General features: G+C 37.8%; 1 protein-coding gene across 1 annotated transcript; it reads left to right on the top strand.

Moving 5' to 3' along the window:
* Window positions 1-2,829: 2,829 nt before the first annotated feature.
* MME (membrane metalloendopeptidase) lies at window positions 2,830-56,833 on the top strand. The gene is made up of 22 exons (XM_026057772.1): window positions 2,830-2,990; window positions 4,434-4,469; window positions 13,747-13,908; window positions 15,522-15,602; window positions 16,365-16,460; window positions 16,566-16,684; window positions 17,722-17,787; window positions 21,458-21,592; window positions 24,008-24,109; window positions 27,197-27,333; window positions 27,433-27,526; window positions 30,648-30,776; window positions 32,249-32,347; window positions 33,691-33,771; window positions 34,761-34,864; window positions 39,222-39,280; window positions 44,544-44,663; window positions 45,372-45,505; window positions 47,685-47,750; window positions 51,249-51,344; window positions 51,771-51,847; window positions 55,461-56,833. Exons 1-22 carry the CDS (start codon window positions 2,831-2,833, stop codon window positions 55,558-55,560), a joined length of 2,253 nt encoding a protein of 750 aa, XP_025913557.1. The 5' UTR covers window position 2,830; the 3' UTR covers window positions 55,561-56,833.
* The last annotated feature ends 4,978 nt before the right edge of the window (window positions 56,834-61,811 follow it).

Raw genomic sequence — 61,811 nt, 5'->3', positions numbered from 1 at the left:
GGCCCCCCGCCGGCCCGGCTCGAGGCCGTGTTGGGGACGCCGGCGCCTGTCCGCTTCCAGGGAAGAGACCTGTGCGCCGAGCGCCGCTTCAGGCTCGTCGCCAGCCTGCGCGGGGACTCGTTGAGGTGGGGGGAGCGGCGGGAGGAGACCGCAGCCCACACTTCGGCTTACCAGAGTGATGCCGGGTGGCACTTGTTAGTCATCCCGAACAGCTGTGTCTTGCTCTTGCAGAAATAGTCCTGGTGTAGCTCATCCACATGCATACACTCTGTGAAAGTAAAAAATGTGTGTATATATATATGTATATATAGTGATTTTGTGACATGCTACATTTTTCTGTAGAGACTAGGCTCAGAACTAGGTAATTCACAAGTCAATTTTTAACATACACATTCCAGAAGGAAAAGCTATGCATTAATTAACTCCCTGTGCCACCTAGGCCAGGATAAGTCAAAAAATTACAGCTGTCTGTTGTATCTAAGCTTTAGTAGGCAGCTGGTAGAAGGGATCACAGGAGCACTAAGAGAAAGGGAAGAAAGCCATAATGTGTCAGTTTTTATCTGCTTAAATTATTCTTACATTTTTGCTGTGCTTGCAATTAGCACATAAAGAAGCTTTTACTAGGTGTTCGTTAATGTAGACACAGTAGGCTCTCCAAATAACTCTCCAAACTCTCCAAAAAACTAGTCAGTGGAATGCCTTTAAATATGAGGAATGCTCCTGCAGAAACAGAAAGATTAGCTCACTTGGAAAAACTCAGTTGACTGTAAGGAGCATATTTACACATGAAAAGTACAATATTTCTTGTCGCTCTAATAAACTATTTTCAGTGCTTTAAAGACACTTGCAGAGTCAGAAGACAAGCATCACTTTTTAAATTAGGCTTCAAGTTTCAGAAGATTCTGGGGACTGGTCAGCATTTAGTCAATACGAAGACATTTTTTGCTCCTTATTATGACTGGAAGTGAGAAGGGTGTAATGGTTAATTTGCTTTTATATTATCTGTGATTTTCTAGTTCACAGTTAATGCAGGGCCAGTTTCTCTGAATAGCTCTCACCTTTATCTGTTTGTGTGATATTTCAACTCTGCGTCTCAGAAACCACTTCCTGACTGGACCAAAAACTTACTCTTTAGAGCAAAATAGTGGCTTATCAGGAAAGGTCTAATGTTCCCTATAAGCTTGCAAAGATAGAGGCTGGCCAGGCCTTGCAGGACTCCAGCCTCCTGACCTACAGAAGACCTATGATTCTGGGACCACCTATTGCTTAATGCATCTCGATGTCCTGAGAGTAGTGACAAAAATGGAGAGGAGACACTGAAATAACAATGTTCTCTCATTCATTTAAGTAAATACTGTTGCTTTGAAAGGGTCAGGGATCCACTGAGCCAGGTACTGCACAAACTCGTGGAATACAAAATCTCTCTTTACTTAGGTCCATGAAACTGAATTATCTGACATCTAATAGAGGTGTTCATTAATAAACATACACACTTTAATTATATGTTTTTTTCAGTGGAGCAGCTAGCTCGTAAGGTGGACATTAAAGATTGAAAGAGCTTATTGAAACTAAGGAATGGGAATCAGGTAGAAGGTGCAGAGGAAAAGCAAGGACTAGATATCTGAAAGAGCATAGGAACTTGAAAAGACAAAGGTGAACACAAGGCCAGCAACACACAACTTAAAACAGTTTAAAATAGCTGTAGTTCGAGTCTTGGACCTGAATGTATGATATGTACCAGCTTGAGAAGGGTTCCTTTCTTACTGCTGCTATTGCTGCTTACAGAAAATGGGAAATAAAGGGTGTGATGAATACAAGAGGACTTAAATGCCCTGCACCACTGGTTGAGCTTCCTGTGAGTGAGCCTGGTCAATATAGGTGTTTCCATTATTCATCCCAGTGGAACACTCATATTCTTCCCTGTGGAATGGAAAAGACAGGGGAAACTCCATCTCTGTGAATGCTGTGAACTGGAACTGTCAAGAATTTCCATTTGTTGCTATATGTATAGGAACTGGAATCTGTATCAGCAGAGGAAATGGTCTGGTCCTAAGCAAGTGAGAGTGTACAAGGACAGGACAAAGAATTTTAGAACAGCAGTACTGAAAAAATAGCCAAAATAATCTTTACAGAATGGCAGAAATGCTATCTCAAAATCTACTACTGCATATATGTTCTGTGAGTGAGCATGAATGAGCCTGTTCTCACTCCCACCAGTTCTGGATGTATGTATTGTGGTTACTTCTAATTTACATTGGTCTAACCTCAAATAAAGAGGACGTGGTCATACTTCTTTTAAAATCAGCGTAAAGACTCATTATCTTCAGTGTGAATCTGACAGGATCTCAGCAGAGCCTGTTCCCCCCCCCCCGCCCCATTTTTAGTGACAGCTTTAAAGCTACAGTCAAGAATTGCTTACATGATTTTTAAAATGACAGCAAAGCACAATGGCATATTTTGACCTTTGGCATTAGATCAGCAATTGTGAGATTAAGTTAATTTTTATTCAAGCAGTAAAACTTGCCTTTTGCTTGCCTGTGAACTCCTGTACCATTGTAAAAGAGATTAAATTACATGGGCAAGTATTAAAAACAGGTGTTGGTTTGCTGGCCTTCCTTTTGCATTTGGTGGCCTCTTCATGTGAAGGAAGCATCCCTAAGTAGTACGTATCTGTATATTTTTAATTTCATGACTGACATTCTTCTGAGTGTTATAAAGTAGTAAACTTTGTTTTTGTAAGCCTCAGAACTCACTCAGGAAACATCTTTGTTACTGTGTAGTTGAGGAAGTCCTCAGTGAATTTTCCCCTTTCTTTTTCAGATTCTGGGTTATGGGCAAGTCAGAAAGCCAGATGGATATAACTGAAATGAATACTCCAAAACCAAAGAAAAAACTGCGATGGAGTGCCGTGGAAATAGGGCTAGCTGTTGTAGTGATTCTGCTAACTATTGTAGCTATCACAATGATAGTTCTGTATGCAACATATGACGGTGAGTACATTTAAACTGTCCTCGAATTAATAAATGCATTTGAATATGAAAGTATTTTAAGAAATTACACAAAAATGTTTTAACAAATAAAATCCAATTGTTTGAGTAAAAGATAGTACTGAAGTTGCAGTATATTAAAAGGTGTTGGAAAAGACAGTATGTTGCATGGTATATATAGCTGCATTACAGAAAACATTCAGATAATAGAAAGTATCTGAGTTCAGCTGAGAATTACTCACCTGATAATACAATACTGTACCTTACCTAGTATATAAAATTAGATGGTAATAGCTGCTCCATCATAATCATATTTCATATATATATATATATATCTCACTAGACAGTATGACACAGTTACCTGAAATGTAAAACTGCATCCACACTTATTGCTGGAGATTGACACAAAACTGCTTTTTTCCAACAGGGATTCTATAAATTCATTTGTTCATGAAAAGTTGTGGTAAACAAAATATCTGTTTGTTCTGACTTAGCTATACTTCTGTTTGCAATTAGAGCTTCAGTAAGCAAAAAACTCTACAATATACCACACTCTTCTGAAGAAAACCAAACTACAATGCGTCCTTCATATTCCTGTCCATATAAGAAAATCCTATTTTTTCCTATCCTTTTTCAGGATATTGAGGCAAAGACTCTTAGTGAGTATAGTCATACTAATGGGTTTTCTGATTCCGTAGTCATATCAAAACATTTGAAAATAATTCATTTCAGGCAGAAATACTTTGGTAATTTTTGCAAAATACAATACAGAGAAGCTGATAATTCACATTTTGGATCAAACTAGGCAGTTTCATTACATTAGAAATGAAATGCTTTGTTTCATTTTAAAGTACTTAATGATTTTGTTTAAACTTTATTATGGTCTAGTTCAATTATAGAATGGGAAAATGCCATTCTGAAATGAAAAATAAAAATTGTTGTATTTTTAATTTCTCAAAAGGAAACATTTTCATATTCCTGAACCTTGTGTTTTGTTTAGAAGACTTCAGAGTGAATGTCTCAGAATTATCATATAATTCCCCCAAAATCTTCTCATTGTAGTGAATTCCTAAATTCAAACTGAATTTGCAACTGTCTTCAGTCCACATGAACTGTTTTTCTTCATATTTCTTATTTTTCATAAAAATAATATTTTGCCCAGCTCTAAACTGAATGACAAACATTTTCCTGTGATGACTACAAAAATTCCACATGATGGTAGTCACCTAGCACTGAATGACCCTAAAACGATGAAAATGATGTTATTTGTAAAGCCTGGTCCTATAAATATTCACTTACTGAATGTAAGGTGTGCTTTTTTCTTTATCTTACTGTATACTACAGTTAAATGCAATTCTGACTGTGTGAGTGAAAATAAAACTTAGAGTAGCATTTATTACATTGAGTTTCAGTAGAAATTAAGGGCATGATTGTCTCCTTTTTTAGATGGGGTCTGCAAGACATCAGACTGTATAAAATCAGGTAAGAATGAAAATATATACCTTCTAAATGGATATACTTTTTAAAAAATTATCTATTATCACCATGTAATGCTAACTGCAAACAAATATGGCAAATTGAGGCATGAGATCTGCTAACCCAAACAATTTTCTTAACATATTTCTACAAATGTAAAATCTTGCAATGTGATATTATCAGATCTGGCTGAATGGCAGAGCTCAGAGGGTTGTGATCAGCGATGCAGAGTCTAGTTGGAGGCCTGCAGATAGCAGTGTCCCCCAGAGGTCAGTACTGGGTCCAGTCTTGTTCAACTTATCAATGACCTGGATGAAGGGACAGAGGGCACCCTCAGCGAGATTGCTAATGAGACAAAACTGGGAGGCTGGAGAGGTGGGCAGAGAGGAACCTCATGAAGTTCAACAAAGGCAAGTGCAGGGTCCTGCACCTGGGGAGGAATAACCCCATGCACCAGTACAGGTTGGGGGCTGACCTGCTGGAAAGCAGCTCTGCTGAGAAGGACCTGGGAGTGCTGGTGGACAACAAGTTGATCATGAGGCAGCAATGTGTCCTTGTGGCCAAGAAGGCCAATGGTATGCTGGGGTGCATCAGGAAGAGTGTTGCCAGCAGGTCGAGGGATGTGATCCTCCCCCTCTACTCAGCCCCGGTGAGGCCACATCTGGAGTACCACAGCTGGAATACTGTGTCCAATTCTGAGCTCTCCAGTACAAGAGAGACATGGCACTACTGGAGAGAGTCCAGCAGAGGGCTGCAAAGATGATGAAGGGACTGGAGCATCTCTCTTATGAGGAAAGGCTGAGAGAGCTGGGCCTGTTTAGCCTGGAGGAGAGAACACTGAGAGGGGATCTTATCAATGTGTATAACTATCTGAAGGGAGGGTGTCAAGAGGATGGGGCCAGACTCTTTTCAGTGGTGCCCAGTGACAGGATGCGAGGCAACGGGCACAAACTGAAACACAGGAAGTTCCATCTGAACATGAGGGAAAAACTTCACTGTGAGGGTGACAGCACACTGGCACAGGTTGCCCAGAGAGGTTGTGGAGTCTCCTTCTCTGGAGATATTCAAAACCCACCTGGACGCGATCCTGTGCAACGTGCTCTAGGTGACCCTGCTTGAGCAGTGGGGTTGGACTAGATGATCTCCTGAGGTCCCTTCCAACCTCAACCATTCTGTGATTCTGTGATCTTACAAAGTCATCAGGGTCAGGCTAGTTTAATACTACAGACTTGCCAAGGAATGTCACCAGCTGCAGAAAATGATTTAATTGAATTAGAAGGTGGCTCTTCCCCCTCTCAGTCAGAATTCAAGTGGTGCCATGGCATGGTGCTGAGAGGCTCTGTCATGGAAGAAGGTAAGACATAAAGAGAAAGTCTTGATCACTGATAGCCATTAAAGGTGCCTTGCTACTGTTTGAGGAGATGCAGTATTAATCTTAATGTCCAGGAAAAAAAACAGATTTCATAGTCTGCCAAGGTAACTTCATACTTCAGTAATAACTGCATAAAAAATTCTTGCTTATATCCTCGTCTAAACTCTACTAGAAAGCTACTAAAAAGCCTCAAAGAAATGCTGAGCTCCATATTACATATCCTGTCCCTTCCCCTTCCCCTGTAGTTCTCTTATCCTTTCTGTTTTCTTCTCCCCATCAATTAATGCTGGTCTCCCTTTTTTGCCCAATCTACTTTTAAATTTCCCCATTCTATTTACAACACTTCCCAGTGGAATCATTCACTAGTGGTGCCCCGGTGTAGTCCATTGTCTCAGTACCTGCATGTTGCTGTCTGCATAGTCTAGATATCTCTTGGGAGTTATTTCAGGTGGTAATCACCATGTCTTAGTTACGCCTCCAAGGTTTTTCTCTGCCACCTGAAAGCTCATACTGTGGTTTGAAAAGTGATCAAATTAGATACCTAATTTGATTACAGCTTTTTCAACCTACAAGATGCCCATTTTCAACATAATACTTCTCAACTTCTTACAACTTTTCGACTCAGTACTTTTGAAAATCTGTTTAAAATAAGTTTAGCTAAACTCTTTACCTAATGATTAATGAACTCAAAAAGGAAAAGTGGTAAATGGTTTGGAGTAATAATGCATAATGTAAACTAAAGAACTAGTAAGACGTGATTAAATTAATTAAGTGGAACAGTTTTATTCTTTCATGCTTCCATTCAAAGTTTTAACAGCGTGCAAAGATTTAAGAGGATGAGTAAAAATACTGAATGCTAGATTGCAAATACAGAAGTAAACTCATGAAAGGACTGCAGTAAGGACACTGATGGGGGAAAATGGCAAGTTTACAAAGGTATGTAACAGGATGAAGAAAGAACTTTTTAAAAAAAGGAATATAAATTGCCTCAATTCAGCAGAGATAGTGACAAAATACAAAATGAGAAGAAAGGGTAGCTAGACTAAAACTTCCCCAAATTAGAAATGTACTGTGTTGTTCTAATACCATAGTCTCTTTTCATTTTTCATGAAATACATCTGTATTTTATCCACACATTTATCTTCATTTATTATTATCTGCCCTGTATTCTACAGATTATCTTATCTGAACATTGAAAGAATACATCTTAGAGAAAGGGTGATAGTTCTGTCTCAAAACATGTAAAATGGCAGTTTTGCTATGTGGTGCTATAAATGTATTCTATGGAAGTGTTTTCTAATGACAGGAAAATGAGCCAATTGACATAACGGAGCTTTCTGTAATCCATGTTCTGCTGTCCCTGTATAGGATATATAACCTGATCCACTGCAGGCAGTGGAACTATTCTTGTGAGTAAATACTACTACATATGCAAGAACTGCACATTCTGGTTTGGAACAAATAAAACTTCCAACAGGGGAAAAGACAGCTCTTGCATTTTACCAGGTATTAATATTTGATATTTATACACCATACTGTAAACATTTTGGGAGGCAGCCAGTGTGCCTGAGTAAGTTTTAGCTGTGGGACTATACCTCAAATAAGATACAAACACATGCAAAAGCAGTGATGCCAAATTGGAACACCTACTTCTGACCATATTATAATCTGTAGAGTTAGTATGAGTTTCTGCCTAGCAAGGGTCAATTATCAGAAGCAGCTAAAAATCTGTATGGTCTATCAGACTGCTGTAGCAATAATGTTTTTGTTTCCTTTACAACAAAGGAGGCAGTTACGATCAGGGAGCCACCACATGAAGCTCAGATGTGCTAGCCATTACAGAACTCTAATTCAGTTCCACATGCTGCATCCAACTGTAAATGTTTTAGAATGGATAGCTCAAAGCAAAGCTGGGAATGACCAGTTTGAATTTCAGATTGCTGAAATATTTGTTAACTGAGCCAGGAGTTCTTTGTCATACCATGATATAATGCATTTAAGGTAGAAATTGCTATGAAAGTGCTGGGCTTCCTTCATGCTTACATGGCCCCTAAACAAAATATAATTATCAGATTCTGTTAAATGGGAGGCAACTGTCGGTAAGGATTTACGCACCTAAAGGACTTGTTTGATTAATGGCCACTGGTGTGAGTGGGTTCTCAGCTCCAGAATCAGAACCCTGCGAATCAGGGGTCCAGAACGGTTAGCCAGCATCTGCTCCGGCCATTCAGTGCCCAAAGAATTTTGCAATATAGTTCAATGAGTTTGTCAGAGTTACATCATTTAAATCAACTTTAGTATAAAAAATATAAAGTGCTTAAACCCAAGAAATAACCTATATTATTAGTGTTTAATAGTATTCTTAACTAGGATGAGTCCACAAGTTTAATACTGCTTCAAGTCAAGATTTCATAACAGTTTCATGTTTAATTGGAACTTTTCTTCCAGACAATGTAGGATAAAATGTAGGCAAAATTATATAGCTAGAAAGCTAGAAATATTAAGTCTGGAAAATATACTGAAGTCTTTCAAGAAATATAATTAGGAGTAGACATTAAGGGAAATGGTAATGCCTTAAACCAGACCTGAACAATATTAGAACAGTTTTTGCAATGAATTTCAGAAATTTGCAATAGCTACAAGCCACTGAAAAGAATAAAGATACTAAGAGATTGTTTTATATTACATTTAATAGAGGAGTTTCAAATTAATGACCAGTCAAAAATGTAATCAGAATTTGACTGGTTATACCTAAGGTAAAATATCAGTAATTGCATGAAAATGTTATCAATGTTGGTGAAATCCACTGTACTGCAATATACGAAGATACTAGGTAATTTGTACATTTGAGCATTTTTTAAATACACTAACACATTCTCTCTTAATTTTCTTGAGCTTAGATAGGACAAACTGATGAGAATAGGGAATTTCAATATCTCTCATACCAATTTCACCTAGGTAAGCACTTTTTTTTTTTTCCCTCCCATATCCTCCCCAGGTCACTGGTTGTTATATCAGCTTGTATTACTTTATTTGTAAGCTATTAAAAGCAACAACTGGGAGTTATGATTACTGCAATAAAATTAATTATTAAAAGTAATTGTGACAAGGCTCTACATTCTTCAGTAATAGCTAGGAAACTGAATAAACAATTGAGAAAAGGAACAAACCCCAAAACTTGTTCATCAAAGCAATACGGAAGACTAATGAAAACTATACCATGCATTATCTGCATTTGTATAGGTATGAATAATCTGATATTATAATTAAAATAACAAAATATTCATCAGTCTCACACTGATTATTTCCAGAGCAAAAATGTCTCAGTATATACAGCCATGAACATATCATAAAGCTGCTCTGGGCACAGGTATCATCTCATAAATAACTTAGAGTATGTTCAGGATTCTGCACAGCTTGTCTGGTCCTGCTGACTTCAAAGGGGTGAGGAGAATACCTAATACATATGTTCTGAAGACCTAAGTGAAGGACTACAGTTTCCATGACTGAGCTCTCATATGTTCACAGTACTTAAAGTTTTGATTAATATTTGATTAGCATATATTCTAATTAATATTAGCTAATATGGACTTTAAAACAGAAATGTTATGATAATTATTTTTGTATCACAGTAGTAAGCAAGAAAAGTTGCACAGATGCTGACTACAAACAAAACAATCTGATTCCAAGGTTAAAGCAAGGTTTGATATTACATAGATTGTTAATAATTTGCCAGATGTACACAAGACAGGGATTTTTTCCTGTTTTTTTGCAAAAGTGACAGTGGATAAAAACCATCTTTTCTTGGCATCAGAAGATTCTTCCATGCTATCATTACCTTATGACAGAGCTGGCACACCACACTGAACAAGTCAGCTGTGATGTCCAGTCCTGGCTATTAGAGTCACTGTTGTTGGACTAACACATGCCAAAATAATCCAAGGGACAATGTTGCCCTTTCGATCCAGCCTAGCAGAGAGACTCATAAGTATACCCTTAAAACAGAAGAGTTTGATAATAATTACCAAACTACCTGTATTACAGCAAAAAGCTGGAGTTAGGACAGGAATAAAATGAACCATTGAAAACATTTATCTTCCCTTAAATGAAATAGGACAAACTAGACAAAGATCAAGATACCAGGGTTTACAGAATCACAGAGGTTGGAAGGCACCTCTGGAGATCACCTTGGCCAATCCCCCTGCTCAGGCAGGGTCCCCTAGGGCAGGTTGCTCAGGGCCGTGTCCAGTCAGGTTTTAATTATCTACAAAGATGGAGACTCCACAACCCCTCTGGACAACCTGTGTCAGTGTTCAACCACTCTTACAGTAAAAAAGTTGTTCTTATGTTTAAATGGATTTTCTTGTATTTCAGTTTGTGCCCATTGCCTCTTGTCCAAGTTTATAGGCAGAAAGGAAACCCCTTGCTCTAACGGACATGATGGTTATTGGATTTCTCAAGAACTGGTAAAAAAACAAGTGTCATACTTGGTGAAAACATGATTGAATTCCACAGTTTCTGGCTGTTGGCATGATTCTGTATCCTTCCAAATTGAAGTCAGCCTGCCATTGACTTCAGAAAGAAAAGAATCAGGTGCTAGACTTTGCACCTATTTCCATGGTATTTTTTAATGCTCCTTAGGCAGTCCAAAATTGAAAATGTGTTGTGTTCATGTTTTTTTCCATCTTCCAAACACTGCAACATTGTAAAACCATCAGATGTTGGCCTCAAATATAACTTTCCTAAGCAAACTGAGGATTCCAAGAAAAACAGAAAATAAAAAGCAAGTAAACGTAAATACTATAGCCTGCCTACACCTCTCATTTCCACCAGCGCAACAGACGTGGAAAATATTGAAAGTACTGGGGAAATAACTATAAATATTTGACTCACCCATGTGGGAGGAATGAACACTTGTAATCACAAGTCTCACCATTTACTAAAAATAATGTTTGAAAAAAGGGAAGGATGCTCAGTATTCTGGCAAATTCAGACATATCAGTAGCTGTTGCTTAGCTCTTGGCATCTCTCCCTTCCTTGACAGACTTAGTGCTAGAACAGTAGTGGAGAAAAGCTAGAAAAAACTAGTGGTTTAAGAATACAAAACGGAAAAAGGGCAGAAGGTTTAATAACAGCAGCTGGGAAACTGTCATCAAGAAAAGATTTAGCTTGAGAATCCCATGTCAGGATTAGTCAATGACTATGAGGTCTCTGACTAGCCACTTTAATAGGGTCAACAGAGATACCAAGAGGCAGTACTAGTTCTAAGAGAAAATGTGGAGTAGGTCCAGAAAATCAAATGTAGAAGAGATAGTAACTGCTGTAAATATTAGTGAGAGGATGCAAATGGTGTGCAATTATAATGAGTCAGGAAAACATAGGAAAACTTTCCTGACAAGAACTTAAATGGTAAAACATAATCATTAATTGTTGAAATATATTTGATTCAGCTGAGCCAACATATTTAATTATTACTGAAAATACATTATATTACTTAATTGTAGTGTCTAGATTGCAAGCAATTCCCAGATTTGTCTGCTGCAAGTACTTTGACTTGGGTCCACCTCTGCACAATAGGCATATTGTCCATGGGGAATAATAGGGCAGGGATGGTGTTGTGGGTGGATGTTTTTGTTCGGTTTTGCTATATGCAATTTCCAGAGCACAGAATACCAGCTCCAGCATGCATCAATTTGCATGGTATGTTTTTGTTCTCAGTGTTTCACTTGTATCACCAATTGAAAGTAGTGTCTAAATGTCTGTTCTAAACAATTTACTGTGGGCTATGTATTAAATGGTTTCTTGGATAAAATGTAAATGAATTGTATAAGTTTCTTTTTGTATATCTTCTAGAATACTTCTCATCATAGTTAGACTTAAGATGATGGTCATAAGGAATGCCAATCAGCTGAACCCCAGCAATCATGAAAATATCCTTCCAGAACAAAATTCTAACCAGCTTGAAAGGCACAACATACTTGATACTATTTCTAAAAGCCTTAGGGCCATAATGGCCTGGTATTCAAAAGCTACAAATGACTTTTGTGCCAAAACTGAGCAACCTCAAATGAGAAAATATTTGAATTTTGAGGCATTAGCTAAAAATTTCAGGTGTGTCAAGATGCATCTCAACAGGCTTGGGCCGAGGGTCTGGCTACAAATTAAGAGCTGTAACACCTTCAGCTGATGTAGATCAACCTACTTGCATATAATTTAGCAAAGACATACTGCTCTGTACCAGCTGTTCAGCAACTTTAAAGGTAAAAGGATTCATTATGGCAAACTAAGTCTGAATTTATGCCTTCAGAGGCCATAAGGACTTTTAAACTAATTTTCTACATTAAATACAATAACATTATATTTTAGCTGATCTCATCCTAAACATGTGCCCTTAACTTTACATACATAACAAATCATATAGATTCCAATTATGTACGTACTTTTAGGACAGGGATTTTAATTGTAATCCCCTAACACCTCACAACAGCATGCCCAAAAGCGGTATCCATACTTCACTTCTCAATTTTGAAAATTCTGAGTGTATGTCTTTGAACTGTTGTGAATGTCTGAGGGTTTTTCAGGGCATGTTGCTCATTCAGAGAAATGCAATGAATATTTTATCATAATTTCTCAGTTATGAGTCTTCTGTTTATGCTTTTATGAAGAAATATTTGAATAGCAGGGACTTTTTAGATAACTGGCAACATGATACATAGTCTCATCTGAAAACTTAAACTTTATATGTTACTACAGTGGGGTTTTTAAAAAGCTTTTACTTGCCAAGCATAAATGTAGAAAAACATGTTATTTGCACAATTCTGCTTTAAAAGCTCCTTCAGGGTTGAATGTATTTTAGTTTTTCATTTTTAGTGACCATTTCTCTGTTTCTAATATCCTTTTCCCCCCTTTTCAGATATTGTCTCTACAGTTTCAGATTGTAGTTGTTCCTTGCTCCATAATCCCAAATCCTTAGGGAATCAAAACACTGTGGAGTTGGAACAGACTACAGAAAACATCTACTTCATCCCCCTGTTCAAGCAGAGTTAACTATACCAATGGCAGTACTTATCTCACCTGTTCTTAGAGGCTGCCAGTACTGAAGTCTCTACAGTTTGGAGATTATCTGTTTCTAGAGCTCTACCATCCTTACACTTAAAAAGATTTTTAATTATTAACCTAAATCATCAGGTTATTGTGTGCTGAAGTGAAAGACCACTGCTACTTGCTGAATACATGCCTTGACCAGATTGGATTGTTCTTTGCAGGAGACTTGTGTTGGAAACCATTCTCCTGTCTTCCTTTTTTGCTTTCTTTCTTCAAGGGGAGGGGGGAAGCAGATGGCCTTTCATTCCTTCTGATACGGGTCTTAGGAGTATTTCACAATGCCCCTAAGTGAAATATGTTGGATGATAGGTATATCCCTGGAAAAGGAAAACATATGCAAAGAATAATGCAGTCTTTTCATTGTTTGTTGCTGGTTTTTTCTCCTTTAGATAAAATGACTGCAGTTTGTGACATCATGTTGTGGTCTTATATTGAGCCGTGTATAACAAGGTGTGGTGAGAACTTTACATGTGCAGGCACTCAAATATCCTGCTCTCCAGGAATTTCTAATAGTTATATTTTACATTTAAAAAAACTAGTTACCACTCAGAATGATAAGTAGGAACATTAGAGTCAGTTTACCCATCAGTAAATACAGGCAACAGAAAAATATAAAATTTACTGAAAGTAAAATAATTTTTTTGTTTACTGAGTAGTACTTTGCTCAGTCTAGAATATTAAAGTAGGCTTGAGCCTATTATTCTAAACTAAAGGAAGTGTATTTATTACTTCCCTGCTCAGAGCAAAAAATGTATTCATTTATTGCCTTTAAAGATTCCTCATGTATTGATTTGTCTCATATTACAGCAGCCCGAATTATTGAGAACATGGACACCACTGCAGAGCCTTGTAAAGATTTTTACCAATATGCCTGTGGAGGATGGCTAAAGAGGAATGTCATTCCAGAAACCAGCTCCCGTTATAGTAACTTTGACATTTTAAGAGACGAACTAGAAGTTGTTTTAAAAGGTCAGTGGAGTTTACGTTTGTGGACTATATAAAGTTTCTTCTTTGGCTTACATGTAATCCTAACAAGATATGCTATCTAGCAAAGCTTAAAATATTACTGATTTCAGTTTGTATTCAGTTCAGGATAAATCCAGCACAAACTTTTTGCTTGGAGAATGCTTTGGAAGATACGCTCTTGTTAGGACCTTTCTGATATCTGAACTCCGTGTGCTCACCTGCATATTGTAACAGCTGAAATCCACACTACCCTCATGAACTAACAATAGCAGCCAAACCAGGTGAAGAAGAAAGAGATCCGCCTCTGTCCAAGTCAGCTGAAATGCTGGAAGTTGCTCTCTGGCAGCCCTGTATTCTGTATATCTGTATTCCATCAGCTACATGTCAGAGGGCAGACAAGCACTTTTCTAACTAGGCACATTGTAGACTTACCAATATTACTTTTTCTACAAAATGTAATAAGGTCAAATTCTCCATACTCCCCTTTTTCAGATGAAAATAACACAAAGAAGTTCCTGAGTTTATATTCATGAAGCAGTCTCCAAATCATTCTCTCCAGAGTGAACACCTTTTCTCTACTCTGTATAGCTTCTGATTTTGCCAGGTTTGCAATTCATGGATGTCAAGGTGTTCCTTAGGCTTCCGTTTCTGTGGAGCAAATCAATTTTAAAGGAGCGGCAAGAGTGGGCTGCCCCACAAGGGGAGGTGAGCCAGAAGCCGAAGGTGACAGCAAGGCAGGCAGGGGCAGAGGCCTCACAGACCAGGGGCTCAGTCCCACAGGACCCAAACCAGAAGAGCAGAGCAGGTCTGGGGATGGTGACCAGGTTCAGCCGACAGTCCCATGTTGACCAGATAAGTCCACAGTGATGCTGCAGGGCTGCAAGCAAGTCAGCAAGGCAAGGTCAGGCCCAGCATGGTACAAGGCCAAGTCCAGCTTAACTACAGCGGAGCTCAGGCAAGGACCGTGGGCAAGGGGTGAGCTTAACTGCTGCGCCTGGGCCAACAAGCAGAGAGTGCTCGAGTGGAGGCTCCAGATGAGGCTTTTCACAGCAATTCCTTACAATTTAGCTATTTTCACAGAAGTCTGATCCCAGGTTACATAGCTGTGCCATATCAGAGCAGACCCCGGACACAGACAGCTAAATTCCTTGCTGCAGGGAAGAGACTGAGGATTAGGATTACAGAAAAAAAAAAAAGTTACAGGCTGGTCAGTGCAATTAGAGCCTGTTGGTGCACTTAGGGCCCTGAAAGCAATTCTCTTCACCCTTGGTGAAACCTTTCTTAGCTTGGTCACTAAAAACTGTCGCTGTAAAGTCAGGGCATTTCTATTTTGCAGAGGATGATCTACAGAGTATCTACCTGACTGCTTTAGGCCCAACATGCTACCACAGACGAATATAACTGCAAGGTGTGTCACGCATATGATATTCAGGCATGTCATCTCCAGAGCTCTTTCCCCTCAGCTTTTGAATGCAGAAGCTTCCCTGGAATTTGTGATGGACAGGGAGCACTGATCCTCTTCCCTCTGGTCCTTAGGATGGTATCCTCTATGGTTTCTTCAGTATCTTTCCAATATAGATCAGATATTAAGATATATTGTTCTCTGTGTATTTCAGATGTCCTGGACAAACCAAACAGTAATGATATAACAGCAGTGCAGAAGGCAAAAACTCTATACAGATCATGTATAAATGAAAGTAAGTTCCTCCTGAATTTATTGCATATAGGGTATGTAAATATCATCCAAAGATTCACATCTTCCACAGTCAGCAGTACCTATATTCTCTTAGTTTCTGTGGCAATTCCAGTAAGACAGAGAAGAAATTCTTACCCTTCTTCCTGAAAATTAAAATATACCAGTTTTATAGAGTTAAATGTCAATGTACTGTATCTCTTATTTTACTTATTTTGGTATTTTAGGTGAGATTACATTACTTAAATTATCCAATTGCTGCTGATATTTTAACTCAAATCTTTTCAGTTAAATTTCTTTTGAGTTGACATCTTTTGTAGAAATTATCGGGAAAGAGTTAGAAAACAACTGGAATACCAAGCTTCTGGAAAGACATAGGAGATAATTTATTCCAACAATCTGAGCTAGATGCTGCCTTTAGAAAGAGGAACAGTAAAATAGTTAGCAGTGCTGCCTAAATCACTTATTTTTATAGTTTCCATAAAGTAGTTAGTACTTCTCAAAGCTATTATTTCAAGCTTTCTGCTGAGTCAAAATACAATAGTTCTTCAATGTCATTGTCCCAAGGATTTGCATAAACTGTTTGCAGTAATGACTGAAACATATTTTAAAAATTAAATGTTAAAGTATAATCATACATAGAGCGTGATCCTATTGTGGTGATGGTAAAAATAGATTTCTCAGCTTCAGTATTTTGAACTCATTATAATAGTATTATTTGTATGCTTTAAAATGTCCTGGTAACTCATTTTATTTTCTCCAAAAGCTACCATTGATAGCAGAGGTGGAATGCCTTTAATCAGTTTACTACCAAATGTATCTGACTGGCCTGTAGCAACAGATAACTGGGAGTCTTCCTATGGTAAGTTAATCTGTGTTTATTCACTTTTCAGTTAAAATTTCTAAATTACTGTACTTTTCATTGTTTACCAAAACCAGAGACTGAGTACATCTTTCATTTGCCTAGGTGCCATGTGGACAGCTGAGACAGCTATTGCACAGCTGACCTCTAGATACGGGAAAAAGGTCCTTATTAATTTTTTTGTTGGCACAGATGATAAAAATTCCACAACACACATCATTCATGTAAGTCTCCCTGGGTGCCATAGCCTTGTTGATCATAAAAGTGCAGCAAAATAACTACAATCACAACTATAAATGGTAACCAGGAGGAAAATTAGTGAGTTGAATTTTACTAGTTAGCCACTAGTAGATGAATTTGAGAATCTCTGTAGTTCTCAAACTTAATTATCAGTTTTACAGTGTACTATCCATTCTCAGGATAAACATCTTTATTCCTGGCACTCATACATTGTTATTCTCAGTAAGGTTAGAATAACTGAGACATACAGAGACCTACAGACACAATATATATGTACACTGGACAGAAGACAGACATGATCTACTTATATGTGCATGGAAGGAAACAAATACAAAGCTGATTTCCGTGCACTGGGAAGAAAGCTCCATTACTGAAAACATGGGCTATAGTCCGAATGGCCAAAAGCCCTCAAAGAAAGGGGTTTTTCAAGGTGTTCAAATGCCAGATTACTAATGGGACCTGCAGTCAGCTGGCACAGATATGAAAGTGGCTGAGGACATTGTGTAAGGAGCATGTCTAGAGTGCCCTGCCTGTAAACCTAAGATGATCTCTGATGATGGAAAATCCCAAGGAAGACAGCATTGCAGGTGGTGAATCTTCACCAGCTACTCTTGAGATGCAACTGCTGCAAGAGCTGTGATGAGCTAATCTTTCATGGAGATGGGTGGATAGATCCTTCACTACTTTGCATGTAGGAATTTCAAAGATGCAGTAACTGCCTTGCTTGTCTGTGGACTGTTTTGTCTTCTGTACATCCAGTATTTTAGCACTGTTATACACAGCATGCATTGTTCAGCAACAGAAGGAAAGACTGAAAAGAAAGACAAAAAGTATAAGGAGAGTGAAAAGAATTAAAGGAGGGCAACAGGATGGAAGAGAAAATCCCTTTTGGCCAGCCAGCCGTGAGCAGAAGATAATCTTGCAAGAGTGAAGCATCAGCGACCCATAATTGATGAAAGAATAGCACAGTGCCATGCCATTTTGTCTCTAAGCACATTTTAATTCTTATTTGAATTTATAGATCGATCAACCTGGACTTGGCCTGCCTTCTCGTGACTACTATGAATGCACTGGTGTATACAAAGAGGTAAGATGGAGCTAACAGATCACTAACTACATTTTAAAAGCTTTTATCTGTATTTTCAAGGCAGGCATATCCTCAGGAGTCAGAATATGCAAAGATGACACTCAGAGGAACAGTCCTTCCCCAAAGAGATTCTAATGCTACCACTGGGAAAAATCACTGGGGGAAATGGGAGTAGAGAGGTTGGTAATAATGACAAACATTTAAAAAAGATTGATCTATAGGTGAGAAGAGAATGTGTCACAGATTGGAAACAGAAGCTCTAACATGGATAAGTGTGCAAGAAGGCAAGAGATTAGGAACTAAAGAAAAGGAGGGATAAGATTAAGGGCAAGTAGAAATAAATGAGCAAAGAATGAAAGCAAAGTGGACCAAGTGTCCTGAAGGTGAGGTGTTCTAATATCATGCCATAGATATCAGAGACCTGGTTTGATCCTCCTGGCTGCACTGGGAGCCAAGTGTTTTTTTTCTGGGCTCCAGTTGTTAGTATGTACCAATTGTCTCTGCGCTGGATAAGAAGGATGCATGTTCCTCTGGCCTCACACACACCAGAAATCCCAACCTGTTTCCCTTCCCTTTCCCTTCCCTCCGCTTCCCTTCCCTTTCCCCTATCACTCCCCTTCATGGTCTCTTGTAATCACTGAACATAATGATGTGGAAGAAAAGTAGTGGCTTTTCCACACAATTCCTGTATGATTCTGCAGGTTAGACAAAGAGCAGCTATTTGACTTTTTAGGATCTCTTGGAAGGAAATAAGTATGACACAATTTAGCTTTGTAACACAGCTTCTGCCAGGCTTCACAGCTGAATCAAGAGGTACCTTGTAACTGTCAAAGGCAAAAATGTATATTAAGGTAGATAAATTATGAGTGCTAATGGATCACTACTGTTCTGTCGCTACAAGAAGGATGCCATTTCTCAACTATGATCTGTGATGCATCGATTGGAAGATGCTGAGGATGTCAGTGGAGTCCAGGCACTGCTGCTCTCATACCATGTTTCCCCTAGAATGGGGGTGCATCACCAAAGTGAACTGATCCACTAAATTTTATTTACTTATTTGAGTTAACTTATTAAACAGGAAAACACAATCTAATCATCCTAGGAAATGATTTTTATCACTAATAGGCTCAGAAAGGAAAAAAGACAACAAGAACTATTCAGAACCAAAGATAACACTTTTCTGCATGATAGATCTGAAAAGATCACAGTCCCCTAAAGTCAATTTCTAAATCAAAATGCAGCAGCTAAAGTATATGATGTCATATAAAACACTTCAGATACCTATAATCTCATATGTATTTCTTTAATTTATGTTTACTTATTATTCATAGGTATTTTCATTAATCTTTTAGCACTGACATGGTGTAGCCCTCATTGTTAGTCACAGATACGCTTTAAGTCCTTGAGGGCTTAAGTATATGTTCTTGCTGAAGTCAAGTAGTAGCTGAAACCATGCTTTCAATTAGCTAGTTTTCTACCTACCTTTCTACCTACCTTAGATGCAGAAGTGATAATAAAGCATACAGAACCTTTTGGTTTTGTAGCTATTTTGCTGACATGCTAACTGTTAATGCTATAATTAAAACTGGTTACATTTAATTACAGATCATACGCTAGCAACAGCAATCATTCACAAATTAACTGTTCAGTTAATTTATTATTACATATCATAACAGCCTCTAGGAGCCTGCTCATATATCATGATTCCCTCCCCTCCTACTACATCCTCTACAGCACAAAAAGACAATTCTTGCTCTAATCTTCTGACCTACCAGAAATTATTATACTACTTTCTACTACTGGAAAGTAGAGAAGGAAATATTTTAAAAAACAAAGATTGATCACTGGAAGGCAGATTCATACTATTCTTACAAGCATGAATACTTAAAGAGAGAGGCATTCCTCCCTTCAGTCCTTGCACTCTGATAGCAGCCTTTTCTTGGCTCTGTTTCCTGCTGTGTCATTCTACTCTTTGAGCTGTATGTAGCAAACAAGACAGCTGCCTCCTGTACTTTAATCTCTGGCTTCGTCAGGACTTCTCACCACAAAGCTACAAATGGAATCTGAAAATAGAGGTTTTTAAAAATCATTTTCTCTTGGAAGAGCTATCACACCTGAGCTCATGCAGGAGTTATTCTGACATCTAAGTTCCTATTAAAATATCCAAAAGTATTTATAGAATCCATCTGAAATTAGCTGACTTAATTCTTTGTCTGCTGATTGACCATGTAATGATCTTCACATTAGGCCAAAAATAAAGTTCATTTATGGTACCTGAGGATCTCTGTTGACTTACTGGTTTTCGGTCATGTCTGTATTGAATTTTTTAAAAACTGTTTACTGATTTGGATACTTCAGATGGTATTTGCAGTCCTGGTAGGCACTCTCTTTTGTGACTCCTCATTCTAGCGGTCAGGGGTTTCATAGCCTTTTCTCTCTAGTAAAATACCCTATCTGGATTAAAAACAGCACTGAGAGTTTAGTCCTTCGAGGTGCTGTGAGCCACCTTTCTTCCTGAAGTCAGCTGTCAGTACTCTTCATGAGCTGCTCAGAGGCTTCCAGTGCGCACAGCCTGTTACAGCACAGCATCGCTGGGAGGTAGGAGAGGCTGACGAGAGATGCATGGCAACGGAGGTGTACAAATATATCATTCATTTCAGGGGATGGGTCTTACTGCCTTAAGACCTGAACATACCAAAATATCTCTTTTAATAAAGTTGATTACATGCATCCTTTAATAATCCAATTATTTTTCTGTAATTTTTTTAGTAGATTAAGCTATTTTGCATAAAATCTAATATATATATTTATTTGCATTTAAAAAGCATACTGAAAACAGCATTTCTGTTGAAGATAGACTGTGGATTATCACAGGCATTACAACAATATTAAATTCTTTAAAATATAAGCTATTTTGCATAAAATCTAATATATATATTTATTTGCATTTAAAAAGCATACTGAAAACAGCATTTCTGTTGAAGATAGACTGTGGATTATCACAGGCATTACAACAATATTAAATTCTTTAAAATATAATGAGAGATCTGTAGATATTTTACAGTGTAACATTTAATAGAACATACTTCTATATTTCTATTCCTATCCTTGGTAAATTCAGATATATTAAATTTAATATATACAATACTACCTACAGTATATTTAGATATACTAAATCTAGATACAGGAAAATGATTTCTAAATGTGCCAAGGAGCAACAGAGGAGCTGCGCTGCTTCTGGGAGTTAATTTTCCCACAATGCCGATGCAACACAATTCCATCAGCATTTCTCTTGGTTTTATGTTTCTGGGAACACTGCTCTTTGGAAGCAGTATTTTTGGAAGTTACAATTAAAGTGAGCTAGCAAAACATGGGTGATGGTTTAAATATGGATGTCCAAATGTCTCATTTTAAATAATGAAAACAGTGCAGTGGTTGACAGTGTTTAGCTTAGAACAGTACTAAAAATCATACAGCAATTTTCCATGAGAGAATTTTCAAAGTTAATTTCCATTTGTGATAAAACAGTATTTCAGAATAAATTACTACAAATCTAAGAAAGGGCAGAAGAAAAATAGTGCATAAAAATGATGATGAGATCTTCAAGTATTCAAGGTACACTATACTTTGAAGAGTTTTGTCTTTAAATTATGTATATTCTTTCTTGCAGGCATGTTCTGCCTATGTTGATTTCATGATTTCTGTAGCTAAACTAATCCTCCAAGAAAGAAACATTTCTTTCAATGAGAGCAAAATTTCTGAAGAAATGAAAAGAGTTATGGACCTGGAGAAAGAGATTGCCAATGTAAGAAAAACATTTTAAAAGTATCCTTTAAATAACTGACTGACTTTTTCATACCTAAGAAAGCTAGTTGTAAACTGATTTAAGTTACTTGCTAATGTTATTTTGTGGGGCCAAATGCTGATCAAGCATGTGTGGAGCCTGGCACACCTAAAAAGAACACATAACAAGAGATGCCTTCTAATGAGCAAGGGAAAATACTTGAGTTAGCTGTCTTCCAAGCAGCAAAATGCATTATCCTAACCTGTGCACTAAAGTCCTTCAAGAGAAAAAAGAGTGAGCAAGAGAGAGACAGACTTGGTTATGTGCAGTCCGTTTTAGAAAGTGGTCTGGAAGACGTTTTGGGGGCCTCTTTTCTCTTTGTCCTTTTCTCTACTTCTGCAGTTTGGTTGTCAGAGCAGTAGATTCCCAACCCTTGGCCTGCCATACAACACAAAGTAATCTTTGTCCCACACAAGCTGTTCCACACTGCTGATTGTTCCAAGTGCATTTTTAATCAAATGCTGTTCTCCAAGAAAGTATGCCTTGGAGAAATAGTTAGCCTTTAAAAATGCATGGAGAAAAACAAATGGAAATTCAAACATTCATGAGCAAAAACACAGCCTATGATTATTAAACATTTCAGAAGTACCTGCCTGAAGTTGAGTATGACTGTAAAACAAGTCAAATACAAATCTTCTAGCTTCAGTTATTTTTCAAGTTATACTTGCAGTAATGGCATGTGTTTGGTAGAGGGAGAATTTTCCCCATTTATATAAATTATAACCATCTGATTATCTTCACATTTTCCTGAGAAATATACCTGTGGACCTAGATCAGAGATGGAAAATAATTAAAAGGGATTTAATGGAGAACAATTTGAAAGGGAATAAGAAAGGAAACTGCAACTGAAGCTTTTCTACAGCAGTTGCTGCTGGTCAAGGCTACAGCAGGTGATGGGTAAGCTGCTGTTGCCTAATAGGTTTTTAACCTCTTTCACCAAAGCTTGAAAATTCAGCACCAGCCTGAATGTTAGTGGAAGAGAGATGGCATTGTGCTCACAGGAATTTTTAAGGAAAATACAGAGAAAAATATTTAATGCACAATAGATTAGAAAGAAGAGTAGGAAAGAGGGAGTGGAAGAGAAATCTGTTTTTAAAAAGGATGGAGAAAGAGACAGAACAAGAGCAGAGATTTCTCATTTTTCAGCACAGATGGAATGAGTGAAATCTGCTATTCTTGCTCTTAACAAGTCAGTTGGAGTATCCCAGGCAGGGGGCAGGCAGTATTGGTGTGGATTCTCCCATGAATTACTCTCCTGGATTACAAAAGCAGTCTTCTCCCACAGTCATTTGTGTGCCTGCATTTTCTCTTCTTGCTCTCAAAAAAAGTCAAGGTAAAAGGGAGCGGCAGTTGTGAGGAGAGAGTGCTGATGCTGTCACAGGCACTTCTGCATGAGAACAATGGTATGAAATGGGACACAAGAATGTAGGTCAGACACCTGCAGTAGCATCTTAGCAGAGGACGCACTGATGTTTGAAGAAAAGAACAGAAACCTATTCAAGACAGTATTTAAAGACCAAGGGAGTAATTTGGATGCAGTAGTTACCATTAGACCTTGTTTTTGTCTGTTCTTAGTACATCTGTATTGTCTGCACCGTAATCCCAGAGATCTCTGTGCTGTCCAGAGACTCCAGTGCTAAACCTGTCTCATAAAGTACCACCACAGTACCAGTTAGCTGGCAGTTAGCCAGTTTGACTGTCTGTAAGAAATGGCCCTAATACAGGCATTTCATCAAGGCATTAATGTATGCACATTCTTCACAACATGCTGGTACAAAACTGTATTCCCTAGACTAATACAAAGCTTATGTGAGTTATGACTCCCTTTCTATATAGTGGTTCAAGTAGGTACATATTAGATAGCGCACGCATCCTGATCAGAATGTTCACATTACATCCCTATCACAGCATGCTGGTCACCCTGTACTCAATACATACATCTATCTCCTTTATTCCCTTCTCTCAGGATTTTGCACCTTGCATCATCCCATAGACATTACACGCACATTCTTGTGTTAATTGAATCTATCGGTAACAGCTTCTGCAAGGCCTACTTTAACTAGTGCTTTGAGTGCTATGTGTCTATGTTCCAATTAATGTTCCTGCACCGCCTGCGCTATTGATGCTTTAACACAAAACAATCCAAAAGTAAAGCTCCATATTATTATCAGAAATTTAGTTCATTTAATCTATCCTTTTATTTGCTTGTCTATAAAATGCTGTCCAGATATATGTGCAAGAAGCTTCACAGTTATGTGAACTTCACATAATAATGTATCAAGCTAAAAACATTTTTTTCTTTTTACTTCCACTTACCAAAATTCTTGTGAACTGACTCAATGTACAGAGTAATTTTCTAATGTACAATTCTGATAGGCAACAACAAAAGCTGAAGACAGAAATGATCCAATTCTGCTGTACAATAAAATGACACTGGCACAACTCCAAAACAACTTCTCAGTGGAAATTAATCATAAGGTGAGTGATCAATAATCTAATATTTTAAACTGATGTATGGCTGATGAGATTAAACTGTGAAGTCAGACAAATAGATGTATTTTAAAGACATTTTTTTTCTTGGGCTTAGACACATTTGAAATTAAACAGGATACCTGAAGTGAACAGTGTATTACCTGAATACTGTGCTTCTGTACCATTTGTCCTTACTCCATGGCAGATCTTGCCCCTCTGCTTCAATATAAAGAGATGGAAAAGAAGGAAGGAAAAAAATAAATACTGTGAGCTTGACCTACCCTAATGGATTCAGGATGGTGAATCTTGCAACACTTGCGCACACTTAACCCTTGCTAGAAATCAGGACAGTATTATTTGCAGAATTCAAAGAAATCCCCTTCCTATAATGTATTACCACAGCAGTGTGCTTTACAGAAGATCCAGCAGGCCCAGGACAAAAGTTGAGACTGCAGCTACCGATTTATTCAAATATTTTGTAGTGTAACAATTTAGGGCCTGTCTGTTTACCCAGAGCTGCAGATTCAGAACAAAGTCCTGTTTTTCCACCATTCCATCTGTAGGACGGGCTCCCAAAGCAAGCAGAAAGCAGCCCATGAAACAAGAAAATTTCCCCCCTCCCTCCCACTTGATGTTTCAGCTCTGCATTTTCTCTTACCCTAAGCCACGTGCTGTTTGCAGACTATAACCTTTAATTCATGGTACCGTAAAGTCCAGCTAAAGAATATCCAGGGATTTGATAACATGGGTGTGCCTCCTCAGTAACAGATCATATCTTGCTAGACATGGGTATTTTTATCATAAACAACTTCTACTTCAGTATCTTGCATACAAGCAGGCTAACTTATGTGTCAAATAACAGACACTGCAGTCTGACTGGCAGGAGTGTATTACTGAGCCTTTTGAGGCCAGTAAGGTACTATGAAATATTATTATTCTTACCACAGTTTCTTATCACTGCCATTTTATTGACTTTAAATTCTTCAACCTTGAATTATATGAAAGTTCCATTCTGCCTAGTTTACCCAATTCCTCATTTTATAATTTACCTTCTCCCATAGATCTTACTCGAATAATTATCATTACAGTCGTAATGTTATAATGCACTCATAATGTCAGAAACAAACTTCTCTTGTTCAAAAAACAGTATTGCCCTGGTTATTTTTAGTTCCTGGAGAGTGCTGCAGATCAGCAATAATCATCTGCTCTAAATTTATCCAAAAAATGCTTAAAAGACACATAATGGGAGTTGGTAGTGTTGTTGTAATGGTTCTAAGGATAGAACAGCAATTATTCCTAAACTTAGCTAGAAGATTGCTGCTTCTCTTTCAAACCTGAAAAGATCGTATGCCTGAAAGCTTATCTGCTTTCCCCAGCTCCATAGGTTTGTCTGATAAAAGGTGTTACCTCTCCCAGAAAAGCTTTCTTCTCAAAAGATACAGACTGGGAAAATCACCAATACTTCGCAAACTAACAGGCATAACACAAAGTTTTTAAATTAACAAAATTTTCTTTCTTCAAATAAAGTACAAAGATGATCTGTCTTTCTTAAACATAACACCTTCCTTTACTTAAAAAGAGTACCTACCTGATCTGGAAGAAGTACTGAGTAGCTGGAGAGTTTTGACATCATCCCTGATGATTTTCAGCTTCTGCTCTGGATCATTTTCTCGGTCACACCGTGGCCCACAGAGGCTTGCCTCTTGTGGCCATGGATTAGGAAACTGTGGGCCAATATGGAGAATTAAAAGCAATGTACGTAGAACCAGCCATAATATCATTCACTTTAAAAGTGAATGAAGAAATTGCTGGAGGAGTATCTAACACTGTACAGTGTCAGTACTCCAAGCTGAAGGATCTATTTGTCTCAGCCGGTACCATATAGAGCAAGACAAATAACACATTTAAAACTTGTGTAAATACTTAGATTGCCACCAGCTGCAGGTGCAAACTTCTTGGGTAGGGGGTTCCCATTAATATTACTTTAGCGCTTTGGTTTATGTGATGGAGGAACAGCCATGTGGCTGCACTCAGTCTAGCCTCCTTACCCATTTACAGCATAGCTGCATGGGTCAAATTCCAGTGCTGCATGGCTTAATAGTGACCACACTCTACATTCTCTTAGTCCAGAAGCAAGAGAATGATTCTGTGTTCTCCTATCAGTCCTTTTACCCATCTATTTTCTGAGGCACATAGTATTAACCAAAGAATTATCACAGGGAAATTACTTCTCTTAGCAGAAAACCAGTAAAAATTTCCAGTTGAGAGTGCCCAAGCATTAAAATAATGTCCCATTCAGACTAGATGGGCACTAACAAATAAAAACTTAACAGAAAATAATTTTGATACGTACTGGTTCATAGAAATTATGTGGGCTTCTTGCAGAGGTGTATACTAGCATAAAGAAACTGGGGGTTTAGGACCAAAGAGAAAGAAAACCAAAGAGAAAACTATTCTTAGCCTGAGATTTCTCTGTCACAGTGTACTGCAGACTGAGCTGCTATCAACTCAGTTTCTTTTCCAGTAATATGGCATGCAGAGGAAGTTTCATTACAGATAGCAGAATTAGTGCGAGTGTTTTAAAGCCTATTGAAATAAATCCTTTTATGTACTTCCATGTACTTCGGAACGAGCCCTTACCATATGCTTCAGAATGGATTCTCATACACCAAGAATGTCTTATTGCCCCATAGCTACAGAGCCATAGTTTAATGAAAATCAGGCTTTTAGTCATGCTTTGATTTAAAAGTTCTTAACAAAAAGGCAACTGAAATTTTGCTTAAAATAACATTTCTGCTCTTCCAGGCTAAAGGAAAAGATTGTAACATTTTTAATTGTGTTACTTTGAAAACAAAGCAATGTCTGGACCCTTTCTGCTAAATACTATCTTTGTTTTCATAGGATTTTAGAGCAAAGAAGGATAAATTATCCCAGATCAGTTATTATTATGATAACTCCATTTACAAGTATTGAAACTATTGGGAAAACTAAGGACAGAGCATTTGTTTCATTCAAATATATTCAAACTGGAAAAAATGGCTAAAGACTGTTTCTTTATGATTAACCATACAGTAATGAATATTGCTTTTCCAGGTATTCAACTGGTCAAAATTCATAAATACTATAATGTCAACTGTACAAATTTCTGTTGAGAATACGGAACAAGTGGTTGTTTATGACCCAGAATACCTTATTAGGCTGAAGTCTATTCTTAACAAATATACTCCCAGGTAGGTATCATAGGTCGTCTTTTTATTTACATTTTATTTCCAGTACACCTCAAAATCCTAAAAACATTACCAGCTTATTATTGTTGTTTCGTTACACAGAGAAATTCAAAATTACATGATCTGGCGATTCGTAATGGATCTTGTAAACAGTCTAAGCCGAAACTACAAGGACACAAGGAATGCTTTTCGTAAGGTGCAGAAATTCATCTCTTTTTAAATTGTAAAGATGACCTTTATGAAGCACAGAAGATAAATGTTTTATATAGCCATACTATATAAAAATTTATTATGTTTTGAATTTTGTGCACAAAAACTAGAGATGTCTGCTGAAGCTTCTGCTGGAAGGCACATATAATTTATATCATACGTGTTTGATTGTTGGAATGGATTTGAAAAGCACTGTTCCGGTACTCGGTCTGTTTTTCTGAATCTAAGTTAATCCTCTGATGATATGGCCATTTTGGTAATAGAGGAGTACCATCTGTTTGCAAATGATTACTCTACAGTTCTGACTGACTTGTTACAAACTCTTCGGCATCAAAAGTAATAGATTCATAGTCAAACATTATGGGCCCAATGCAGTTATTCAGTGATTTAATCCTGCAGTTATTTTAGTGCTTTTAAGGAAATGCTGAGCAATCTCACAAACATACAGACTGAAGATGAAAGCCTTTAGTATTTCACAGGTAGAACTTTCTACATTGTAGATATGTTAAGCCCCCTTTAAAAAAGGTTTAAGGCTATTTTGTTATATCTATTAGTGACAGAAGAAACATTTAAACACACATACATAGCTTTTTAAGGGGATCATGTTTGTTACAGAAAAAGAGTATAATCACGGGAGAGAGTCAATGAATGTTCAGTTTGGTTGGTTTTATACATCGGAACATGATAGTCTTATTCATTAATTATTAGGCTATTTTCCCTAGTCATGTAAAGTATAAAACTGTTTTACTGTAAAGCTCCATATTTGTTTAGTAAGCGTCATCAAGGAATACAGTATTTTGCAGTCTATAATGTATAAACTAAAGACATCCCCCACTACATCTTAGGACTTCAATGAGGAAGTTTCTTTAGAAAAAATTCAATGTTTGAAACAACAACAGAAAAGATTTACCATAGTCTGTGTATAAAAACATATAATTTTCTAATAATTGATTAATAACAGATGGTAGTGTAAGTAAATCAGTATTTGTTTTGTTAGTTTGCCTTCAAATATAACCATTTTTGCACAGTTATGGCATTCCCTGAATCTCCCATAATGTCTTTGCTCGAATATGTGGCTAACTGGTCCCTTACTCATTTAAAAGTCCATTAGTTTTAAACACAGAATGCTTAAAATGCGGTACAGAAGTGCCAGTGTCCTAGCAAAAAGATCACTGGATCTGCAACCAGTCCTCTGAGAAATTAGCAAAAAGATCTGAACAGATTACTAGACTGCACATTTAGACAAGCCTACATGCGTTATTGAGGCTATACTGTGTCTCTAAATCACTCATGTTTTTTTCTGCATCTCAAGGCCAAATTGTCAGTTTGCACTATAAAATTTCTTCAAAATTCTGCCCTTCCAGCAGCTCTTCCATCAAGAAGCCCACATACTGGGGTGGAAGAGCATGCACAGTAGTCTGATGAGCTGGTTTAATACTTACAGCTACTGGAACTGTATCCTGAGGATACAATCCCTCCTGCCAAAGAAACACATTGGTATATTTTTTTTCAAGATTTATTTAAAGAGGAAGAACTAGTGTAATTGAGAATTTATGCCCAGTGAGATCAAGAAGGGTAATTTCTAATTGATCACCACAGTAGACACACAAATCTATAGCAATGCCCTGCAACTGCCTGCTACTTTTACCAATAAGGAACGCAGATAAGTTTTGCTGCTGTAGAAAACATCACTTTTTTTTTGTTGTGCACCTCTGGGGACACTACATACTTTGAAAGAATCTAACCGACGATTCCTGTGAAGGGCAGTCGTGGTCTGATAAACGTCCACCGTGGTCTCAGCCAACCTTCCCACACATGTCATGCTGAGACCAGTGAACTATAATTGATTAACACTGATTTTTTTCAGTTGCAAACAACTAAGGGAAGTCTGAGCAGCATGAAGTGATCTACCACAATCTCAGTTGCATAGCCATTCTGATTTTGTGATTTAATTAAGCTTAATATTGCTAATGTTTATTACTGGTTTTGCTTTGTTTGCAAGTTTTGACAGAGAGGGGTTGCATTTACTTTTGCTAGACAAGATATGACTTCTGATGCAGCCTGTACATGTGCAGGGAGTATCTAAAAGAGAAAGAAATGGATTAAGGATTGGCAGATTCTCTACTCTATTCAGCTATTCTTCATCAGTAATGAATTATAAAAGTCCAAAAAAAGCTCCTACATTACAGGCTCTTAAGGGAGGCCTGCAGTAGATACTTCTGTATTGTGTTCTACTGGTAACATTTTCTTCTTGTGTCTGTAATACTTTAAACATTTATTAGGGTGAAAAGAAAAATTAGTAATTTTCCTTTTCAATACAATTCAGTTCAAGGTGTAGCAGTTATGGAGCTTTTAACACTGAAAGTCACTGGTCTGTGTCTCTGAAGAGATGGGTAACTACTTCATTACGGAATACGAACAACTTCATTATGGAATACGATTTCAGTGTTCCCCTGTAATATGATAACCTTCTGTTATATTCCTTGCATTCGGGTGTCATACCATTATCTTATTCTCTCAGCATTATCACTTATTTATAAATTATCATGACAAAATCCTTGAACACCTTGTATCAACATCACCTAGAGTAAACAAGCTTCTACCCTCTCTACAATGGTTCCTGCAAGCTACCAGATGTGGGAGGCTCTGGTAGAAGAAGCTGTACAGCTGGGGAACACACTGGTAGAACGGCTGGGTGGGTGGAAAACACAGTCTTAACCCTGAAGGAATAAATTCACTGCATAATCACAATGGTCCTGTCAGAGCCGGAATTGCAATTCAGATCCCCACAACAGTGAAAGTTGGGTGTCAGTGTATTTCTCTTTAACTTCTTCCATTCTTGACTTTTAAGAGTAGTTTTCTTCTCTCTACCTTTCTGTGTCTGGGAGGGATAAAGAATTGCTAATGATTCTTATATTTCCTCAACCTGTGACTGATGCTCCCTTTACTGAACGAGTCCACCTAATTTCCATAAATAGTAAGTGAATTAAATGCATGTATTTAAGGTCAGTTAGGTTCCTCTGAAATGTGTATCTGTCAGTCATCATTCTCCTTCACCTTGTGCTGGCCCTGATGTCATTGTTTTATCTAATGTTTATGTTTCACAGGCACTTTATGGCACAACATCAGAAACTGCTGTTTGGCGTCGTTGTGCAAACTATGTCAATGGCAACATGGAGAATGCAGTGGGACGATTATATGTAGAAGAAGCATTTGCTGGAGAGAGTAAACATGTGGTAAAGCTTTCAACGCACTTAACCTGTCTGCCATCCAAGTGGCTAAGTTTTACTGGACAAAGATTTAGTAGAGATTAGTTTCCTATTAAAGTGTAGAAACCCAATCTCATTTCATTCTAATGTCAACACAGATGTCTAATTATAGTGAAAAGTCTGTCTTGGAAATGGTTATAAGCTGTCCCACTTGACGTAACTGGAAGCTGTTCCATTACTACATCCAGTGTGAATGGATCAATTAAAAAATCTAACCACTCTCTAAAGACCCATTCTTTTCAGAAACTTCTCAGCACAAGTGAATCCTTCTGTTGTATAGAATAAATGTTGTAGAGTATATCGTAACAGAATTATCACCTAAGTGATGTTTCAACACAAAGAGAACCAGTAGTTAAAAAGCACATTATTATATTCAGGCTTTTTAAGGCTCATTTGAGAATCAGGGTAGAAATTACTTTTCACCAATGTGTCAGTAAACATGAGCGTCAGCAATCTGCAATGATGGGATTAGATGTTTTGCATAGGATAGCAAGACAGGCAATTAGCGAATGGTACTATGAACGGATGTCACTTAAGATTAGAAGAAAGCACTAAAAATACTGTGGAAGGCTTCTTAAAGCAGACAGGATTAAAAGATAAGACATTAAATTTGATTGCCTTTATTTAAAAGATAATGTTTTAGATCACCATAATATAGTATTTTTCAATAAAACTATTTTATAAGGCATGTTTTTCAGAGAAAACATACTTAGCTTAAATATTTGAAATTATATCTTATTACTGCTAATACTGTGCTAATACACACTTCACAGTTTGACTGTCATTACTAGGGTCTGTGTGTAGTCATGAATTCCCTGTCCTATTCTCTATTCCCTATTCTCTATTCTCTATCCCTATTATTTATATATTATATATATCCCTATTCTCTAGGATTATTGGTCTTACGGAACAGTCTGTCAGAACTGTTCATTCTTACTAGAACAAACACAGTCATAGCTTGTTCTTTGAGCCTGACACTACACAGCCTGCCGACATGGGGCACAGGGGCAGTCAGAACCTCGTTATTTCTGTTTGACTTCAGCTGCACAAAAAATTGCTTCTAACCTGAAGTTAAACCTCTGTTGCTTCCTATCATTCCCATTGCAATCCAAGCTTAAAATACACCATTTTTTGTTGCTGACATACACATAGTAATTTGATCAGATGCGTAAGAGAGGATGGGTAGCTGACAGAATTTTTGCAACCTGAGTAACACTAATTTGCACTGCCTTATTAGCTCATATCCATCCCCTTTCCTCCCCCAAGACAGGCAAAAGCACTACTTAACTTGATCTCCAGATTTTGTGTGTGGCCTGTAAACAGCATACACTCAAGCTACTAGTGCAAGGAAAACATACCTGTAGTAAACAAACTATGTCTTTGGAAAAATAACTGGATCATTTTATGTGATTTTGTAACATATTGATGGTTTTTCCAAGGTTCAAGAAATGATTGCTGATATACGTGAGGTTTTTATAAAAACCTTAGATGAACTTACCTGGATGGATGTAGAAACCAAAAAGAAAGCAGAACAAAAAGTAAGTGAAATCTTAGAGATTTGAAATACTGTATATTTCTATAAAAATCAATATTTCAATTGTTAGTTTTCCTGAAAAAAATGAGCAGTCACATCTTTCACTGCATTTATTGTGATCTAAGTGTCACACTTAAAAACTTATATATCCATTTATGTGTGTTTATGTAAGCACCTGCAGCTTACAGACTTCCTATATCAGAAATGAATTACGTGGGAAATGGCCTCTGTGGAGATAAGCACACAAAACAGGAGAAATCTATGTAAGAGATAAAGCCCTTCCAGGCAAATCAGTGATTAAGGGGGAAGATAATGAAAATCTACAAGAAAGAAATACTGAAAATGGGAAGGAATGATTTATGGTGATTTGACCAGCTATTAGGATCAATGGGACAAAAACCAAAACAAAGTGAGGTAGTGCACTGCAAAACCTAAATGAATTCTGTGCTATAATTAGACATAGACAGTATATGTACAAAATCTATCAAATACTTGCATTGTTAAGAACAATTTAATGGGTAAAATCAGATGCAAACCATCTGAAAAGCTAGTATCAGAAACCCACATACACTCTAGAAGTTGCTTATAATGTTCACTTTTTTTTATGGGAATAGCCTAAATCAGAGAACTACTTGTATAATGTGATTTAAGTGCTAAATATATTAAGACATATTTATATGGAAATATCAGAAAAAACTGCCATAGAATTATTTGCTATTTGTTTTTTTTTAATTATTTCTGACATTGCCATCAAATAAAACGAACATTTAGCTTTCCAAAGAAACAGAGTAAGGTTTGTGTTAAAAAGACTTTGTTCAAGATTTCAAATATCTCAAAATCTGGGGACATTTAAATGTATTGCTTTACTCCAATATAAATGTGTGAGCTAGTTAAGAAATTTGGATACAGATGCAAACTGAGGTTCTGGAAATTTGAAAATATACCTTCCCATAATATATTGAAGTTAAAAAACTTCCAGTAATGATTTTTATTTTAAATGCTATGAGATATATCAAATATTTCAGGAGATCGACTACTTGTTTAAACCAGACTTCCAACTGAAAAGCATAGCTGAAGTCTGTGTTTTGGCTGCACTGTGCACATTTCTATAAGTTTACTTAAAAGGACAAGAAACAGAACATATTTTCTACAATCTTCCATTGTTATAAAGTAAACCATTAAGCTTTACAGTGCTTTCAATGAATAAAGAAATGTTAATAAAAGCTATACATAGCTAAAGTCCTGGCTTCTCTGCAGTTGCTTCCATATTGCATTCATTATCTAATATATAATTAATTTAAAAATATGGCTGGATTTGCTATGGAAATCAAATTATTTTTTTCTTAGGCAACAGCCATTAGAGAGAGGATTGGTTATCCAGATGAGATCATGACTGATAACAATAAGCTGAACAGCGAGTACCAGGAGGTAAGTATCCACAATAGGCAGCATGATTAGAAAGGGAACTTAAGATAAAAACTGTGATTTTGCCTTCACACCCACGCAGAATCATCTGCATTTGTACAGAGTAATTCAATTTTGTGCTCAGTTGAAGAGGTGTAAATAAAAGTGAATTAAAACCCACTGTAGTACAGCCGATCCAATAGAGATAGAAGGTGATACATATTTGATGGTATTTCATGGGAATGTACGGTTTCTAGTGGAACTGGACGAGAATAAAACATGTAGCAAATGGTGTTCAGTCCGGTACTTCTAAATCAGCATGGACTGATTTAACACTGGTTTAAGTGGATACAAGTATACATAATTTAGTTAATGTGCTGTTTTTTCCATGGATCGGAACTGGCCCCTGATGTGTGACATTGGACAAATCATATAATTCAAACTGCATCTTAATTTTTTCAATGCAAAATGTGATCTCAGTATTCTTCTACCTTGCAGGTTCATTTTAAGAATAACTCCACTAACATATGTAATAGACATGCACATTCAGGTAGAACATGCCTTAGCCATCCAAGAGACTAACAGTTTTAATTTTGAAAAGTATCAAGAGGTATAACAAAAACATGTTTTTAAAACAACGTCTGGGCCTTGTTTTTCAGGTGTTCTTTCTAATGTGGAATAGCACCTTACCAGGCTGTTGCATACTGGTTTCAAGCAAGCAACTCTCAAGGTCAGGGTCAAAACTAGCTAGTGTTGAACTCCACTCAATACATATAAAGAGGGAATAGAGACTCTGAAAAAGATCATAAAGCCAGTAACGCATACCTAGCTACAGTATCCACTCAGTGATGTAGCAGAGCACTGTAAACCAAGTTCTAACTGCAGATCAAAAAATACTCGTAAAAATGCATTGCTTAGATCAGCATGCTCAAGACTAGATTTTCCACATCTGTCTTCTGCAGCAAATCAATAACACTACTATTAAGTCTTTTTTCTCCCCTCCTTCTTTTTAGTTGAATTACAAAGAAGACGAATACTTTGAAAACATTATTCAAAATTTGGTATTTAGCCAGAAGAAAAGGTTGAAAAAGCTTAGAGAAAAGGTGGACAAAGAGGAGTAAGTATTTAAAAATACTGCGTATAGTTTTTCACCCAGTTTCCACAGTAAGAGCTATCTGGAGGGTAATCAGTGACGGTTTCATCACCTTTCTTCTGCACTTTCTCTTCCTTGAAGAGGGAAGGTAGGAGGGCATTGCTCTTTTTTCAAAGGCTGGATCTATGTTAGCAAGTAGTGCAACAAAATAGGAGCAGCTGTTTAGAGCAAAACAGTTGGTGCCAAAGACCCAGTATCCACACTGTTCCCGTTTCCGGAGACAGGACAGAAGGTTGAGTATTCTGGAGTGGCTCTAGTCTGGTCCCTTAGCTGCTGGAGTGTGTTAGGTGGACTCCCATAGTGCACCTTTTGAATTAAGTTCATCTGGAAGACGAATTTCATCTAGGCGAATTTCACTTCTCTTGCACAGAGACTGCTGTGCAATGCCAATCAAAGCAAGAATAAATGAGGATGATCAGGAATTTACTTCAAAAATGCATTCCTGCTCTGAATTAAAATACTGATGCAGATGTACCAAAAGACTGAAACGGCACATTCCCTAGCTGTACTGGCTACTCTTCCCGTCTCAGTTCTGACCCATTTGGAAGTTAAGTCAGCCAAATCAGAAAAAAGACTGTAGTCACCATCAGCCATATTAACTTTACAGGACTGTTCTTTTGAATCAGGGCCACAGAGCTGGATTTATATTGGGGAGAGGATGACAGAAGTGGCTTTTTCAGTCTTAAAAGAAGACTAAGGGAAAGTCTTATTGCTGTCTTCACCTACCTCATGGAAGGGTATATAGAACAGCTGACTCTTCTTGGAGGTGCACAGTGGTAGGGCAAGTGGCAAAAGAATACACAAGTTGAAACATGGAAAATTCTGACCAGATATTAGGGAAAACTTTTTCACCATGTAGGTGGTTGAACAAGGCCCAGAGAGCTTGTGGTATCTCCACCCCTGGAGATACTCAAACCTTTTACGGACAAGCCTCTAAGCAATCTGATTTAGTTGGCCCTGCTTCACAGGGGGGGGTGTTGGACCAGATGACATCTAGAGGTTCCTTTTACCTAAACTATTCTATGTTTCTGTTTGTAATTACTTTATAGTTTTCACTGTCCTATTTCTGGACTTTTTTTAAGAAAAAAAACCCAACCCTACAACTGTTCAGACTCCTTCCAGTCTGCCATCTTGCATCTTCAAGCTTTCAACTTTTTAGAAGATGAAGTATACTTCACACCTCTGGAATGGCCACTATGAAATTCCCAAATATTATATTGCTGAAGTAGTTTAACTAGAAATAAAAATCTCTAAGAACAGAGACAAAAATACCAGAACAAAAGCCAAAGTACACATACACGTACCCTTGTGACTCTCTTCCTTTAATCACTCAAGCGGATCAGAATGTAAGAGGACTGGAGGATCTTCCTCTTGTTTTTTTTCTAGACTTCCCATGCTTTCAGAAAGTTTATTACACCTGATCAAACACACAGACCTACAAGCGATGGTCACTGGTGTCTGCTTTGTTGAACATGTGGCTTGTAGTTAATAGCTTTTCACAACTATAGTCATGATTTTGGATAAACAATTCCAGTTATTGCTTTTGCTGTTCTGTACTTACATACCATTATTTGAAAATGTACGCTCCACCTAACAGCCACCTCATTTCTGTTCTATTTTAACTTCAAGCCTTGAGCTGGGCTTGTTGAGTTGCTTCAGCTTAATTTAACACAATTCCTGTTTTGTTCTCACAACAGTATATCAGCTAGGAGTAACTATCATAAATTTAATTGCATTCAAAGATTACGTAAGTGAACCTGGAAGTATCAACCACAAGTGATTATTTTCTAATAGTTATCATTTGTTCTGCAATGAATTTTCACCTAATCACAAATCAGAATCTTCCACACAATAGACTTTTTTTCTAGTTTAAGTAATAGACACTGTCAGAATACTTTTCATCACTTTTTATGACTGGCATATGCAATACAGTTATCAAATAAATCATTTACAGCTTCATCCTGTTATTCCAAAGTCTGCTATGAAAAGACATACTTTCATGCTTTCAGCATACTTACAGATACTGTTTGTTAAGTATAATAAAACTCTCCAGACTCATACAGCTCTTGCTAAGCTATTTATGTAAAAGGAAAAACCTGTTCATCACAAATCAGCATATTGGCTCATATCCTCCAAATTGCTAAGACCTTCAGCCTTTAATCTAAAACCAAGATGCAAGACTTTATTTTTACTTTTTTATTCCTAACAGTTCCTTGATTAGTGACTATGTCGCAGTATTGTACTAGTGCGGACAAGACCCATAGGCCAGGAGGCCCACAGAGGCAGATTAAGCAGATAAAGCAGGGACAGCTGTACATGGTAAAACACAATGAACAGTAAGAACATTATGAAATGAGAGAAAAGAAACTGGTCTCCTATTAACAATGCAAAAACCCTGCAGCCTCTATATTTCTTGGTTCTGCTTCCTGATTCCGTAAATTAAACCTTTATATTTAGCATGGACTTCCTGCAGTCAGTAGTAGGCAGTTTTTGCCAGCTGAATCACCTGCCACTACGGATAACTTAGTAGCTGTCCCCCCAAAATAGACACTCTTGTGTCTTCCTTATCATTTGAAATATTTTGGCAAAAATATATTTTCAATCAGTAATTTAGGTAAACATCAGTATCAATAATTTTAATTATTGATAAATCCTTGCGCAAAGGATTAGAAAAAGCAACCTTCTGAACTCCATTTTGAGGTCTCACTGGAACTTGATTTGGCTCTTCTGGCCTTCCTTTTGAGAAGCAGAAGATATGAATCAGGAAAATGAGGGGATCTATGCTGATGTCTTACTATTCAAGTTGTTGATTGCTTTCTATAACTAGAATCAAAATTCAATAAAAGCAAGGTGAAGCGCAAACAGAAGCCAATTCTTCTTCCACTGCAGTTAGTTCTTTGCTTGCCTTATTATAAAAATGAATTTCACTCAGAGAACATGAAGCCAAAAAATATGACTTCAGTCATGTAAGGCCTAACCATTGTATTCTGCAGAACAGGTGCCTCATTTTCACTGAGATCTTTTCTGAAATATTATTAAATGCATCTAATAATGACTGACCCACATCATAACTCTACCCCTGCATGTGATTCTAGGAGTTTCATCGGGTGATCAGTGATGAAAGCCAGTAAAATTGTAAGCCAAAAAACGGGTTAAGACTCTTCAGGTATTTCCCCTGCTTTTGGCCAGACCCAAAAAGGATGCTAAGGGACTTCTGCAAGGAAGGGAGATATTAGTGAAGCTGAACCTATAGGACTGCTAATCAAGGCCTGCTTCTGCCACAGATCTCAGGATGATCTTTGTACGTGCTTTCATTCCTCAAAAAATGGTGATAAGGAGAAAACTATAATAGTTTCCAGTCTGATACTTACAGTGCATTGGTATTTCATATAGCTGGATATATGACAATGATAGGTGACACTGAAATCCATGTAATTAAGTAAGATGCTGAACAACTTTAATTCTCCGTTTAGTCAATGACAGTTTAGGGTACAGAATCATCTCTCTTTTATAGCTCTTAATAGCTCTTTTACACTTTGTAGTAAGTTTTCATTGGTTAGATTGGAAATTTTGCTCCATTGCAGATTTGTTGATTTTTCTTTGATGGTGGGGGTCTCCAATTATTAGTATATCATAAATAAAAGTCCCATCATCCCCAAATATTAAGATACCAGTATAACCTCAGCTTCTGTGTTTCAATTTCTTTGTGTGGGGAATTTTGCCTGTACAACGCTGTAATGTGAGCAGAAATAGAAATAAAAAACTAAGTAGCATTACTAACCAGCGTGGATAATGAAGAAGCGCCACTAAGATGATCAATGGATCAGAGTGTCTGACATATGAGGAGAGGCTGAGGGAGCTGGGGTTGTTTAGCCTTGAGGAGAGAAGGCTCAGGGGGGATCTTACCAATGTGTATAAACAGCTGATGGGAGGGTGTATAAAGCAGATGGAACAGACTCCTCTCAGTGGTGGCCAGTGATGGAATGAAAGGCAATGGGCACAAACTGAAATACAGGAAATTGTATTTAAACATAAGAAAAAAATTTTTTACTGTAAGGGTGGTGAAACACTGGAACAGATTGTCCAGAGAGGTTGTGAAGTCTCCATTTTTGGAGATAACCAAAGCCCAATTGGATGTGGCCCTGAGAAACCTTGTCTAGCTGACCCTGATTTGAGCAGGGGGATTGCACTAGACAATCTCCAGAGGACCCTTCCAACCTCAGTTATTCTGTGATTCAGTTTCTAGGTTTGTTGAAGTATTCAGTTAACCCTGCCATTAAGAACTGAATTTCTAACATGCATTCTTCTGTATTATCATTAGGTGGATAAGTGGAGCTGCTGTTGTCAATGCCTTTTATTCTGCAAGTAGAAATCAGATAGGTAAGGTTTACCAATTTATTAACTGGATACAGCTTTAATGGCCAAATTATACATATATATTTTCTAAACACAAGAAGTGAAATGAACTTAGTATTATTGGGGTTGCAAAAGGGCCTCAGTACAGCAAAATCAGAGGTCCCACTGCTTGAGAGCAGTGACTAGCATTTTCATCTCATTTTCTGTATTGCCTCTGTGCAGAACAAGGAAAAAAGCCTGGGATTCAGCTGTGAAAGCAACAGCAGTGTGGTGTAGCTAGAAGTTCACTGACCAAGTAAATTTGGTTGTGCTAGCCATTTTCTATGGGATGAGCAGGAGTTGCACTAAGTCTTTTACCTAAAGGGAAAAGTGATTAAAAGAAAACTACAGCACTTCCCTGCCATGCAGTAAATGTGGATTCTGTTCCTTATAGCCCCTTCAGAACCCCTTTGTACAAGCTTATTTAGTATGGCTTTGGGAAGGATGCTGAATTACATCCTGCTGGTGAATGAATTGGTGAATACACCAATTCACTGACTGAACTTAAAATCCTGTAACATTTTGCATGTTCAGGCCAGAACCACGAAGTCCCATGCTTGTTCTCATGAAGCAGTACCTTTCCTCTGTAATTACCCTTATGGAAAGCAATCAGGCAAGTCTAAAACAAATGTCCTTTTATCAAGGCAACCAAATATGCTCTGCACTTGATGACTAAGTAATGCTGAAATATTAGTGCAAAGACAGCTTATCCTCATTTTCTATTTTCCTCATCTCCAGCAGCTTCCCACACACAGCTGTAAGATCTAGTGCTCAGAAGACAGACTCCAGGGATGCAGCCTCACAGGAGCTATGCTGAGCAAACTGTCCCAGGCCCCACGGGACCAGGAGTCAGTGCTCCTGGAGCATATGTTCACAGTTCCAGAGCTGCTTCGAGTCCCAGGCCATCTGACAAAAATCCTACATGATTCTGTCAGCGCCTTCTCTAAGTAAAAATGATCAAGACAGTTTGAACAAAACATTTGGGGCTCAGTGAAATCAGCTCAGTGAAAACAGTTTTCTCAGAAAATTTCTCCCCACCTATCCTATGTTTAGCACTTCAAGATCTATTGATGAACCACAGCACATCAGAGCTCCACACCAGTATTACTTTAAGTAGTCATGTTTAAATTGCAACATTCTCAATTGTTAGCATTGCCTATCTTAAATGCAAAGTTCTAATCTATATTCTTTTATATATGGCTTAGTAAAAGCTTAAGGAATTTTGAGGCATCCTTAATTGCTGTTCTCATGGTGTAAAGTGTGCTAGATGACTTCAAGTTCATGGTCTGAAAGATGTGTCATCTCTACTTATTTCTGCTTCTTTTGTGTTGGAAAAATGAAAATGTGAGCCTGGCAAATTAAACCAAGAACAAAGCAAGTTTAAAAAAGAAGGGAAAAGTTCAGTAACAATGACATAGTTTTAGTAATGCTTTTAGGTATGAACATTTCTAATGTCAGCCTACCCAAAACCAGGGTTAAAAATAACTTAGAATAAAAGAGAAAGTATTAAAAATGCTTTTAAAGAAATAAAAAAATCAGTTATAGCTAAAGACTAGTACTGCATAGAAGCACCAGAAACCTCTGGGGTTTCTCCTCTTGTGAACAGTACCAGCTCTCTTCACAGTGCTGCAAAGTCTTTCCAAGAGTCTCAAAGCATTTTATAATGTTAATTATGCCTGACAATCTTCCTATTATATCAGTTCTGCAAGTATTATCCACATTTCATAAACTGCAATGTCATTTCTAAACCATTCGTGAGACACTATGACCCATGTATAACTCCCGAAAAAAATGTGAAAAATGAACGACCTTGTCCTGCAGGCCTTTGCACAGAAATGAAACAATATTATTTGTTTATTTATGAAGGCTTCCAAAGAAAATAATTGGTGGAGACATACTATTTTCATTGCCAGTGATGCCACTGGATGAAATTACCATTTCTTTTCAGACTTTAATAATAGCTGCCTATATAGTCCTACTTCTCTTATCAAACGGACCATTAAACCAAGGTAAAAAGTGTCAGGCCCTCTCTTCCACTCGGCTCTCACAATGTTAGTGTCAAAAATGATGTCACTACTCTGCAAAATTGCCACTACCAGCAGGCGTTTCAGTAGCACCAGAGGTAATCTGAAGCTTTATTTTGGGACTATATATCATACTTTATTTCATTGCAAGAAGCACTCCCTCCTATGTAGACTTAGCACAGCTGCACTAGGCCAAATGGATGCAGTTTTCTTCAAACTTTTATAGGGTGCGCTTAATACGGTATACTAACATTTTCATGGTAGGTATTTTTCTGTGCAAATAAATAAACTAATATTTATTTAGTACCCTTGATCACATAGGTTGTGATACTACTGCTGCAGATTTAAAGGAATAGCATCAATTTATAATGGAAGAAATCAATAGAGTAAAGTCAGATTTTCCAAAGGATTTCTATTTTTTTTCCTTTTTAAATTTCTCCTGTCCCCACTGAAGAGTTAAAAAAGCTAAAAATAGCCATGCAGTCCTAGATTTTCAGATTTTAGTCAATTAGGTGATATATTAAACAGACTCCTGCAAATGTGGTGCTGACTTCTCCCACTAGTCTCCAGTGCTTTGCAATAGCTTGCACTTGCAGAAGCACAGAGTAATGGTTTGAACACACAGGGATTGCAGCATTATCACAACAGGCAGGCAAGAATGAGGAGGCATGGAGAAAACTCTTCATATTGGTACAATCTTTCAAGGAACATGAAAATACAGCCCACTATGCATGGATTACTAGTATAATGCTGTTTGCACAGGAATTCAGTAGCATACAAAACTCCTATTTTTAGGTTTCACGTCCTAGTCAAAACTTTGGTGGTTTGCTAAGGTTCCTGAACTTTCACAGTTAACCCAAACTGCTCTGGCTTTGCAGTGGGTTCTAAAGGCAAAACATGAAATAAGCACTGTGAAATCCAGGATAGGCTTAAAAGAGACAAAATTGTGTTGACTTAACTGACCAGTGCTGTTTGGTTAGGGATGGCAAGACAGGGCTGTCAGGCAGGTGGTGAGGCTAAGCACGTATTATGAAAATATTATTCAACTTTCGGTATAAAAATCTGCTCACAAGGCTTTGTTTAAAATAGCTTTGGTCAGTAACTTGTAGAAAAGGAATTACTATTTGGAAGATTAAAGCTGATGACTGGCAGTTAACATGAGCCATAAATTCTTATCTCATCCTTTAGCTATGGCATGTCACAGGATAATTAAAGCAGTATGATCTTTAGAGTCGATGTCCGAAATAGCTTAGTAACACCCTTAAAACGAATTCCCTCTAAAAAGGAGTTTTCTGCAGGACGTGTAGCAAATCTAGAGCCCTGCTGTTATATTTTAGTATGGCCCTGATCCTCACTGTCACATCAGCAGCACTGATCGCAAGGAAGGCACTCAACCTCAAGGAAAATCAGCAGAGCTGCTGCTGGTAAATTAGCCCATCATATGTTCCTATAGGGATCCAGCTACCTCTGACCCCACAGGCAGGTGCGAAAATTGAGCTGACCCATGTTCCTGGCTGTTTGGGGGACCCTGTGCAACACAGTCATTCCTGGTAAAAGCATTACTGTTTTCAAACAGTTCTTCAAGAAGAAAAGTAACATGTTGTTCTTTTGTCCAGGGGTGCACAGGGTTTGAGGGAAATACTTTGTGCCATTTTCTGCCTTGGATGTTCTCAAAGTTGAAAAGTACAATCTGCCTTTTAAATCCCCAAATAGTTGTGCTTACCTCTTTCTTCTTTAAATCACTGAAATTTATCACATAGGAAGAATACCTATCCACTTGGACCTGTATTATGTAAAAGCAGTCATGGAGTATTGTTTTCAAAGGGCAGATTAAAAAAAAAAAAAAAAAAGAATTCTGACAGCTTACTCTAAAAATGGATGAGGTGACAGAGTGTTAATTAAACTGAACTGAAAACCTGGGGAACTGCCTGCCTTCAGAAAGGGAAGATGGTCTTATGTTATCAAGCAAAGGATAAGCTGAGCTACCAGAGTTACGGTTGTAGTATTCCAAGCCACCAGGATTGATGTGTACCATACTAAGTGCCTCACTATATAAACAATAATCTCCAAAAAAGAGTCTTCTGATGCTGTACTCTAGATATTGCTCCATATTGCCAGTCATTAAAATGGCTTATCACACAGTATGGCATTTGCACTCTTGTCTTTACTATCAGTATTTCCCGATAACAATTAGCATCAAAACATTTAGACATTTAATTCCATGTCAAAGTAGCAATGTGATAGAATGACTATGTCAGCAGGCAGCAGTTTGCACAGGACAGCAGTAACAGTTTCTTTTCCAACCTGTTTATTAAATTTCAATTTTCCCATGGTTCTTTCTCCTCATGAGAGAAAAGGTTAGAGCCACACTGGGATTTATACAAAAATGCAAAAAGTATTTGTTTTCTTTATTTTTCTATGTGAAACCTGTCATTTAATTTCTCTTTTTATTCAAGTTTTGTGATGTTATAAACATCTCACTCATGATAAAAATTAATACTTTGTATTGCTGCAAGAGTAAAGTATAGGGAAAAGGCCTACATGAGATATAAAGTTTAACAGAACTCTTTATTTTATACTTAAGAACAAAGTTTATTTTGTGTTAATTCTTCATTTAAAGAAAGATCACAATTACAACATGATTTCTTTTTGCTTATTTGATTTTTTAAAGGCCTAGAAAAATGAGCACAGAAGTGGGTGAAAAGCAGTTCTTTGTTCCAATTCTTCCACTGCCAGCATGACCTATTTTTATTGATTCTAGTGGGAGAATAAATTCCTCTGACATTGACTTCTGGCAGGGGCAATGATCAAATAATTTATTCCTTCTAGGGGAACACCCTCCCACCTTTCATGATATTGTGAGGTTTATTTAATAAAGATACATAAGTCTGACAATGCTAAGTGCTGTAAACTGAAAGATTATAACTGCTTCTTTGCAAAGCAAAATAGTAACAAAGACATAAAGCAAAAGCTGATCACAATTTTCTAAGTATTTGAAGAGCTATTTTGCTTTACCCTAGGCTGGGAGTGCAGGGGGAATGAGGGGAATGGTCTCGCTGAACTGTTTCTACTACAGGCACTATGATGTGTAAATTCACATACTGTTGCTGAAAAATCTGAGGGAATGGCCTGACTTTATTCTGTAGAAGCCTATAAAAATGGCCTGTTTACACTGTGCACGCAGAATAATAAAACAGTACCTTAACCATGTTGTTTTTTTGCAGTCTTCCCTGCTGGCATTTTGCAACCCCCTTTCTTCAGTGCAACCCAGTCCAAATCACTGAATTATGGTGGCATAGGCATGGTCATCGGTCATGAAATTACACATGGTTTTGATGATAATGGTAAGGCACTGAGTTTCTAATCACAAAACTTTTGGTAGATAGCATGTTTTACATACTTTAGTGCTTAATCATTCCAGAGAACAGATAAAGTGAAGTTGCCAAATATCGGACCAAATCTGGGTTTATTAGGGTTTATAGTATTGTTCCCCCTGATGATTTCCAAAAGTATCAGCCAAAGAATTCCACAGATGCTACTGTAGCTGCAAGGCTGCAGCAGCAGCACAGGATATGGCTGCACTCAAGGGCTTTTAATTTAGTTGAAGGTCCCTTACTTTTCCCAAAGGTTCCATCAAAAGCATACTCATTAGAGGGTAGAAATGATCAGAAGCTGTGAGTGACTGCGAACAGGGTGTATTACTAGGCCAGCCTAGGTCTGAATTCAAAAGTCAAGCCATCAGACCTGCTCTTCAGTCACGTTTCATTTCTAGACCCACACTACGATCAATTTGGCATCCAGTCACAGGTAGAACATGCCAGGCTTCCTAAGAGAGCCTTAATTCTATCTTGTAATTCAGTGTGAATTGGTTTCTTTTCCTCCTTAGCTGGAATACAGCCCTTTTAGAAAAAAGAAAAATAAAAGAGCATCATCTGTGACTGCCTCATTACAGAAAATTTTTGCATGAGTTAGTATACTTTACTTGGTACCCCTCTTACTGCATCAAAAACCTCTTTTCTTGTATACATAATTCTGTTAATGCATTATTACAGGCAGAAATTTTAATGAGAATGGAGACCTCCTAGACTGGTGGACTGAAGAATCAGCACGCAATTTTAAGGAGCAATCTCAGTGTATGGTGTACCAGTATGGAAACTTTTCATGGGACCTAGCAGGTGGACAGCATGTATGCCATATTTGTTTGTAGCTATCAATGCTATTTTAAATGAGAAAACACAAAATCTTAAGTCCTTATACACAAAGGAGTCCATTTTCTCAAAGGAGAAAAGAGCAGAAGAGATTCCTAAAGATAACGGTAAAAAATCCACACAGATGCTGACTGTTGTGGAAGAGGCAGGATTTACATTCTGTATGAGTGACAGTCCTTGAAGCCTTTGCACTGACTTTGGCCCTCAAAGGCTAATTCCCTGAGAGAACAGAAAAAATAATTTATAAGGTTGAACCTGAGTTCTCTGAAGCTTGATGCGCAAATAATATATATCCCCATTGAAACATCTGCCTGCTGCTTTCCTCCATTCAAAAGTTTCTTGCACTTTCCCCAAGACAAACATCTGGACCACACAGCAAGAAGGTATGAGAAGAATCAGGGTACAGCAGGAGAGGAAAAGATGATATGGCAGGAGAGGCAGTCAATCTAAATGTGACTGCATTTATGGCATTCTGCACACTTAAAATCATTAAGCTTTCAGTGGAGTATCTGTTTCTGGAAGCTCTAACATCACAAGTACAGTTTGCAGAATCACGTCTGTTTTATGTCCCAATAAGATCAATATTCCATTAACTCACAGCAACAGGTAATAGTTATGTTGGAATTATTCGTGCTGAACAAGAGCCCTGTCTGATTCCTACTGAATACAAGCTGCAAAATTGCCATTAGAAAGAGACAGGTACGTCTGCATAACACACTTCACAGCCATGTCATTTTGGGGAACGACCAAACGTTCTGCTAATGCATCCTCATTGTTTGTAGTACATGCTCTAGCTTTAATCATTTATGGATAGCTTAATTATCTCTACAGTGCTCCCGCTCTGGTACCATAGTGATTTTACTGTTCCAGGCTGGCACTGCATATATTTCAAAGCTACAGATAGCATGATTTCAACCACAGTTGCTAGCTGAGGTGCCTATATTCTATCAGCATAGGTACATATTACACCAGTGCAGTTTTTATTTCACATCGCTGCATCTTCCACACAGCAAGTAAATACCAACCCCTGGGATCATTACTGCACAGTAAAGAAAGGAAAGAAGTTTACTGCAACAGCACTCAACTGCATTGCATTGTGAAAGACCAGTTACTTTCAACATCCACCTTGTTTATTTTGGAGTTCACTAAAGAACCCTGCAGCACTGAACTGTGACACCACCTAAATCTGTAAGGAACAAAATTTCTCTTGGGTTGGACCTTCTGCAGTACATGCTGAACGAGAAGACACATACGGGAAATATTTCTCCAACTACTGCAGTCTATTTTTTAGAGGCTGACAATACATTCGGTCATACAGAATAGGGAAAAGATAAAACTCCCTACCCTGAGTCGGTTTGCTAAGTTGCTGGGGACACCAGAGTCTATTAAAAATAAAGGAGAAGAGTATTTCAACATTCTTTTATTCTTCTGCCATTTTGCCACACATCAAATTTAATCTAATGATGACTCATAGGTTTTATAGCTTTAAATATCATAGCCCAATGTTTGGGCTAAAGGTCAAAAATATAATTTCTTAAAAGTAAAACGACAGATTCTCCATTGCCAAAGCTTCATCATCTTCAGTGATACTTTACTGATTTGCTAATACTATACCTGATTTACTAATACTATACCAGCTACAGAGTTATGTTCTAAGTATCGTGCTACTAAAGATCTACTTAATTTGCCTCAAAAACAGCAAAATACTTAGTGACTTTACAGCAGATTTGCTGATGTCTGTTAACTAATAATTTAAACTATCCGGAGTTTGGATTTAACTTGTTTCATGTAATTTGTACAGATTCTGCCCTTTTCCTCTAACTGAAACTGTGATAAGAAGCTGAGGGTTAAAGACATGGAGAAAATAGGAAGAATGAACAAATGAATAAGCATCAGAAAGTATGAGCAAAAGAGATATGAAAGCCTAGAAAGCTGCCTGTATGGGAAGGAAGAGGATTAGGGAAAATAGTAGTATATGCTTGGGTTTTGAGACAGGGGAGGCAAAGACTTTTCAGAACATAATCTTCTGCTAAAACTTAAGACTTTAAGGAAATTCTCCCCTTTAAAAAAGTGAAAAAAAGTGCAAGATTTGGCATTACACGTACTGGACAAGCTCTTATTTTGAGAAAATTACATTTTTCCTTTCTGTCTTTACAGCTGAGTGGAATCAACACACTGGGAGAAAACATTGCTGATAATGGGGGTATTAGACAAGCATATAAGGTAAGAAATACCCATTTTTCTATCTCAGCTGAAACCAACACAGATTCAGAAAATTCTTTTCAGAGCCTTTGAAGAAGAAGCAAGGTTTTTGCATTAGCGACAGGACTATACCTACTTTGTCACTGAGGCATAGTTTAAAATCATGACCAGCTGTTTTATTTCTTTCATCCTATTAATTACTTCAGAATAGGTATTATCTGTTCCTAGCACACACTGGCTTTTTCAGCTCACTTGCTTTCTCTCTTTTTTTTTTTTTTATTGTTTCCCTTTGTGAATAGGGAATTTGTAGAATGAAAACATTTAATGAATCAGTGTCACATTTGGACCTTCACCTAACTAAACTGATGATACAGAACAGCTGTCTGCCTCTGGCTGTCTTCACCAGTTTTTGTTTACTCCAGGAAGGAGGGACAGAATGATGCTGTTCCAAGCTCTATCCATAGAACAGTCTCTGCCTACATGGGACACTATTTACCACAGCCTGTTCAAAATATCATCTCATGCAAGGGGCTTGGGTCACCTGTGCAGGTATCCAGAGATGTCAGTGACTGCTGCTGGACTCCTCGTGCTAAGCCTTCCATGGGGAGCCTGTATGCTTTTTGGTTTTCCTTTCACTGTCTTCCCAAAATAGATACTTAGCTTCTTAGATTTGCCTCTTCTGAGACTGGAAGTAAAAACAAGTAGAGGTCTTCTCTTTGGGACAGCAGGCTGAGAGGTGGGAAGCAGTCAGCTTTTCCATGACCATCTGCTGTCAGACAGAACTGTATCAATCTGATGGCGCAGGCCTTTGTAACATGATCTTCCCCCTCCTTCCCCGAACCCTTTGTTCAGTAGTGAAATATTCAACACTTTTGACAATTGGAGTGCTATGATTCCGCAACAGAGTGCCCCCGGGATGCATGGGTCAACTCACACTTCTCAAAGGTATCACCACAACTTCTGCAAACAAAGCCATCAGCAACACTTAGTTTACTAGAAATATAAGTGTGTGAAGACAAATACAATTATTAATGAGAATTTAAAGTATGATTTGGCAGCCTAAAGGAGGTGTCAATATGGCATATTATATTAGTCTGACCTTCAATTACGAGAACATTTGTGCATAAACAAAATAGTCCAAACCTATGAAAAAGTATACCCTGTCTGAAAGGAATGGGAGTAGCCAGAGGAAAATTATAAAGTCAGAAGTTACTACAAAAAAAAAAAAAAGAAGAAGACATTCAGAATTATTACGACATCATTTAAGTAACAGAAAAAAGGTCCAGAAAGAATCTTGAGAGCTCATCTAGTCCACTCCCCCCCAGTAGGCAGAATCAGCTACATCTGTACCATTCAAACAAACAGTGAGAGGTTCCAGTACCCCCTGCGTACAAGTCAAGTGCCATTACATCTTTGCTTTTGACAGTGGAAATAGAGAGCAATTTATTCCTTTCTTTTCTGCAACCTTTTACATATTTGAAGACTCTTACATACTTGAAGGCCAAGACTTCTCTCCTTTAGACTAAACAAACCCAGTTCTTTCAGTCTTTCCTCACAGGTCATGTTTGCTAGACCTCTGCTCATTCTTACCACTTTCCTTTGGACTCTCTCCAGTTGATCCACATCTTTCTTGAAGTATAGTGCCCAAAACTGGACACAGTGCTCCAGCTGAGACCTAGCCAGTGCCAAGTAGAGTGGAAGGATTATTTCATGTGTCTTATACAAGACAGTCCTGTTTGTACTTCCCAGTATGATCTTTGCCTTTTTTGCAATACCATGGCACTGCCGGCTATTGTTTGGCTTGTGAGCCACCAGAACTTCCAGAAGGCCTGTTAACCACTCACTCCTCACCTTGTACTTGTGCAATTGATTGGTCTTGTGCAGTTGTTCAGCACCATCTTTAGCCTGAACACTTATCCAATTTGTCAGCATTTTTCTATCAGTAATGATATACTAACAATACATTGACACATGGTCTTCATGAGAAATACGCGAAAGCTGCTGTTCTCACTGTTGAAAGGTTTTGAAGTCTTCTGCAATTTATTAAAAAAGAACAAAACCTGTAGGTTTACTTCTAGTCCATTAAAAAAATTCAAAATTTTGCAAGGATAAAAATTCTCCTTTTCATAATGCAGCATTAGATAAATAACAAAACTCCCTTCTTCACTGCAGAATGAGTTTTATGCTAGTAAAACTGGATCCTGCATTGCATTCCTGTAAAATTGGAATTCTACATTGCATACAGGAAAAGTATACATTATCATAAGTGTATTATTTTAGACTCTAACCCAATAGGTGGCAAAAGCATATGAAATTCATTTATATAATTAACTTTTGAGAGAAAAATTATCTGGAAACAGAACACCACACGTTTTATAGAGTAAGTGAAGAGAGAGATTTTTGCCACAGTTGAACCTTGTTAACCCACACGTCTTAACTCTAATGGAAAGAATGAGGGTAGGAAAGAAAGATGAATAAATAGAGGAGGAAAAAAATCCTCTGGTCACATTAGTTGTCTTGGAGATCACTTGCTCCTCCTCAAGCAGAGGCAGCCCAGAGGAACTCAGCACACTGTGGGGTCTGTAGGCAGGGTGTTACAGAATTATGTGAGACATCTCAACTATGCTAGGCTCTGGGCCTTAAGAAGCAGTTGACCACCGTGCTTTCCCATGGAGGTCTTTACTGTGCAAGGTGCATACTGAGGGCAATTGACAGTAATTCCTGCAGATTCTGTGGATCAGGTGAAAGAGCTGCTGAGGATGAATCTTCATATAGGCAGTTAGCTCTGAACTAACGATGGATTTGGAGGCTGGTTTAATCACAGAGCTTGCTGATGCCTCACTACATCTACCTTTATGATGATAACAGAGAATCTCACAGCCATTTTCATTATAGAAGATAGTGTTGTGTGTTTTTTTTTTTTTTAAAAACATGGAACAGTCTTGCCTTATACAGTCATTAATTAATCATTAATCCTGTGATTTTCCAGAAAATATATAACAGTTCAAAGGAATTGGATACATTATTATAAAGCTGAAGTACAGTACAAACTCTGTAGCTATTATACTTCAGAACACAATTCTCCTCCTTTGCATTCTTAAGTTTTTCCCCTATGAAAAGATGCATAGTCTAGTTATCTGGTCTAAAATCACTCCATCTTTCTAAAATTACTCCATTAACTTTTTTTTTTTTTGCACTATAGTAGATTGCCTTCTTTAAGCTTGTTTCTCCTATCATTTATTCCAATACAAATCAGGCAGTTTCACTAAACCCAGTATAAAACACGACTATAAAGTCCATTCGGTGAGAAATCTTTCTTGATACAATCAGGCCACTGGTATTCCAATACTACAAAATGACCCCTTTTTTTCCTGCTTAAGGTTGCATGCAGTAAGATGGATGACCAACATTGTAGTCCATGCTGAGTTGTGTCAAAGAATCAGTGTTCCTCCTTGTCATCATTTCATTTTAACAGTGTAGACAGGAAGCTGTAACGTTTCTACTCAATTCATTTTGCAGGCCTATGAAAACTTTGTGAAAAAGAATGGGAATGAAAAACTTCTTCCTGGCCTTGAAATGAACCATAAACAGCTGTTTTTTCTGAACTTCGCACAGGTATTTTACACTTCTTGATTGAAGGCTGTAAAAAAAAAAAAAAAAAAACCACTCATGTTTTTAACAGTAAATCAGAAAGAGTAGGCTGACTCTTTCAATTTTAGTGAGAGCTGGCCGAGTTGCTAAGCTGAACAGCATTCACTGCAAAGTAGAGAAAACAAAGTCCTGTTAGGTAATTTTAGTTCTTCCTCCATACATGAATACATCCAGGAATAAGTCTGGTAGGCAGTTTCTTGTGCCCAAGCACCTCTGAGAGTTTTGATGACAGTGTTCTTTTTTTTAAAAATAGAAAATACATTTTTTCCTCACTATGTTCTAATGTGAAATTTATTCTCACAGCATTAAGTATTTCATAGTGAAATGAAAGCAGGTCTCTTCCTGGAAAATCTTACTCTTAACAAATCCTTTTCTTTGTTACATGCACAGGTATGGTGTGGAACATACAGACCAGAATATGCTGTCAACTCCATCAAAACTGATGTACACAGCCCAGGCAAATTCAGGTCAGCATGTATAATAATCTTCAGCATAAATTCTAAGTGCAGCACAGCTTTTAGCTATAGATTTCAAAGAACCCTATGCCAATTTACCAGGGTGGATTTCAGCATATACAAAGTGTACTAGGATGGCACTCGGAAAACAGTTGAGACAGAGGCTGACCCTCTAGACGTCACAGCATTACAGAATCACAGAATGGTTGAGGTTGGAAAGGACCTCAGGAGATCATCTAGTCCAACCCCACTGCTCAAGCAGGGTCACCTAGAGCACGTTGCACAGGATCGCGTCCAGGCGGCTTTTGAATATCTCCAGAGAAGGAAACTCCACAACCTCTCTGGGCAACCTGTTCCAGTGCTCTGTCACACTCACAGTGAAAAAGTTTTTCCTCATGTTCAGATGGAAGTGTCTGTGTTTCAGTTTGTGCCCGTTGCCTCGCGTCCTGTCACTGGGCACCACTGAAAAGAGTCTGGCCCCATCCTCTCGACACATTGATCAGATCCCCTCTCAGCCTTCTCTTCTCCAGGTTGAACAGGCCCAGCTCTCTCAGCCTTTCCTCATAAGAGAGATGCTCCAGTCCCCTGATCATCTTTGCAGTCTTAGCATAGCTTTGTGCTGACAGAAACAGGCACAATCCTTCCCAAAGATCTCCAAAGCAGAATTGGGGGGGGGGGGTGTCCTAACCCATGAGGCAGTATAACTTAATTCTGACCACAATATTGAGAAGCTTTGAATAGTCCTTGTCACAGGGATACAAACATCACCTGACTTCTGTTACCTAATATGCGTGAGAGCTACAACAGAGTCCAGTCACTGTGCCTGGGATCCAGTGTCTTCTGCTAAAGATAAAGGCAAGATCTCTAGTTAATTTGGAAGGATTTTACTCTGCCAAGCATGAGAAATGATTCATCTTCCCATAAACAAGAATATAGACATGAGAGAAAGGTCCTTCTGTTGACAGCCTTTGCCTAAAGATGCTTAGTTAAAATTAGAAACCCCCCTGCCATCTAGAGCTAGAAATGTTCTTTTGTTTTAGCAGAGGGTTGGTGTGTCTTTGGTGCATTACTTCACAATGTCTGCAGCCCCGAAACTGGGGCACTGCTGTGCCACGTATTACACAAGATCACTATTTGTTCTCTCTTGCAAGACTAGCAGAAGTGAGTTGTAGGTAGAAGATCACTCACCTTCAACAGTAACAAACCTATATGCTGTAGTGCAGTAAGCAAATTTGTATACTCTGCCTTGCATATCCATCAGTCTTCCCCAGAATAGGTGGGCTTAATGTCAATAGAGACACGAATATAGGATGCTTAGTGGTCCAGTATGGAAGTCTTCTTGCCAGATTAGGATCTTTTCATTTTAACTTAAGCCAGAACAACCTGTTCAGCAGTAATGTAACTGTTTTTGCTCTAGTAAGTCTGTTTGGACAAGTCCCATGAGATCAAGTAGCACAGGAGACATCACAACATCAGCTGGCTTTGAAAGGCTGTGTCATCTCCAGGATTCACATACACAGTGGCTGACTTCTTTTCTGATACAATCCAGTACATTAATTCCAATATCTTTCTTTCAACGGCTTTTCACCGAAGAGTTATTCTGCTTATCCCACATGCTCGAATATTTGGTGAAAGCAGTGACTGTTCCTTCAGTTGCCATCTGACTGGCACTTCACTGTGGGTGGGTTTTGTGCTATCTGCAGATCTCTCCCAGAGGCAGTCTATGCATGAGGTCCTACAATCAGCTGAATTTGGTCACAGTGCTAATGAGGCTCTGCAGCAATTCTTCAGAACTTTGCCTCCTCTTTGCATAACTCATTTGTATTATTTCATGAGCCCTTTAAGTTCACTAGTTGTACATCTTTCTGTAATTAAATTTGTGTATATTTTGGATATATAATGTTATGTATTGCACTGTCCTTGCATCAACATGAAAGGCTATAAACTTTATATCCAATTACACAACTATTCATGACAAGTCATACTAATATTTTTAGAACTTTTCAATTTTCAGACTTAGGACTTTTAGACCACCTTAGAGGTCTAAAATAGAAAATGTTTCAGTACATGAGACATACCCACAAAATTACTGCTTAATGACATAGTATTAAACAGTCACAGCGGCCCCCAATGCGCTTAATTTTATTTTACACCTGCTACACCAACTGCAAACTATTTCTCTTTACAGGTAGGACAGGCCATTGTTCATGAATATTGTTATTTGCATAGTAAAATTTTATTTTATGGACTGACAGCTCCGAGTACTGGACAGGTAGAAGCTTTTATCCACTAAAAAAACCCACAAACCCACAAAACACACACCCTAACAGGAAGATACCTTAGATTAGGTAATCAAAGGAAGGTGAAAGAATTTAAGTAATTTTTCAGAAAATGTGGTGTACTTGAGTGGTAACATTCAGTGTTAAAACATAACAAGTGCAGTAACAGTCACAGGTCAAGGCCTGCTTATTTACCAAACCGCTATGGTCCTAGGGACATTAGTGAAGGAAGCAGAATTCGTATTCTAGTGACACTTACTTTTTTTATAACAGATGTAAATAGTGTTTTATTAAACACAAAATACTTTTCTGCTCTGTTTCTGGCAAAATCCCGGTCTAGGGGTCCTAGTCCCAGGAATGCTAAAGGCTTGCTGCATCACTTAAACATATGAGGTTTTTTCATCATTTCTCTGTGCCATCTCCTCTGCTGCAGCTGACTTCTGAGGCCAGTTAGCAAATATTTTTGGATTTGATCTTTTAGAACCAGTCAAATTGTTACACATCAGCTGCTGAACTTCACCTGTTTCTGCTCACCACTCTGTGGACACTTCCTGGTTCTGTTGAATCTTATCATTACAATTATTCACAAAATAATCATGAATTATTCACAGAATCAGTTCTTCAAATAATTCCTGATCCACAATCAATATGGATCAGTATCTGTATTTGACATTTAAAGCTAAAGTTGTTTTCCCACATAGGTATGTGCATGGTGTATCTCCCTTCCTCAAGGGAGGAGCAATTCCCAGCATATATATTCAGATATACTCACAGTTAAAACATTTAAAAACTACTTTAGCTGGATAGTCTTCATAATCACTTGAAATCTGCTGTTTGTATGAGTGTTTTTTCCAGGAAATTTATTCACTGGAATATTTGTGGAGACTATCCAGAGAAGCAGTATGATCTTGGTTAAACTTGAGTGATTTGAAAATACAAATGAGTATTCACTGGAAAGTTTACAGTGTTCCTCCCTCTACCTCAGAGTTTTGCTCTCCTTTCCCAGGGGACCTGTCACACAAACAGAGCTACGAAAAATTCTCAGTGGAAACTAATGACAGGCAATAAACCTGTTGCTAGTAAAATAAATGGAAGTTTTGTAAGAGCCATCAATGAAAAAGGGACAGGCCCTATGGTTTTGGGGTTTGCAACAGAAAACATACAGACCGAAAACAGAATACTGCCACCATTTTAGGTGAAAGGAAAGCAATAGTCAGAGCTTAGAAATACAAGCGTTTCCCACAGTACTTTGGATGAAGCAAAAAAGTTACAAAATGTGGGGGTTTTTTCTTTGTTCTAAACAAAGAGAATTAATAAGGCCAAAATGTTCCTGTTTTGTTTTAAAGGGTCATAGGATCATTGCAAAACTCTCCAGAGTTTTCTGAAGCATTCTCATGCACCAAGACAAACTACATGGACCCTGCTAACAAGTGCCGAGTTTGGTGATGGAAGTAAACCTTGCATCTCAAGAAGCTTTCCAGAAAAAGAAATTCTAAACTCATTTTGAGAACGGGAGGAGGGAAGAAAATTGAGGGAAATATACTACAAAAGTCATGGTAATTGCTGGCAAACAGACAAACGTAAAACAATGACACATCAAAACAATCTATTTCTCAAATGAACAACTAATACCAAAGCAGCAATTAGCTGCTCTAGCTGATTGGCTGCTCTTCCTATGACTGAACCTTGCAGAATCGAAATCACTTGACACTGTACAGTAATGTTTCACTCAATTAATCCTGTTCCCCACTGGTCAGCAGGTTGGGGTGGGGGGGTATTTGTTTTTTTCTTTTAGTGTCAAAGTAGAACACTATCTCTCACTGCTCTGAGAACGTGCATTTCTGATCAGACAGAGGAAGGAAATATTAGGTAACGCATGGCTTTAGACATCGTAATATGACAAAGAGGTAACAGTTTATATCAAAAGTGTCAGACTTTGTACCCTCTGCTGTTACGATAGATCAGTTCTACCAAATGTTTTCATTTGCACTTGAAACCATTTATACAAGAGGAGTCCAAAGACCCATTGTAATTAAGTAACTTCTCAGTAATTATTCCACTGCGTATTAACTAAAGTTGCTATTTACATGAGTTTATTTACTGCTTTCCAGCCAAACTAAAGTTGTAGGTAATTTATTAATTTTTCATCATATAACCTGTAATATTGTGCTCAAAGACCCTTTCATAATTTTCTAAGCTTTTTCTTGCTTTCTCTGAAGGTTGGTCTTTTTTAAAGTTTCTAGTAATGTATAAATCATAGTTTTTATATTTAATTGAGCTACACTTTTGACTTGAAGTATTGTAATATATTTTATCAGTGGCTGCACAGAATTGGGAAATTTAAGTTAATCATGGTATCAGGCAATAAGATAAAGTCTACAAAACTGAGCTCTCCAGCTGAGTATACCAACTTACAAGTTTTCAGACTGACCTTCTCAGTGTTTGGGACCCAATCCTGCACATACTTTGTACATGTTCTGATTGATGTCAGTCCTCACATCAGTAAATTTGCACAGCTACTTGCAAGAATGGAGCTTTAAACAAGACAGGTAAAAGGCTTTAAATCTGCAATAACAGGTACTGAACATCCTCATGCAGATTGCAAAGGAACTTACTGCTTTGTGTATCAAAGCAAATTGAGACTTCCAAAAATAGGTACCAGATACCTCAGATGACTGCTACAACAGGTATATTTAAAAACCTATGTTCCTTTTAGCTTTCCGAGTTTGTCATCTGATAAAAACATTTTGATAATAAACTGAAATTGAGTCATGTTACGTGTGTTCCTTTAGAAAGTATAAAATAAATACATTATCTGTAAATAAATTCCTATACCTGCCCCAAGCACTACATGCCAACATCTGTAACAGCTGACAAAAGGAGAATTCAAATCATTTCACCCTAGTTTAAAAACTAGATGTTTATAGGTTATATAGTACTCAAGGGAATTATGCTAAAATTGCCTGCAATAAACCTGCTCTTACAAGAATTTGCCCCAACAGTCTGGTAAAGAAAACACAGAAAACTGAATCCTTGTCAGGAATTCCCAGCAGGAAGAGCCATGTGTAACGCAGGAGCAATAGCAAAGGCATTCGGTAGCAGCCCCTACAGTTCCATTGCTGCTGGCAGCTGTATCTGCAGTTTCTAAGCAGCAATAGAAGGATCTTTGCTTGCGGTGCATCCCTGACAGTTCAAGTGGCCAAGACTGGCCACAAAGCAAGTTCCTGCAGGCCTCTCTGAATGCACATGATGTCCAGAGCACAGAGACTGCTTTCAAGGGCCTCACACCCACACTATTCTTCGTCTACTCACTGTTCTCTAAGCCCCTCCTGACCACAAAAGTGCAACAAATAGTGAAAAGGACCAGGAGTTACAGAAGTGGAAGGAAGAACAAGAAGATGTTTAACAGGCTTTTTTTCCCCCCTCTGCTGGACCCCTTTCTTCACTCCTCTCCGTCTATTTGTCATAGGTCTTTTTACACTCTTCATCAATAACTTGATTATGTCCAAATGAAATTTAGTCCTTTACATATTCAGGGCCACAAAACTATGAGACAGGAAATATTATACCCATTTTACAGACAGATATAGTAACATTTACCAAGGATACAAAAGAAATTCAAAGAGTAATAGAATAACCAGTGAATTACTAAATACAAAATAATTAATGTTAAATGCAACTAAATCACTAAATATAGACTAACTTGTGAATAGAATAGCAAATATAATATATTCTGTATAAAAACATGGATGAGTCGATACAGGTAGATAAGTTCTAAGCACTGTTTAAGAATGGATCAGCAATGGCTGAGCTAGCTTTTCTGATAATACTTTTTTTTCCCCACTGCCTGCTAGACAGCTAAAAAGCTGGGAGAGAACATTTATTGTTGCTGAAGATACATATTTCTGCCTCATTTTCGACAGCAGGCACAGCATACAGCCAAGATTTTCACCTGTGTATGACCTATACACACATAAAAATAGCTTCATCTTGTTTCATGTTAGCTCCTGATCTTAGTTCTTTTAATGGAGCAGGAAAGGTGAATTCATATATACTACCAAAGATAAGGTCACTTCTTTCAGTCAGAAATAAAGCTTCCCTTACAGAAAGTATCCAACAAAGCCCTGGCCAGATACTGTTTGATGAAGCAAACCGTACATTTGACAGCTAGGTTAGGCAAACCTCTGAAGCCAGCTTTTACATTCACAAATGACAAGACTCCCTCCCACAAGCCCCCATTTCACTGTCTGCCTTTTTTCCCCTCCCCCCTTTCCCTCTCCTCATCTAATTTATTACAGACTATCCACTTATAACAATGAGCTAGGAGTTTGGAAGGGTGTGTGTGAAATATAAACCAAACATAAGACATATGACAAAAGTGAAACAGCACAGTTTCACTAGTCATTGTTGACTGTGCTAAGAGGGCACAAGTATACTGCTTTCATTACATGAAATCAACCAAACGGACATCTAGAAAATAACCTATGAAGACTCTGATTTGATCTAAGTATTTTTGAGACTAAGAAGGGTTTAAAAAAGGGGAGAGGGAGATGTGGACAAGGTAGGAACCTAAATACTCTTAACTGCAAAAGTCACATTCACATATGTCTCTACATCTAAATACTTAAAACAAACACACACACACACAAAACAAAACACACACACCACACTGTAAGAGATCTCCTCCTTCACTGCTCTACACAACTATGTTGGCTATACTAACCACCGGCTCAAACATTTAGGAGCAAAGGAGGCTACTCATTTACTCTTTGGAGCAGAGGTGGGAAAATAGAAGCACCCTTGGCTCCACTCCTCACCAAAGCAACTGAATCAGAACTACATGGAGTTATGACTACTGAAATAAGCCCTAGCAGGAAATTATCACACTCTAGAGGCAAGAAGAATCAGAGAAGTCATCAGGACTCTGCAGCACACGTCTGAATCTCAGTGTTTCCTGATATGCCCTGCCCCAGAAGTAGTATCATACAACACATCATCAATTCAGTCTTCAACATTTTTACCTAGAAGTCATTTAGCATATCAGCTAAGTTTAGCAAAGGTGAATGGTGTCATTTCAAAATATCCAGACATGCTAAAAATCCATGGCTTCCATCATCTTTCCTAAATTTGTGCATTGCCTGTCCTTCTTGCCCTCCACTATTTGTAAACTGATGAGTTCAGTGGGAATTCAACATTAGAAGTGTACTGCCCTGATAGCCCAAATGAGAAATCTCTAGCAAGCTAGGACTATAAATCCACTGACTTGCTGTAATGCCACCTTAACTGTAGGGCCCTATCTGAATCTCAGAGTTCCACAGAATTAACCATAAAAGAGCATTTGAAAGCACAGGCCAGGAACTTTTAAGAATGCATTAAGGACTTTTAATGAAAGACAATAGCTCTAGAGGCAGGTGTTACTGGGGTTCATTAGGGAGATGAAATTTATACCACCTGTTCTTAATGAACAAGAAAAATGGTCTAAAAGGACAAGCACTGAAGGAAAGCCCTTGGGCACTTTCCTAAACTGGAGACTGGTTGTCCTGGAAGGAAGGGTCTCCCAGTGCCTTTCACATCTAAAGGAAAATCATCTCATCTGCTTGATTTGGTAAAGAAGTCATTTTTAAGCACCAAAACAGATTTTGGCCCAAAGTTTTAAAACAGATTTTCTATTTAATTTGTGCTGTCACCTGGGGACAATAGATACATATCAGCATTTAATACAAAACTAAAATGTAAAATATGTCTCAGAAACCAAACCTTAGCCAGCAGTAATTGAGATTTCCACACTCATACAAAAGTGAAATTCTGGTCTTCATAAAAGAAACATAACACGCATTCAGAGGTGAGTTATTTGACATTAAACAAGCAGTGACGATCAGAACATACCTTTCATCACAGCTTGCAAACTAATTAAAGCTAGCAAGGCTTTTCCTTCTCCAAGTGTCAGTATGTCAGGGAAGTATTTATAGATATGACAGGGAAAGTGTTTACCAAAGACCTCAAAAACAACAAACAAGGTTGAAGGACACATCACTCTTAATCCAACATTTGTATTTTATTGCTTCTTCAAGTCCACATTTAAACACTCCAACAAATTTCACAGTTGGAGTTCAACTTGTGTGAAAACGTACTGGTTCTTTCTAGCATTTCCATGAACTCAGCACAAAGCACCTAAATTCACTGCTGAAAAGTTGTAGCAACAATAAACATAGTATCAGGAATGGAAAAACTGTGCTGCTAAAGCACTTGTATTTTCTGTAAATTTCACATGCCTCCGCTGTGTTGCCAAAGACTATTTGTTTTCATTTTACTGACAAAGACAATTACAATCAAGTAGGCATGAACAACAGAGAAAGGAACGATCTGTAACAACATGTACAAAAAACCTAGTACCCTATGAAGTGTGCATCAGTGCTTGCTTGTCAATGTTCAAAAGTAAAAAAAAAAAAAAGTATTACCTTAATGGAAGGCAAGGACATTCTGCAAGGAAAGCATGGGGGCATATTCCATACCTGCAAGAAAAATATAAATATATCTGAGGAGTATTCAAATTGCTTTTGATTTGTGGGTGGCAATCAATGAGCTATCCCCTCCTTGTTAGATTCCTCTATTTCACTTGCCCTTGACAGTTTCATTCTTGGCATGTATCTTCCAGATACTTAACTCACCTTCTTTCTGTATTGCCTTAGAGGTATCAATTCTTGCAAGTAACCATCTTCAGCGTTTTCCCCTCATTTCCTGCCCATTTAGGAGGAGTCACCTGAGGAATACTATAGTTCCTCTCCCTGGAAAGCTTGCTCTTTGGCATATCCCGCCTAGCCTTCTGAAAGGGTTAGAGTTCCACGGAAAGCAACAGAACATTAAGGGAAAAGTTGGAAGGAGTAAGATAACTTGCTCATGACATGTTTCTCATTTTTTTCTTTTCACCTGAAGTGTCAGACTTAGTTTTCTCTTTATCACAGTATCTCTATTAACACCAATGAAATCTACAGAAAAAAATTTACAGATATAAAAACATTTTTATTTAATGGCTTTCTCCTGATCTACACCAGTGTAAAAAAAGGGCAGAGTTAGATTCAAAAATAAGTTTAAGAAACTGGGAGACAGAGATACAGTACGATCCAGTGGGCTGTGTTTATTCATATTTCTGGGGGAAAAATTTTAATTCTGCCTAACAAGAAAATTATGAATAAGTTACAGTATCCCTGACAGCTTCTGCAAAATCTAAGAGTCAGTCACTATAGCTTATATAGGCACCTTTTGATTGTTACTGTTGATTTAACTTTACTTTCTATAGTGGCAGGCTGATGAAACTTTAGGAATTACATAAAAATTATGTAAACACTGACATTAGTCAGTTCATTGACAATGCATTAATGAAACAGCTACCAAACATACATAATATCCAACCATAACTAAGAAATACATCTAAGTAATATTGAGGTGCTCCAATTCATAGTCAAACAGCTTCACTTTAACTGCCCAGGGCTAAACGCTCCCTAATTAAAGTCGATGGCAAGTCTCCTATGACACCTATGGCAATAGGACTACACCTCTTCTGAGATGTGCTTAGCAACTCTCGAGTGACACTCATAAATCTGGACTCAGAACCCACAGAAAAGCTCCAATGGCGAAGATGCTGCTATTAATGGCTCTTACAGACTTTCTTCCTGACAAATGACTCCTTAATCACAATT

This window comes from Apteryx rowi, unplaced genomic scaffold (genome assembly GCF_003343035.1).
Source record: "Apteryx rowi isolate R43461 unplaced genomic scaffold, aptRow1 scaffold_140, whole genome shotgun sequence".
Taxonomy (NCBI): Eukaryota; Metazoa; Chordata; class Aves; order Apterygiformes; family Apterygidae; genus Apteryx; species Apteryx rowi.
The sequence above is the reverse complement of the archived record's forward strand: the minus strand, read 5'-3'. Positions and strand labels throughout refer to the sequence as shown.

Excerpts from the sequence above, each read along its gene's own strand:
- MME (XM_026057772.1), top strand. The coding sequence starts at position 2,831 with ATGGGCAAGTCAGAAAGCCAGATGGATATAACTGAAATGAATACTCCA. Across the intron at positions 16,461-16,565 it reads TAACTGGGAGTCTTCCTATG|GTGCCATGTGGACAGCTGAG; the intron begins GTAAGTTAATCT and ends TCATTTGCCTAG. Across the intron at positions 34,865-39,221 it reads GAAAAGGTGGACAAAGAGGA|GTGGATAAGTGGAGCTGCTG; the intron begins GTAAGTATTTAA and ends TATTATCATTAG.